The 72,089-nt window shown below is 43.7% G+C and overlaps 3 protein-coding genes across 4 annotated transcripts; all 3 read left to right on the plus strand.

Moving 5' to 3' along the window:
• Window positions 1–5,995: 5,995 nt before the first annotated feature.
• Window positions 5,996–6,892, plus strand: LOC117540968 (the record flags this gene model as incomplete). Its single annotated transcript, XM_034207960.1, has 1 exon — window positions 5,996–6,892. A coding segment is annotated over one exon (897 nt), but the record flags the coding sequence as incomplete, so codon positions are not given.
• Window positions 6,893–14,600: 7,708 nt separating this feature from the next.
• Window positions 14,601–18,542, plus strand: LOC117540983. 2 transcript variants are annotated; one of them, XM_034207991.1, is made up of 6 exons: window positions 14,601–14,695; window positions 14,994–15,047; window positions 16,190–16,255; window positions 16,665–16,820; window positions 17,452–17,547; window positions 18,042–18,542. In XM_034207991.1, the coding sequence occupies exons 3-6, from the start codon at window positions 16,214–16,216 to the stop codon at window positions 18,360–18,362; spliced, it is 615 nt and encodes a 204-aa protein (XP_034063882.1). In that variant the 5' UTR covers window positions 14,601–14,695; window positions 14,994–15,047; window positions 16,190–16,213; the 3' UTR covers window positions 18,363–18,542. The 2 variants fall into 2 exon arrangements, with proteins under 2 accessions (XP_034063882.1, XP_034063883.1); XM_034207992.1 differs by having other exon boundaries at window positions 14,625–14,658.
• An 11,583-nt stretch (window positions 18,543–30,125) lies between these two features.
• On the plus strand, window positions 30,126–54,984 carry LOC117540969 (zinc finger protein 135-like). The gene is made up of 7 exons (XM_034207962.1): window positions 30,126–30,282; window positions 48,841–49,043; window positions 50,476–50,577; window positions 51,827–51,916; window positions 52,079–52,189; window positions 52,408–52,531; window positions 52,640–54,984. Exons 1-7 carry the CDS (start codon window positions 30,264–30,266, stop codon window positions 54,601–54,603), a joined length of 2,613 nt encoding a protein of 870 aa, XP_034063853.1. The 5' UTR covers window positions 30,126–30,263; the 3' UTR covers window positions 54,604–54,984.
• The last annotated feature ends 17,105 nt before the right edge of the window (window positions 54,985–72,089 follow it).

The raw sequence follows: 72,089 nt of genomic DNA on the forward strand, positions 1-72,089 counted from the left end.
TAATAGCAATAATAATAATAAAATCTAAATAATAATACTAAAACAATACAAAGACAAACAATTAACATAAATACATAATAAAGAGGAAGGGGGGGTGTCCATCAATCAGTAGCCAAAAATGCGAGAGATTGGAAGAAGGTTAAGAAGGGTTGCCACTTAGTGTAAAACATAGAGGTTCTGCCTCTTAATGAATACTTAATTTTCTCCAATTTTAGAAAAGACATGACATCGCTGCGCCACTTAGCATTGGAAGGAGCTTTTTTGGATTTCCAGTGAAGAAGAAGAAGTCGTCTTGCCAATAACGAAGTAAATGCCAGAATATCTAATTGCCCCGAGTTGTATCTGTTGTAATCTTTTGGGCACCCAAATATGGCAATATGGGGACAGACTTTCACAGTGAGTGAGAGTATTTTTGAGATATCCTCAAAAAGGAAAACACTAATGGGCAGGAGAAGAACATATGGGATAGGTTGCAGGGAGAGGCTTGACATTTGTCACAGATGTCAATAACAGTGGGATATATTTGTGACAATCGTGCCTTTGAGAAATGAACCCTGTACAGCACCTTGAACTGTATGAGAGTGAGACGAGCACAGGATGAACTCGTATGAATCCTGTTAAGAGCAGTGTCCCACCAGTGATCACCCAAGCTCACAGCTAGCTCAGCCTCCCAGGCAGCCTTGATTTTAGTGGTGTGTGAGCTGTCATCGGTCAGGAGTTTGTTATATATTTTTGAAATAAGTGACTTTTGAAGGGGATCGGAACAAAGAAACTCATCTCATATTTGATTAGGGGGTAGAGAGGGAAAGGATGGAAACAGGGATTTGGTACAGTGTCTAATTTGGAAATAACGAAAAAGGTGAGATGTTGGGAGTTCAAATTCCCTTGATATATCAGTAAAACTACGAAAGGTATTATCCTTATAAAGCTCTCTAAAAGTCCTCAGGCCCTTCTCATGCCATACAGAGAAAGTGGGGTCAGATGAGGCAGGTCGGAATAAATGGTTTCCCAATAAAGGAGCTAAAGTGGATGCAGAAGTAAACTTAAAATGCCTCCTAAATTGGTACCAGATTTTAAGAGTAGAACTCACAACAGGATTATTTGTATGTCCAGAGAGGTTGGTAGGAATGGAAGAGGTAAGTAGTGCCATAGTGGAGGATGAGCCACAAGACTGTGCCTCAAATCTAGACCATGGAGGATGCACTGATTTTGACCAAAATGAAATCTTGTGTGTGAAGCCCAATAATATAATTGGAAGTTCGGGAGAGACAGTCCAGCGTTAAGTCTACATCTTTGAAGAATAGATTTACTTATTCTGGATGCCTTTCCATTCCATAAAAAGCCAGAAATAACCTGATCAAGAGTCTTAAAAAATTGTTTAGGTAGGAATAGAGGGAGACATTGGAAAATAAATAGATACTTAGGAAGAATGTTCATTTTAACCGTGTTAATTTTACCTATAAAAGAGGTAAACTCTTCCATCTTTGAAGATCTGACTTGATTTTAGACATTAAAGGGGAGATATTGGCAGCGAAAAGGGAACTTAGTGTTCTTGTTACATTGATTCCTAGATACTTAAAGCCAGAGGGGCTCAATCTGAAGGGGACATCGGACTGGTTCAATTGTGATGCCAGAGTGTTAACAGGATAACATTCGCTTTTGGAAATATTCACTTTGTAACCTGAGAATGAACCAAATTTCGTAGGAAAAGATAAAATTGCTGGTATAGAGTTACTGGGGCTTGAGACATACAACAATAAATCATCCGCGTACAGGGACAATTTAAATTCCATCCCCAGCCGCGATATCCCAGTGAAAGTGGTTGAGGTCCTCAGATATATTGACAAAGGCTCTATGGCTAACGCAAAAAGCAAAAGTGATAGTGGACATCCCTGACGGGTTCCTCTGGATAAAGTAATATAAGGAGATTGAACGCCATTAGTGGAAATACTAGCTTGTGGGGATGTATAAAGAAGGCGTATCCATGAAATAAATATATCACCCAGCCCAAATTTACTCAGTACAGTAAGTAAATAGTCCCACTCAACCCTATCGAATGCTTTTTCTGCATCAAGTAAGATCACTACTTCAGGGGTCGTAGCGGTGTTTTTGGAGTAGATAATATTTAAAAGGGTACCGACATTGTAAAATAGTTAAACGTCCCTTTATAAATCCTGTTTGTTCTTCAGAAACTATGGTAGGGAGAATATTTTCTAATTGACGTGCCAAAGCCTTAGCAAGTATTTTCGCATCCACATTTATTAAGGAAAGTGGCCTATAAGAGCTGCAGAGATCCGGATCTTTGTCTTTTTTAAAAAGCAGACTTATGGAGGTTTGTCTTAAAGTGGGAGGAAGAGAACCATTCCGCAGAGATTCCTTATACACCGAGTGTATGAATGGGGCCAATTTAGATTTACATCTTTAAAAAAATTCTACTGGGAATCCATCAGGGCCAGGAGCTTTTTTATTTTGCATGTTATTTATAGCGAGGGTGATCTCTTCTGAGGTTAATGGAGAATCAAGTTCTTTTGAAACACCAGGACCTATAGTAGGGAAATTGCGATTGTCAAAGAAAGCGCCCATCTCAGAAGTGTCGGATGGCGATTCAGACTTGTATAGAGAAGAATAGAATGAGCCAAAGACTGAGTTAATGGTACTAGGATCGGTATGCACCGTGCCTGATGAATCTTTTATCTGGAGGATTATACGTGAGGCTGCCTGACGACGCAATTGGTGGGCCAAAAGGCGGCTCGCCTTATCACCATGCTCATAATACATTGAACGTGAGCGTAAAAGAAGGCGCTCTGCATCAGTAGTTGTTATGAGATCAAATTCCGTCTGTAATTCAACTCGATCTTTGTGTAAATTGGGAGAGAGACAAATGGCTAATTGCTGATCTATTTTTTTTTATCTTGCACGATATATCTTTAATTTTGGCAGAACGAGTTTTATTTAACTGCACAGAATAAGAGATGATTTGGCCCCGTAGGTAGGCTTTTAATGATTCCCACAGCAGAGAACAAGAGATGGGTTCATTGTCGTTTTGATTGTTTGTAATAAAATCATCAATTGAAGTTGCAATACATTTATAAAATGTTTCATCTGACAACAGCAAAGTATTAAACCTCCACGACGTTGAGTATCGTGGTTGTGGTGAAATCCAAATATCCAGAGAAAGAGGAGCATGGTCGGAAATGACAATAGGGTGATATTTAACTGACGACACTTTGGTAATAAGTTTGGCATCGATGAAGAAATAATCAATTCGAGAAAAGGATTTGTGCATATGAGAAAAGAAGGAATATTCCTTAATGCGGGGGTTATAGAATCTCCAGGGGTCAACCGGGGTCAACGCAGCTGTTCTTGGACATGAAGTCAGAAAGAGTTTTTGACATGAGTGATGCGGTCAGCGTTTTAGGAGAAGAACGATCTAGACTGGGATCGACCACGAGGTTCATATCCCCTCCAAATATAAGCAGGTTATTATGCAGTGACGGAAGACATTCAAAAAGCTTGTTCATGAAGTGTGGGTTATCAAACTTTGGGTCATAAATATTGACTAACAATACAGGAACATGAAACAGCGTGCCTGAGATAATTAAATATCTGCCATTGTCATCCGCTATACACTTGGAAGATGTGAAATTAACAGACTTACCAATTAAAATGGCAACCCCTCTGGACTTAGAGTTGAAGTTTGAATGGAACACCTCAGAAACCCATGGACACTTAAGCCTGACCTGGTCTGTGGAGCGCATATGGGTTTCTTGTAGAAACATTATGTCTGCATTAAGTCGTTTCAGATGAGCAAATACCCTGGATCTCTTCAAGGGGCTCCCCATACCTTTAATGTTCCAGTTTACAAACTTCACTGGTGAGCCAGTAGGAGCGATTCCTAAATTGCTAGTATTGGTTGACATTTACTGAGGACTTTCTATAAAGAGAGAACTGACTATGAAGCACCACCCCGAAAGAGACATAGAGAGAAACAAAGCAATAGAAAAAATAAATAAAATTTTTAAAAAAAACACACAGTAAACAATCCCAGCCCCTCCCACCCATCCCATAGCACTTACATCGACCCCATCCCCAAACGATGGAGAACCCAGTGCTAACTCCACAAGTACCTCATTCACACCAACGGTGTTTCAGGGCCGGTTCGGAGCTGGAGCTTGAAAAGCACTGGGTTTTCCTCTTCACACCGCAGCGGAGCAGCCTCTTAGCTCCGGAATCCGGTTCGTTTCAAGCACCAAAAAATTGTCCGGCCAGAGCAAAAGCACCACATACGTCACGCTTACGTCGAGGAGGGGGCAGGGGCAGGGGCGGGATCAACTCCTGAACAACAACAAGAAGCCCGCGTTTTATCCAGTTTGTACACAACGATGGAGAAACTTAACAAGTGGTCCACTGAAGAGACCAGCTACCTACTGGGAATCTGGTCTTCCGAAGAGGTACAGAGGAAGCTGGAGCACAATCGGCCATTGTTGTTGTTGTCGGTGTCAGCTGTGAGGGGTTTCCGCGCGGTTTGGCTTAATGAAGCAGGCACGCAAACGGTTACGTCATGACGCAAACGATGACGCAATGACGCAGCACCAGTCTGACTGGGCGGTGTGAAAAGAGCCTCCGCTAAACCGAAGAACCGGTTCTGAACCTGAAAAGCTCTAGCACGGAGCTTGAACCGGAGTTGCGTTGGTGTGAATGAGGTAATAGAGTCAAATTCCTATGGCTAACAGCTTGTGACCTAATAGTGAAAGCTAAACTTACGTAAACTTAGGTTAAGCTCCTGCAAACTTGAGATTGATATAGAGCAAGGCACTTATAACCAGATCAACTTCCACATACAGAGAACTTGGTGTATGGATTTAAGTAAAATAAAGAGTAAATAATAAAAGAAGAAAATAAAACAACATAGATTAGCTCCATGGCATAATGCCGAAACCCGCAAAATAAAGCAAAAGTCGAGACAACTTGAAAGGATATGGCGTTGCACTAAACTTGAAGAATCTCGTTTAATTTGGCATATTACTCTCAATGAATATAAGAAAGCACTGCGTAAAGCGAGAGCAGCCTACTACTCTTCATTAATAGATGAGAATAAGAATAATGCAAGATTTCTTTTCAGCACTGTAGCCAGGCTGACAGAGAGCCATCGCTCGATTGAGCCTTCTATTCCCATAGCACTCAGTAGTAATGATTTTATGTGCTTTTTTAATGATAAAATTGTTACTCTTAGAAACAAAATTAATGACCTCTTGCCTTTGACCAGTATAGTGTTATCAACAGCTCCCGGAAACGTAAGTTCTAATATTACACTAGATAGTAAACTAGAATGCTTTTCAGCCATAAACCTTGAACAATTAAATTCAATGATTCTCTCTTCTAAACCATCAATGTGTATGTTAGACCCAATTCCAACTAAGCTGTTGAAGGAAGTTTTTCCATTAATTAGCACTTATTTATTAAATATTATGAATATGTCTTTATTATCAGGCTATGTTCCACAATCATTCAAAGTAGCAGTGATAAAACCGCTTCTTAAAAAGCACAACCTCGATCCAGAGATTTTAGCCAATTATAGACCTATTTCTAATCTTCCGTTCCTCTCAAAAATTCTTGAGAAAGCAGTCGCAAAACAGCTGTGTGATTACTTAAAAAACAATGATTTATTTGAAGATTTTCAGTCTGGCTTTAGAACACATCATAGCACAGAGACAGCTCTGGTTAAAGTCACAAATGACATTCTAATAGCCTCAGACAAGGGACGTGTCTCTATTCTTGTTTTGCTCGATCTCAGTGCTGCATTTGATACTATCGACCATGATATCTTATTGCAAAGACTAGAGCACTTAGTTGGCATACAGGGAACTGCTTTAGGCTGGTTTAGGTCCTATCTATCTGAACGCTCTCAGTTTGTACGTGTTAATGATGAATCTTCCACGCAAACCAAAGTTAGCCATGGAGTGCCACAGGGCTCAGACCTATTTTGTTCACATTATATATGCTTCCGTTAGGCAATATTATAAGGAATCATTCTGTAAACTTTCATTGTTATGCGGATGATACTCAACTATATTTATCAATCAAGCCTGATGAAATTAATCATCTAAATAAAATTCAAGACTGCCTCAAGGACTTAAAAACGTGGATGACCTTGAACTTTTTGATGTTAAACACGACCAAAACTGAAGTTATTGTACTTGGCCCGAAGAATCTACGAAACAAATTATCTAAAGATATACTAACTATGGATGGCATTAATTTGGCCTCCAGTGAGACTGTAAGGAATCTTGGTGTTATATTTGATCAGGATTTATCCTTTAACGCCCACATAAAATCAATTTCAAGGACCGCCTACTTCCATCTACGTAACATTGAAAAAATCAGGCATATCTTGCCTCAAAACGATGCAGAGAAACTAGTCCATGCATTTGTTACTTCAAGGCTGGATTATTGTAACTCTTTATTATCAGGGTGTACCAAGAAGTCAGTCAAGTCGCTTCAGCTGATTCAAAATGCTGCAGCTCGTGTACTAACCAGAGTTAGGAAAAGGGACCACATTACTCCTGTTCTGGCTGCCTTACACTGGCTCCCTATAGAACACAGGATAGAATTTAAAATTCTTCTTCTCGCCTACAAAGCCCTTAATGGGCAGGCGCCATCTTACCTTAAAGAACTCATTATACCCTACTGTCCTACTAGGGCATTGCGTTCCAAGAATGCAGGGTTGTTGGTTGTTCCTAGAGTCTCTAAAAGTACAATGGGAGCCAGAGCCTTTTCTTATCAAGCTCTACATTTGTGGAATCAGCTTCCAGTTTGTGTTCGGACAGCAGACACCCTATCCGTTTTTAAGAGTGCGCTTAAGACCTTCCTTTTTGATAAAGCTTATAGTTAGAGCTGATTAGATTCAGCCCCTAGTTTTGCTGATATAGGCTTAGTTTGTCGAGGGACATCTTACTTCTTCCTTCTCTCTGTCTATACCTGTGTACTCTCATGTTCCGATTAACCCAGCTTCCCCAAATGTCTTTCTTTTTGGTGTCTATATACGCTGGGATCCGGAGTCATGGATGATCCTGCGGTCCTGTGTCCTGCATCGCGAGCCCTGTATCTTGAGTCGTGGCTGTGGTCCTGGATCATAGGTCCTGGATGGATATCCTCGTGGATTCATCTTCCTATTATACACACAAGCATTTCCAAACATTTGGACTACCTATGTTGCAAATGTATTATCTTTTCAATTTACACACGGCATCTATTGCACGTCTGTCCGTCCTGGGAGAGGGATCCCTCCTCTGTTGCTCTCCCTGAGGTTTCTCCCATTTTCCCCTTTAAAACTGTGGGTTTTCTTCAGAAGTTTTTCCTTGTACGATGTGAGGGTCTAAGGACAGAGGGTGTCGTATTGTCATACTGATATTTTTGTACAAATTGTGAAGTCCACTGAGACAAATGTAACATTTGTGATATTGGGCTATATAAATAAACATTGATTGATTGATTGATTGATTGTTCCAGAGGTGTTCATCATGGTGTGTTAAGAGATCCCTTACTTGACAAGTGTCTTAATGAATGTCTCAGCGTCATCCGGTGAATTAAACTGCCTCTCGGTACCGCCATGGGTAATGCGGAGTCGCGCTGGGTAAAGCAGACCAAAACGTATCCCCGTTATCCAATGGCGGTTCTAGAACATTTTACATGGGGGGGCAAAGGGAAGGCAAGAGGTCATGCCAGGGTGGCATAGGAGGGCGGACAGTACGTGGTATTTTATACTGTATATAACCTATTTATTGTTAATTCATGCCCTAACACAAGTGTTCTTAATGCACAAGAGAAACAAGGTGTTCAGACAAACAATCGGGTGCCCTTTGAGTCCCCCAAGCTTACCTCAACCATTTTAAATGAAAGGAAACTACACAATTTATTTTAAAGCAATGAATTAATGGAACAGGTTGTTTTGCATTACAATGTAAAATTAAATATATATTTTGTTTTTAAAAAAATTGGTTGTCTTAGACAGACATATTTGCATGTCCTCACTAAGCATTATTACATATTAATTTAATATTAAACAAATCAAAATGGCCAATTATCCCAAAATGTTGCTGCTAATATAATCATATGCTTGTCAACTTTAACTGATCAAAAATCAATTCTGAAAAAATACTTGAATTATCTATGAAATTGCAATATTGTCCCTCAGTTTGTTTCAACCCTGTCACGCCATACCATTTACCCTCCTATTAAAATAATGGATCAGTCCATGTGTGATCTGCATTGAGGGAATTACATCACAAAAGTGTTTCTTCTCTTACCTATATTTCAGTTTTTGTATTTTCAGATTAAGATTGACAAGCTCAACATTTCAACTATGTTGTATGAATTAATAATAGTAAATAATTGTTTATTACAAAAATAAACAATAGTTTTGCAAAATATTACAATCTTGTAATGTCCTTGACTTCCATGTGGTGCCATATCTTAGCTAAACAAGGTCTCATGCCTACTTTTTGTCAAAAACTTCAACCCTGTTACATTTTTTCAAGGAAATTCCTAGTAATTATTTATATGTTGTGCCTGAGGTGGGAACATGTAAGTAGTCAACTACCAGATGTTATGACCAAACATTTTAGTTTCATTTTTCAAAGATATAAAGACCCAAAAGGCACCTGATTCAGAGAATACTCAGAATTCTGCATACTGTAAGTACTTAATTATAATTAAGTACACAAATGACATCACCCATCTCTTCAGAGAGCTACAGGTGACCTGTGCAGCAACACATTTCAATCAATATTTGTCAATACTAAGAGCTGCTAGATTGTGCTGCTGTAATGGAATATGTAAGGAGAATAAGAACATACCATGTGGTCCAGCTGGAGTTTCATCTGCCTCCTGATCCCTGCCTCTGTCCCTCTTTCTGATATTTCATCTTTATTCCTCACATACATTTCTTCTTCTTCACTAATGTCTTCATCTCCTCCTCTTCCTCCTGCTCCCACCCTCCTGGTCTCTTCATCTCCTCCTCTTCCTCCTGCTCTCTTCATCTCTCTTTTCCTTTTCCTCTTTCTGTTCTCATATGTATTTTTGTTGTTGTTGAATCACTCCTATACTCTGGCCTGCAAGAGTCTACTTGTGAAAAGCACTGGTACAAATTATTGTACACGTTAGGGCCATGTAGCCTAGCTAATATGTAGCATATCATAAATATAACATCAGAAAGCATTGATCAAGCGCACACAGGCAGCTGTGTTTGGATCCAGTTTTTACAGTAAAGGATGTATCCTGGTTTCATTGATCTGGCCTCATGGCTGTGATGTGTAGTTTACGTGGATTTAATAGTAGGCTACCGCGTAGTTTAGCAAAGTGATTGATCTCCCAGCTAACGCTGTCTGCGTAGTATTTTGTAACGTAACGCCCCAAACAGCGCCCGTCTGTTAAACGCTATCGATTCAAACGGCAGCGTTTTATTAATATTTAGTTTCAAGCTCTCGTCCTTAGTAAAAACAAAACTAGTGGAAACGGAAATGCTCCCAGGGGAAGCTGATCCATAGGTGCTGGGACAGCTCGCTCCCTCTCTGCAGCGGTGTGAGCCGCGGTCTGTGTGAACGCCGCTCCGCAGTTTAATGCAGGGCCGTAGCTGCGTTTTTAACGGGCCTAAAATGATATTTAAAATGATTCAATTTTAACTAATATAATGCTTGTTTTGTTGCTTGAGAAGCTTGTGGAAATAGTGTAGGTTTGTTTTAGTACAGTTTTAGGAACAAAAGTTAGGGGGGCAGCTGGGGGGGCAAGGCTCTACAGTGCAGGCAGCTGCCCCCCCGTAGATCCGCCCCTGCCGTTATCTCACGGAGCTGACGGCGGACGTCATTGAAGGCAGCACGGGCACGGGCAGTCCTCGAGGTGTGGTCAGGGAATATGGAGAGGACAAAGTCACCGATCTTGATCCGTTGTTGGGCTTTGGCTCTCCGCAAGATATCAGCACAGTCCGCATGGTAGTGAAGTCGGGCAATTATAGTGCAGGGGCGCTCGCCAGGTCTCGGCTTCGGCTGGAGGGTGCGGTGGGCGCGGTCCAGAAGTGGCTCTTTCTCCAGCTTAAAAGCCTCTTTAAGCAGAGTGGAAATAGTGGCAGTTGTGTTAGTGATGGTTGTTTCTTCCGGTACACCCATGATCCTTACGTTGTTACGCCGTGATCTGGCCTCGAGATCTTCGCACTTATTATCCACTCTCTCCAGTTCAGCGGACAGGTGCGCCACTTTAGCCTGCAGTGTAGAGATGTCATCAGTGCAGGTCGAGAGCGAAGTTTCCATTTCCCCTACGGTAGATTTCAGGGCACTCACATCAGACTTGATATTCGTAATACTGACACTTAAATCCGCCATCACTGTTTGTAGCTCTGCCTTGATGGATGATAAGTTGTCCTTCAGGGCCTCATGGAGCTTAATTTTAAAAACAGCCGCCATCTCAGTACGGAGTGAAGCGAGCATCTCCTCCTTGAAACCGGGGGGGACAGCGGGCCCCGCAGCTCCGCTGCGAAGGGAGGAGGGATCACTCGGAGACGAGGATGCAGCGTGGGGAGCAGGCCTCTGAGACGGGGCGGACGAATTATTCGTACTTTTGGCTTTAAAAAAAGGCATTTTGGTCATCAAAAAGTCGAGAATAAACTTTTAAATACTCTTACACCAAGAGCTATCTCATAAATAATGTGCCTGTAATCACATTTCAGAGCATGTTGCAGGGAGCTCCTTAAAGTTGCGTCTGATACCCCTTTCACACCAACGCGTTTTCAGCTCCGGCTCGGAGCTGAAAAGGCCTGAAAAGTGCCGGTTTTTCCTGTTCACACCGCAGCGGCGCCGCCTCTTAGCTCCGGAATCCGGTTCACTTCCAGCTCCAAAAAATTGTCGGTCTAGAGGCAAGAGCTTCGGAGCTAAGAGGTGGCGTCGCTTACGTCTCTCTGACGTCGAGGCGTGCAGGAAACTAAACCCACCTCCCCTGAACATGGGTCGACAGTCATGCCTGCCTACAAGCAGTAGTGCTTATAAACACACTTTATAAAGTCAGAAAACTAGGGCCACCAGGGTGGGTGGAGGGGGTCAGGAGGACGGGTTTGGGCTGACAACCCAAGAGCACCGCGGAGGACCCGGAAGGGATCTCGGGCGGACGGCCTGGGGGCAAGGCAGAAGCCGAGAAGGGGGACTCGGGCGGACGGCCCGGGGGCAAGACAGAATCCAAGGTGGGGGTTATGGAGGGGCGAAGGCCACCGCGGGCGAACTCAGGGGGCCGAGTATGAGGGCCAAGGCCGTGGCCCTCAGGGGGCTGGGCTCGAGGGCGAAGAATGCGGCTCACAGGGGGGTGGGCTCGAGGGCGAAGACCGCGGCTCTCAGGGGGCCGGGCTCTCAGGGGGCCGGGCTCGAGGGCGAAGACCAGACAGCTCCGGAGGCCGGGCAGGAAGGGGCTGACGGGCCAGCGCCGGAGGCCGGGCAGGACCCGGTGTCGGCCGGACAGGAACCGGAGCTGGTGGGACAGGCCTCGGCAGGATCCCCCACGGAAGAGGACCAGGACACGGGATTGGCAGGACCCCCGGCGAGACAGAGGATGGCGGGGCCTCCAACGGAACAGGACAAGGGGTTGGCAGGACCCCCGGCAGGAGAGTAGACGGCGGGACCTCCAACAGGACAGGACAAAGGGTTGGCAGGACCCCCGGCAGGAGAGTAGACGGCGGGACCTCCAACGGGACAGGACATAGGGTTGGCAGGACCCCCGGCAGGAGAGTAGACGGCGGGACCTCCAACGGGACAGGACAAAGGATTGGCAGGACTCCCGACAGGAGAGTAAACGGCGGGACCTCCAACGGGACAGGACATAGGGTTGGCAGGACCCCCGGCAGGAGAGTAGTCGGCGGGGCCTCCAACGAGACAGGACAAGGAGCTGGCAGGACCCCCGGCAGGAGAGTAGACGGCGGGACCTCCAACGGGACATGACAAAGGGTTGGCAGGACCCCCGGCAGGAGAGTAGTCGGCGGGGCCTCCAACGAGACAGGACAAGGAGCTGGCAGGACCCCCGGCAGGAGAGTAGACGGTGGGACCTCCAACGGGACAGGACATGGAGTTGGCAGGACCCCCAGCGGAACCTCCAACGGCACTTCAGTAGGGACTTGAATTGGGACTTGAGGTGGGACTGGAGAGGGAACTCGAGAGGGGACTCGAGAGGGGATTTGAGATGGGACTAGAGTTGGGATTTGAGATGGGACTAGAGAAGTGACTAAAGGAGGGACTGGAGATGGGACTAGAGATGGGACTAGAGATGGGACTAGAGGAGAGACTAGAGGAGAGACTATAGGAGAGACTTGAGAAAGGACTTGAGAAAGGAATTGAGTAGGGACTAGAGAAGGGACTAGAAAAGGGACTAGAAAAGTGACCTGAGGAGGGACTAGGGAAGGGACTAGAGAAGGGACTAGAGGGGGAACTCCAGAAGAGACTAGAGAGGGGACCAGAGAAGGGACTAGGGCAGCTGGGGCCAGAGCTGGGTCTGGAACCATGGCTGCTGGGGCCAGAACTGGGTCTGGAACCATGGCTGCTGGGGCCGGAATTGAAGCCAGAATCATGGCTGTAAGGTCCGGTTCTGGAGCCGGAAACATGGCTGAATGGGCCGGCTCTGGAGCCGGAATTGAAGCTAGAATCATGGCTGTAAGGTCCGGTTCTGGAGCCGGAAACATGGCTGAATGGGCCGGCTCTGGAGCCGGAGCCATGGCTGTAAGGTCCGGTTCTGGAGCCGGAAACATGGCTGTATGGGCCGGCTCTGGAGCAGAAACCCTGGCTGCCGGGACCGGTTCTGGAGCAAGGACCATGGCTGCTGGGGCCAGAACTGGGTCTGTAACCATGGCTGCTGGTGGCTGAACTGGTTCTGGAACCATGGCCCTTTGGGCTCGTGCTGCTAACCTGGCCTTGCGACTCCTCTTCGGAGCCGTTTGGAGGCTCCGTGGACCTCCAAAAGCCAGACGAGTACCAGCGAATCGCTCCTGGACTGTAGCAAACACTGGGTGAGAAGCAGGGGCTGACGCCAGACGGACCACACCGATGCGTGTGGTATCAAAAAGGGAATCTGGAGCCCTGGGTCTATCAGGATCGGGAAAACAAACCGTGAGGTAATCCAAAAGCCAGGCCGGTAAGAATTTAACCACATCTTGATTCCTCAGCGTAAGATGGACTGCATCTGCCAGAGCAGCATCTCGCTGCTGAACCCTGACTGCTCCTCTCCATCGATGAGCGCAGTCAGACAAAGAAAAGGTATAATCCACTAGTTCCTGCTCAAACGGATCTGCTGGGCCCATATCGTTGGTTGGTTCGTAATGTTACGGTGTGTGAAGCAGGCAGGACCCAAATGCAGATACAAACTGAAAAACTCCTTTATTTCAAGGCTAGGCACAGATAAACTAAGACAAAACAGAACACTCACCGAAGAACTAGTCATGACACAAGACGAACCAACACTGAACACAGGAAGAGCCAAGACTAAATACAGGGAGGGGTAATCACAAGACGAGAAACAGCCGGGCAGGGGAGGAGAAACACAAGGGCCACAGGTGAACACAATCAGACAACTAGACACACCAGAGAAACTAACGACAGGAGGAAAAACACAGGGAAAAGGACCAGACAATATACAAGGAGGAAAACATGACAGGGAGAACAGCAAAACACCCAAAACAAGACATACAAAACGTGACATAACACAATAATCGTAACACAATACATGGGCTGCACAGGTTGTCGTGTCCGACTATCACAAGTAGAATCATAATAAAAATACGCCGGTAAAATGTGCCTGTAGAAAACGGTTTATGCCACAATAGGATAGCAATAGCAAGTAGTCAGTTTAGCTTCGGTTGCTATGCTAACATCACCCATTTTATACCAGAGAAACTTTCATAACAGCGTTGTGATGCCAAACAGCGTCAATTCAGACTGACACACATTCACTTAGGCTAAGGGGAACTGGGGATATGTATCAGCTGCTTGTGTGAGTCGGACAGTGAATACTTTAGAGCGGCCGCTGCAGTGTGAGCTAACCGGGAGCTAACGGGAGAATAAACTCCCGTGGAAGAGCAGCCAACACTGCAGCGGTCGGTAAATGCTGCAGAAACACATTAATAAACAATGAACCACGGCACTCTGGAGAAAAGTATAAGGTTGGAGAAGTCGTTATTCAATTTAATCTGGCTTCGTGTGATTAAAAGCAACACGATCATCGACCCGACGCAGTTCCCCGTTGTTGTGAGCGCCGTAACGCCGTTAGGGAGCAAATCAGCGATGTAAACGGTGACGTCATGACGCAGCAGCGGCAGCACCAGTCGGGCTCTGCACTGAAAAAACTGATTATGACCCCTTTTAGATGTTACATGTTTTAATCTAGCCTTTTTTAATAGATTTGAATGTGTTATTGCATCCTTCTTATCTATTTTAATTAATCTTAACATATATTGTCACTGTTTAAAACAAGCTCATTTCATTCATTTAAAAGTAATTAGAAAAAAATATGTACAATTTAATTACCACATATACTGTCCTGTCTGCGCATGTGCATACACAAGAAGCCCGCCACTTTTCCCTCCATTTTCCATTCGGAAGGACCATCACCTGACTGCTTGCGTAGCTCCTCTGTCGTGAGGTGAACGTTCTCCTTCTTCTATATTATACTTAAACAGGTAGATTAATAGCTAACATTAACGCTATTGACTGTGTGTTTTGATAGATTAACATTAGCAAACGTAGGCCTACAGCAGCTAGCTAACTGTTAGCCTACTGTTAACCTAGCTTAGTTGTGTAGTAATGTTTAAGTAACCTAATTGAAGTGTAACATGTATCATTAACATTATAAGATAACTTGATACTGCTCTCAAATTAAATACGTGATAAATTCAATCTTTGTCTTGTTAGACTTTATTATTAGTTTGTGGCTAATACAAGTTGAATACTGCCTGTTACTATGCTTTTTTTTTGTAGCTTCACCTGGCTTGTATACTGGCCATTCCTAGCCTACTGTGTTCCTGACAGGCTGTAAGTATGTTTTTTTGTTTAACTTGTTCTTATCACTGTGGTAATATTAGGACACAACTAAGCATGTGAAATCACGTTGGTTTTGGTAACGTTACTCTCTGGCGGCAAGTGGTTAATGTTACCGAGGCTAACGTTCATATAACGTTTCACACGAGTACTTTTCCCCCCGAACCTTATTTCCACCCCCAGATAGTCCCTGCTAGCGAGTTATTACTTTCCTGAGGAGGAAATGGTTCGTGGGTGTGTCGGCCCCACTACACCGCAAACAACTTCACGGCGTATACTGCCACCGGAAGTCCCCGGAGTTGGGGACTGGCTTCTACTGAAGCCTTCCGAGTAAATCGCCAGAAGCGCCGACACCTCCTCATCACTCCACCGCTCCCATGTATTATTTTGTGTTGCCATAAGTTAGTCAAAAATAGTTAGTGTTGCCGACACACCCACTAACCTTTTCTCCCCAGGAAAGTACCACCTCTCTAGCAGGACGGTCTGTTTATCGGTACTTGAGACATTTAACATTATATTGCAGTCTTAGTTTCGCCAACACCGTTTATAATATGCAATAAGACAAAATGCGTCGATGCATTTTCAATCTTTCCAATCCAGAGGAGAGATCTCTCTCTCCCCGTCTGTGTGCGAGGGGGTGGGGCAGTTTATACACATGCGGCTGCTACATGCATGCAACACACACACATGGTGGAGAGAGAACTAAGCGCTCCTCGGTGTGGTTAAATGTTACCCGTTTTGAGGTGGACAATGCTCTTTGCCAAAAGTGAGAAATCATTTATTGCTTTTGGCTATAGAATAGAATATATAATAATTTAATGTCATTATATATGTACAATGAAAGAAAGAAAAGCTTCTCCCTTTTTAAAAGCTGCCATCAAGTGCAATTACAGTTTAGCATGTAAGGGCGGTAACACAAGCAATTTATCTAAACATTTGGCAAAAGTGCACCACATCCAGTCATATTTAGGCTCTATTTAAAAAAAATTAAAAAACGTTACATTGTTTGTCACAAAGGAGTTTGAAGGATTTTGAGTCATTGGCCTAACACAAGTCAGTAATCATTGGCAATCAATTACCTTTTTTCATTTACCATTATTATTTTTAATTTCTGCTCATCTTTATTTGTATTGCAGGTTTTGCTATCTGATGTTGGTGTGATGGGGAACAGAACCTTACTCACAATACTCCATATTGATGAGGTAAGTTATATATTTCACATGGTGAATGGTGAAATGCCTATTTGCTGTACACATCGAGCTGCTACAGAGCAACATGATCATACATTTGAAATGGTGTTTCTGTCCATCTGATAAGTCCAATAGTCACATCTTTTAGCTCTGTTTATGCTCTCCACCAACTCCTTAGTAAAGTATTTGGCTCTTTAGCTGCTCAATGTTCCGCTTTCTTCACAAGCTATTCTCTAACTGTCAGTTTGATTGTCTGAAGAAAACAGCTGCTGCTGGAATTGGGGTTTTCACTTTATACCTCAACATTTTACCCATTGTCAATTAAAGTATTAGCAAGGTTTAAACAACCATACAGCTTACAAGTCTAGTTTTGAATCCTTGCAATTACCTTAGATTTTGTCGTTTTGTTTTTGCATAACAGATACACGCTGAATTCCAGCGCATAACAACTATCCCACTTGAAACAGCCTTCATGGCGCAGTTGGACAGCCATCTACCTCAGCTGACATCTGTCTTCCAGAAGAAGGGAGGAGTTGTTGGCCAGAAACTAGCGAAACATCTGGCGATCTTGCAAAAGGTAAATGTGTGTATACACTGTTTTATACAAATTGTCATATACTCTATGGAGCAATTTTATGAAATGTACCTGTCTAGTACCGTATAGAGCCCCATTTGCCTCACAACAGCCTGGATTACTTGCCAGGTTCAAGAATGCAAGACACATTTCTAAGGAAATCTGATCTTAATAAGGCAATAGTGGCATACTGGGTAGAGAAGCAGGCTCGTGACTGGAAAGGTGCAAATGCAATCCCCAGGTGGGGAAAGTGAAAAAGCAGAACCTGCCTTGAGCAAGTCACTTAATCCTCAGTTGCCAACAGATCAGACTGTGGTTGTACTAGGCAGATTCCAGGTGTGAACTGTGAAGAACGGAGCATTGGTCTTGGTGAAAAGCCCCTGGATGAGTAGAATTTGTAAACAGTGCTATCGCCCTAACACATTCAGACCTCTGACATTGTAATACATTTAAGTCACAATTCTTTAACATACTTAAGTTAGGGCATTCCATTTACATGTATAATTAAGTCATTGTATATATTATATTGTATATTTAGGTTACTACAGGTTGTAAATCTTCTCCAATTTATAGACAATTTTGTTATTATTGATGTATTTAGAAATATTTTAATAATTGCAATTTTTTTACACAGGCAACAAGTGATGTTAACTTTAAAAGGGAAGCAATCCTCAAGGCACTTTGCATCCACCTTGGTGAGGATGATGGACATCTCATTCGGGAGTATATGGTGAGTCATTGTAATTGCATTTGCCAGTCACATGTAGTGTTTTATGATCCTAGTGTCAGGCATCCATTTTATATCATTATGTTTTACCTTATAAGGAGCATGAAGGTTGAGAATATTTATATGTATGTATGTTGATATTCAACAACAGACTAAAGCATTTCAAACCATCAGCTTGGTTATTTATACGACGAGGTTGGCTTTATTCATAGTTTTTCTTATTGTCCAATGGAAAGACCATAATCAACAATGTCTTAGTCCATCTGTCAATCCTCTCTGACTCCTGACACTCAGCACCAAGCTTATTGGTTCCTACGTAAATCTTTAAAAACACCTCACACATATTTAGTTTGATTCAGAAATATATACAATATGACCAGCTTTGTTTTAAGGGATTAATAGGTATGTGAGCAATATTACAAAAAAATTATACGATAAAGTATATCATTAAAATTACATATATTGAATAAATACATGTTTTTTCTTTAAATATACAGGACATCGAAGGAGATGATGTCACCAGAGACCTCCAGAAATCTACCATGGGCATATATGTCATCAACAAGGAGGGTGGAGAACCTGGACATTATGACGACGTTGGGATTTTTGTTGAAGGACTAATTATTCTGGACAACATTGGATCTGTAGCCCGAGCTTGTGCCATCATGCTGGGAGTCATCTATACACTGAACATGGCTTACCCCAAAGAGCTAAAGTACTACTATGAATTCATTCAGAAAGTGCTCTTGCAAATGGATGGTGAAAGACTTTCCCCCAAAGTCCTTGGACTGAAGAACAAGATACATGCTGGACTGTAAGATTTCTTCAGCCGCTCTTGTGAACCGATGCCATTAAAGCATTACAAAAACACCAGTCAAACCTCAAAGGTTGGGAGAAGAATGTGGAAATCTCGATGGACTTGGAAGACATTTGTTTCATGTATTAGTGTGAGGAAGGTTACATCCTCCTCAGCTGTTTAAGTCACATGCTTCATGTTACGTCAGGATTTATTCACTATGTCTGTTTCCATTGCACTTTGTTGCTGTCATGGCCTCCACCTCTGCCTAGTCAGTGGCCGTTTCTCAATGTCGAGTAAACCTGCTGCAGAGCCACTATTTCAAGTATACTACGTCATCGAGTGGCGCCGAAGGACTGTTTAAATGCATGTTAAATGCCCAGCATTTGGCGCCACTCGATGACGTAGTATACTTGAAATAGTGGCTCTGCAGCATGTGTACTCGCGATTGAGAAACGGCCTGTGTGTGTGTGTGTGTGTGTGTGTGTGTGTGTGTGTGTGTGTGTGTGTGTGTGTGTGTGTGTGTGTGTGTGTGTGTGTATGTGTGTGTGTGTGTCCACAATCCAATCACCTCTGGCATAAGACTCCGGCCCTGACTCCTCCACTTCGCCAGATCGTAGACTCTGTACCCACAGTCAGTCTCTAGCTTTGGAAAGTCTTCGATTGCGATTCCCTGTTTGACCTGTTTTCTCCTGTGCCTGCAGCTTCAAGCCAGCCTGACTCCTAGCTCCTGTCTCCAGACCACCTCCAACGTTGGACGCTGTCCCGCTCCTCCTGGCTCTTCTCCCTGCACTCTCCAACCTGGTCAGACCTCCGTTCCCCTCTCCCTTGGACTCCGTCTAGCTTCCCTGGCCCAGACCCCCAGTAATATTCAATAAATGTTATTATTGTGCTTGAAACTCCTGTCTTGCTCTGCTCCTGGGTTCCCTGCAAGCCTTAACAGTGGCCAGATTGTACTGTTAAGGCTAGCAGGGAACCCAAGAGCAGAGCAGAGACAGGAGGAAAGAGTTTCAAGCACAATAAAACAGTTTAATACTGGGCAGTAGGCAGGGGGCTCTGGGCCAGGGAAGCGACGGAGTCCAAGGGAGAGGGGAACGGAGGTCTGACCAGGTTGGAGAGTGCAGGGAGAAGAGTCAGGAGGAGCGGGACAGCGTCCAACGTTGGAGGTGGTCTGGAGACAGGAGCTAGGAGTCAGGCTGGCTTGAAGCTGCAGGCACAGGAGAAAACAGGTCAAACAGGGAATCGCAATCGAAGACTTTCCAAAGCTAGAGACTGACTGTGGGTACAGAGTCTACGATCTGGCGAAGTGGAGGAGTCAGGGCCGGAGTCTTATAGCAGAGGTGATTGGATTGTGGACGCCTGGCTCCCACACACCTGTCTCCACTCCTACACTTACACACAGGAGGTGGAGGCCATGACAGTTGCATGTTGTTTTTATCGAATCAGAAGATGTTTAAGACACATGCTTCATGTTACGTCATTTTGTACAAGATAATAAAGTAAGAGTATGTATCAAATATGTTGTTTGTTTTATTTTAATATATTGAAAGTTAACATAGTAAGAATGGCTGAAAATGTTTAATTAAATTCAACTTAATTTTTGTATGTAGGAATTAAACTATTGAATTGATCTGAATGTACAAAAAGAAAAAGGGTTACAGTTACATACTCCATTTTAGTATACTTAACATGGGTTTTGTCACGATCTGTCTTTGTGGTGTTTTGTCTTGTCTATATCTGTTTTTGGTTTTCTGTCTGCATTGTGTTTTGTCTTGTTTGGATTTGTCTGTGGTTCCCTGTCGTTAGTTTCCCTGGTGTGTCTGATTACCCGATTGTGTTCACCTGTGGCCCCTGTGTTTTCTCCTCCCTCCTCACCTGTGTCTTGTTTGTGTGATTAGTCTTGTGTGTATTTATGTTCTGGTTTGTCTGTCTGTCTTTGTCGGTTCGTCTTTTGTCATGACTAGTTCGTCGGTGAGTGTTCTGTTTTGTCTTTGTTGTTCACCTAGCCTTGAAATAAAGGAATTTGCACTTTAATCTGCATTTGGGTCCTACCTGCTTCACACACCGTGACAGTACGAACCGACCACATTATGGACCCAGCAGACTCAGCCCTTTTGATGCAACAAGCAGAAAGTCTTGGATACTCTCTGGAGTACATTTTTTATACATGGAAAGGCGCCTCATCTCGGGGTAGAGAGGCTGCGTTGAAGGAGGCACATCAGGAGGTTGCTCGCAAGCCCTGGCTCTGGAGCTTGTTGCCCGAGTGGCTTAGGGTTTTCTCACGTAGCCCTGAGTACCAGGCTTCATGTTCTGACCCTTTCCTGGGGTCTGGTCTGGCGTTTGGAGGTCCACGAAGCCTCCAAAAGACTCCTAAAGGACGAAAAGCCAGGGTTCCAGCGCCAGTTCCGGCTCCAGTGCCGGACCCAGCAGCCATGGTTCCGTGCTCCAGTACCACCCCACATAGCCATGGTACCGTGCTCCAGTACCACCCCACACAGCCATGGATCCGTGTTCCGGTTCCTTGCCCAGCAGCCATGGTTCCGGCTCCAGTGCCGGCCCCAGCAGCCATGTTTCCGGCTCCAAAACCGGCCCACACAGCCATGATCCAGGCTTCAGCTCCGGACCTTACAGCCATGTTTCTGGCTCCAGAACTGGATCTTACAACCGTGGTCCCTGCACCAGAGCTGGCCCATACAGTCATGGTCCCGACTCCAGCACCTCGTCTCCTGCTGGCTCCCCAGCCGACGCCAGCTCCCCGAGTCTTGTCGGCGTACCGGCCGACTCCAGCACCTCGTCTCCTGTTGGCTCTCCAGCCAACACCAGCTCCCCGAGTCTTGTCGGCGTACCAGCCGACTCCAGCACCTCGTCTCCTGCTGGCTCCCCAGCCGACGCCAGCTCCCCGAGTCTTGTCGGCGTACCGGCCGACTCCAGCACCTCGTCTCCTGCTGGCTCCCCAGACGACGCCAGCTCCCCGTGTCCTGTCGGCGTACCGACCGACACAAGTTCCCTCTCAAGTCCCCTCTCAAGTTCCTACCCGAGTCCCCTCTCCAGTTCCTACCCCGAGTCCCCTCTCCAGTTCCTACCCCGAGTCCCCTCTCCAGTTCCTACCCGAGTCCCCTCTCGAGTTCCTACCCGAGTCCCCTCTCGAGTTCCTACCCGAGTCCCCTCTCGAGTTCCTACCCGAGTCCCCTCTCGAGTTCCTACCCGAGTCCCCTCTCGAGTTCCCTCTCGTGTCCCCTCTCGAGTCCCCTCTCGAGTCCCCTCTCCAGTTCCCTCTCCAGTTCCCTCTCCAGTTCCCTCTCCAGTTCCCTCTCCAGTCCCCTCTCCAGTCCCCTCTCCAGTCCCCTCTCCAGTCTCCTCTCAAGTCCCTTCTCGAGTCCCTTCTCAAGTCTCCTCTCCAGTTCCCTCTTAGGTCCCCTCTCGAGTCCCCTCTCTAGTCACCTCTCAAGTTCCTACCTGAGTCCCCTCTCGAGTCCCCTCTCGAGTTCCCTCTCCAGTTCCATCTCGAGTTCCCTCTCGAGTTCCCTCCTTTAGTCCCCTCTCTAGTTCCCCTCGCGAGTCCCCTCTCGAGTTCCCTTCTCTAGTCCCTCCTCTAGTCCCTCCTTTAGTCCCTCCTCTCTCCTCTAGTCCCCTCTCGAGTCCCCTCTCTAGTTCCCCTCTCGAGTCCCCTCTCGAGTTCCCCCTTGATTCCCCTCTCGAGTCTCCTCTCGAGTCCCCTCTCGAGTCACGTCTCAAGTCCCTACCCAATGTCCTGGTCCGTTGGAGGTTCCGCTGGGGGTCCTGCCAACTCCATGTCCTGTCCCGTTGGAGGCCCCGTCGACTACTCCTCTGCCGGGGGTCCTACCAATCGTATGTCTGTCCCGTTGGAGGTCCCGCCGTCTACTCTCCTGCCGGGGGTCCTGCCAGCTCCTTGTCCTGTCTCGTTGGAGGTCCCGCCGTCTACTCTCCTGCCGGGGGTTCTGCCAACCCGTTGTCCTGTCTCGTTGGAGGTCCCGCCGTCTACTCTCCTGCCGGGGGTCCTGCCAACCCTTTGTCCTGTGCCGTTAGAGGCCCCGCCGTCTACTCTCCTGCCGGGGGTCCTGCCAACCCTTTGTCCTGTCCCGTTGGAGGTCCCGCCGTCTACTCTCCTGCCGGGGGTCCTGCCAACCCTTTGTCCTGTCTCGTTGGAGGTCCCGCCGTCTACTCTCCTGCCGGGGGTCCTGCCAGCTTCTTGTCCTGTCTCGTTGGAGCTCCCGCCGTCTACTCTCCTGCCGGGGGTTCTGCCAACCCGTTGTCCTGTCTCGTTGGAGGTCCCGCCGTCTACTCTCCTGCCGGGGGTCCTGCCAACCCTTTGTCCTGTGCCGTTGGAGGCCCCGCCGTCTACTCTTCTGCTGGGGGTCCTGCCAGCTCCTTGTCCTGTCTCGTTGGAGGCCCCGCCGACTACTCTCCTGCCGGGGGTCCTGCCAACCCTTTGTCCTGTCCCGTTGGAGGTCCTGCTGTCTACTCTCCTGCCGGGGGTCCTGTCAATCCCGTGTCCTGGTCCTCTTCCGTGGGGGATCCTGCCGAGGCCTGTCCCACCAGCTCCGGTTCCTGTCCGGCCGACACCGGGTCCTGCCCGGCCTCCGGTGCTGGCCTGTCAGCGCCTTCGAGCCCGGCCCCCTGAGAGCCGCGGTCTTCGCCCTCGATCCCGGCCCTCTAAGAGCCGCGGTCTTCGCCCTCGATCCCGGCCCTCTGTGAGCCGTGGTCTCCGCCCGCGAGCCCGTCCCCCTGACTCTTCCTGCCGCTGCCCTCGTCCTCGAGCCCGGCACCCTGACTCTTCCTGTAGCTGCCTTCGCCCTCATGCTCGGCCGCCCGAGTCCCCCACCTTAGACTCTGCCTTGCCCCCGGGCCGTCCGCCCGAATCCCCCCTTTTTGAACTCTGCCTTGCCCCCGGGCCGTCCGCCCGAGATCCCTTCCTGGTCCTCTGCTGTGCCTCTGGGCCTGTCAGCTCAGTCCCGTCCTCCTGACCCCCTCCACCCACCCTGGTGGCCTAGTGATACTCAGCAAGTTCCCATTTTGCTTACTTTAACATTCATTTTTCATGGTGGGGCTATGCCATTTATTGGTATGGCTGTAGTAGCCTACCCCAGTATCAGTGGCGGCCGGCCCATAGGGGCGCTAGGGGTCCTGCCCCCCCCTCTTCCCACATGTTTGATTGTCATTACAAATTAAAAATATATTTAAAAATAAAATATATATATCTTTTTTTTTTTTAATGAACAAGGTCAATATTATATAGTTGGTATCAGTAAAATGTATAATCTACAATAAAATCTCGTTTAAAATTGTTATACGATGTCTAAAGTTACTGATAAGTCACATGTTTCCTGCCTGGCCGCAGCGTGTATCATTACCCTCTCTCGTCCGGGCGGTAGAAAGGAGCCCTCAGCCAGAGCAGCAGCAGCCAACAAGCTGACTGTTGCTATCTGTAAACTATGCCGCCGAAACATAATTTCATCCAATCAGCGTAGTCAGATCTGATGCGCAAAGGGCGCCCTGTCAGCGCCCTGGCCTGTGTGTCTGTGAGTTGTTTGGACTTGTATCCAAGGTGACGCTACAGTAGTTGTCGAGGATGGCTCTGTGCTAGTGGAAAGGAGTGAGCAGAGGGTCGAGTTGTCGATTCTTGTTCAGTTTTCATCTTCCTCACCCTCTCAGACTTTGAGTTGCGCGCGCTGCTAAAGAGACGTGCGACCATGGAAACCAAACAATGGTGTAGCTGTATTAAAGTCAGAATGAAAACAATCGTGAGTAAATCTGATTTTGTCAGAAATCAGGAGAAATATGACCCCGGGAGGAAACCGGGAGAGGGCAATGAAATCGGGAGTCTCCCGCGAAAACCGGGAGGGTTGGCAAGTAGAACACACACACACACACACATAATGTTCGTATGTAGTCTCCTTTTAAAACAATTAAAATGTTGTATTCAGCCCTGATTAAAACAGCGGTCCCAAATTCTGGATGGGCGGGCCCGGCCCCATGGGGCCCGCCCATGACGCCGAGTCTGGGCTGAAGCTGTGGCAGAGGAGTGGTTGTTGAGGGAGATGAAGTGGGATCTGTCGGAGAGGTAGGACTGGAGCCACCTGAGTGCAGTACCTTCGATACCGATGTCCTGGAGTCGGGTAAGCAGGATGGTGTGGCTCACGGTAAGGCTGCACTCAGGTCGAGGAGGATGAGGATGTTGAGGGAACCAGTGTCAGCAGAGGTGAGGAGGTCATTGAGGACTTTGATGAGGGCCGTTTCTGTGCTGTGGTGGGGACGAAAACCAGACTGAAGGGGTTCAAAAAGCTGGTTGGTTTGGAGAAGGCGGTGGAGTTTTTTGGAGATAATGCGTTATATTGTTTTTGAGAGAAAGGGGAGGTTGGAGATGGGACGGTAATTACTGAGGGAGGAGGGATCCAGACCGGGTTTCTTGAGGATGGGAGTGACAACAGCAGTTTTGAAGGCAGAGGGAACGGTTCCTTGGGACAGGGAGGAGTTGAAAAGGTTGACAAGGTAGGGGCAGAGGACAGGGAGGCAGGACTTCAGTAGAGGGGTGGGTAGAGGGTCGAGGGAGCAGGTTGTGGGTTTGGAGGAGCTGATCAGTTTGAGTATTTCAGGGGGGGTAACCAGAGTTAACTGGGAGAGGCGGCCGTGGGGAGGAGGGCTCGGGAGATCCAGGGAGATGGGGGGAGAAATTGTGGCGGTGGATGTTGGGGGAGATGTATATGTGTCAGATGCAGTGGATAGGGAGAGATTAATGGCAGTGATTTTGTCAGAGAAAAACTGGAGGAATGAACTGCATAAAGTGGAAGTGGAGGAAGGGAGGGTGTCAGCACGGGGTTTGAGGAGCTTGTTGACGGTGGAGAAGAGGGTCCTGGGGTTATGGGAGGGGTCGGTAAAGATGGTGGAGAGGTAAGCAGTTTTTGCGGCAGTGAGGGCGTCTCTGTAGGTAGTGAGATGGAGTTTGTATTCATGGTGAACTGTGAGGGATGATTTCTTGGTTAGGCGTTCAAGCTGGCGGCCGGTTTGCTTCAGCTTAGTGCAGGGGTGAACCAGGGTGAGGAGGTTTTAAAAGTGACATTTTTCCTTTTGAGGGGGGCCAGGCTGTTGAGGGAGGCGAGTAGGGTGGAATTAAGGTGGTTGAGTTGTTCATCGGGTGAGCTGAGGTTCGAGTCCAGGGGGAGAGTATAGAGGACAGCAGGTCGGAGAGGTGCTGGGGATCGACAGAGCATACATTACGGAAGGTGATGTTCCTGGATGGGTGGGGGGTGGCGGACGGGGGAGGCGATGGTGAACTGTATGAGTTTGTGGTCAGAGAGGGGAAAGGGGCAGGGGTGGAGGTCGAGTACTGGGAGGTTGGTGGAGCAGACAAGGTCAAGGATGTGTCCTTTATCATGGGTGGGGAAGGTGACATAATGGGTAATTGAGAAATTGTCCAGAAGGGAGGAGAATTCAGAAGCGAGTTTGCAGGTGGGGGAGTCCATGTGGATGTTGAGGTCGCCGAGGAGTAACAGACGTGGGGAGAGGGATGAAGCAATGGTGAGGAGTTCAGTGAGATCAGAGAGGAAGGAGGGGTGTGGTTTGGGGGGGCGGTAAATGAGGATAACTGTCAGTGAGGGAGGGGCTTTGAAGGCGAGGAATTCGAAGGATGGTACTGAGGGGAGGGTGAGTTCTGTAGTCCGGATGTTGTGGTTGTAGATGACAGCCAGCCCACCACCACGGGGTGAGGGGCGGGTTTAGTGATGTAATTAAAACCAGGGGGGGATGTTTGATTGAGTGAGAAGAAGTCATTGGGTTGTTGCCAGGTTTCAGTGAGCAGAAAGAAGTCGATGGATTTGTCCAGAATTATTTCGTGGAGGATGTGGGCTTTATTGTTAAGTGACCGGATATTGAGGAGGGCAACATTGGTCAAGTGGGGGGTTGGAGGGGTGGTGGCAGGCTGGAGAGGTATGAGGTTGGCCAGGTTAGCAGCGCGGGGGTGGGCACGAGAGGGGGGGCAGTGGAGCAGAGGAGGGGGGCTTGATGGTGTACTTCTTATAACATGGCATGGTGTTACATATCAAAATGTTCAGTCTCTGGTCTGGCTAGAAATGCAAAGTCACTCACCTTAGAGCACTGTCTTATGAGATACTTAGCTTAGAAATCCGATTTTTGGAAAACTTCAGAACTGTTGTGAAACACATGTGCTCATGTCATCCAACTTTTTTTTTCAACCAACTATTTATGTTAACATTAAAAACTGTAACATCTCAATATTTACAATATCAGAACTTTTTCAACCAACTATTCATTATAAATGTAAAGACAGAGGGAGCAGTGCCATGGTCTTTGTCTGTCTTCCAAGACAGTGAGTCTGGCTGCTGTGTAGGTGGGGGTGATGGTGCATTGGCTGCTAGTGGCTGTGTCGGAGAGAGGTAGGTGGGATTGTCCCGGGTTGATGCTGGTGGCTGTGTGGGAGGTACGTGTGCTAGGCGAGACTTCTTTGCTGGCTGGGTTGATCGTGATGGCTGTGGTGGAGGCCTTTGTACCGAGGTGTATCTTAATCTTGTGGCAGGCACAGATGGAGGTGGAGATGTTACCGAATAAAATGTGGGACGAACAACTGGTGATGTTCTATAACGGTAGGCAGATGTATCAGGGGCATGGCCTTTGTCGAATAACCAGGAAATACACATTTCGATCGCTTCTTCTGTCGTTTACATTAATCTTTTGGTATATTTGGCTGGATAGGAATACTTTGATGCACATTCAGTACCAGTGTGTGAGGTTGTGGTTGCGATGCCGATATCCGGACGCGTACAGCGAGGACTACAAAAAGACACATGATGACTGGTATGTCTGTTCAAAACATTGCAAGCTTGAATAAATCATTTAAACCATTTATATTTGCCAGACTTATTACTGCATATCATTCTTAATGTGATACCAAGTACATCTGAGATCTGTGTGTATACCTCCAGACAGCCTCCAAGTGAAGCACACGTTGTCTACTCACAGTTTGAAAGCAGCGTGGAGAAGTCTTCAGCTGTGGAGAGCTCCGCCCAGGATAACTTGTGATACAACTTATGTGGCTTGTTCTTGTTGTCAGTCTTATATTTGTATCATATATCGTTATTAATATGATGTCGAGTTGATTTGAGACCCGTCAAGAAATATGTTATGGTCAACAGTATCAAACGCAGCGCTGAGATCTAATAATAGCCTACTAACACTGATATTCTGCCACTGTCTGTGTTTAAATGGATGTCATTTAAGACCTTAACAAGAGCAGTCTCAGTGCTGTGATTTGGTCGAAAGCCTGACTGGAACACATCAAAACCGTCATTTAAAAGCATGAAATGACTCAACTGTTGAAAAACAACTTTTTCAATAAATGTACTTAAAAAGGAAGGTTTGATATTGGCCTGTAATTGTTCATTACGGATGCGTCTAGATTATGCTTTTTTAGGAGCGGTTTAATGACTGCAGTTTTCAGGGCCTGTGGAAAAATACCTGAGTGGAGAGACTTGTTTAGCCTACTATATGAAGTAGATCTGAGGCCATGCAATGAAAAACATCTTTGAAAAATCCTGTCTGAATAATATCAAGGCAGCAGGAGGAGGATTTCAGAAGTTGAATAATGTCCTCTAGGTTTTTATCATGAATCTGATGGAATTGTGTCATGATGTCTGAATTGATATTAGGTGGACACAGAGACAACACATTTGCTGTACCTGATGCAGAGGCACTGACTGCTTGTCTGATTTTCTGAATGTTGTCAGTGAAGAAGGAGGCAAAATCATTGCAGGCCCTGGTGGATAGAAATACATATGCTACTGACACTGGGGGGTCTGTCGACGGTAGCAAACAAGGCACGTGAGTTGTTGTTATTTTTGGTAATGATGTCAGAGAAGAACGACTGTCGTGCCTTTTTAATTCCTGATTATAGACGCTGAGTTTCTCTTTATATATTTCCAAGTGAACTTGGAAATTTGTTTTTCTCCACCTGCATTCAGCTTTTCTGCACTCAGTTTTTGCTGTTCTCACAGTCATGGTTTTTCTCCATGGAGATATTTTCTTGCTAGATACTTCCTTTTTTTATGGGAGCAATGGTATCCATAACATTTGTTATTTTAGAATTAAAAATGATCTACTAGCTCATTTACAGAGAAGTTAGCATGGGCAATTGAGAGAGAAAAAATCTGTCGGAATAATATCAAGACAGCAAAAATCTGAGCAATCTGTGCATTTCCAGATAATTGACGTCTAGTGGTTACCTCGTTCTTAACAATTGTTTGGACGGAAATAGAGCTCTCAAAGAAAACACAGGAATGGTCGGAGAGCGCAACATCAGTCACCACAAGCTTAGAGATGTTCAGACCCTTTGATATAATCAAGTCCAGGGTGTGCCCCTTATTGTCTGTCGGACCCTTCACATGCTGAGTCAGTTCACAATTATCGATAACACAAAACAGTTCTTTTGCCCCTCTGTCCTGGGGGTTGTCAACATGGATGTTAAAATCACCAACAATGACTAGACGGTCAAAGTCAATACACACTATAGACAGCAGTTCAGTAAAGTCATCAAAAAGCTTGCACAGTATTTGTGTGGTCTATAGATATTTAGGAACAGAGCTCGAGAGGAGCATTTCAGCTGAAGGGCCACATATTCAAAAGAAGCAAAGTTCCCATACATAGTCTGCTTGCAGTAAAATAAATCATTAAACAAAATAGCTACTCCACCCCCTTTCTTATGCAGTCTTGCCTGACTCATAAAACTAAAGTTGGGAGGGGCTGATTCTATAAGAGCTGTGCTGTTATTTTTGGTCTAACCAAGTTTCAGTTAAAAACATAAAATCCAGATTGTGCTTGGTGATAAAATCATTGATTAAAAATGATTTACCTGCTAAAGACCTGACATGTAATAAAGCCAGTTTAAGTGTGTTCGATATACTGTCACTTTGATTGTTTTTGATAAACCGAGGAGTACGTGGAATAACTGTTACATTTGATAAATGTAAACAGATGCTTTTGGATTTTCTGTTTTTAACCTGAGTCACCAACCTTCTGTGTATGTTGGTTATAACATAAATGGGTCGCTGCACTGGCATATAAGCCTCTGGTCGTGTTTGTTTCTGCTAGGTCACAGAACAATACATTTAACGTCAAAACATTTTCTTTACAGTGTCTTTTTTGCAGAATATACTCTATATAAAATGTTAAAGGAAACCTCCTTTACTTCCTCAGTGAGACAGACAAAATGTGTTACCAATCAATTAGCATATACAATCTACCTACTAACAATTTGTAAGCAAATCCTATATGTTTATTGGAGCATTTATTCAGTCATCTTCACCAAGGAATATGGTACTTTTAAATGGATCGATCACTGCCTCAGTTTATGAACCTCTAGGCTGGTAACAGTGTTATTTTATCCAGTTGTAATTTCTTACAAATACATTCTCTAAATTACTATTTTATAGAATAACTCAAACGTAATTCCAAAAAGATAGATAGATAGAAGACAGATCTTTTTGGGAAGTTGGGAAATTGTTTTTTTAACAGCTGTCATTGTACAAGAATAACATCATTTATTTAAAAAAGAATACAATACAAAGACAAATTAATTAAATATTAAAAGCAAATATATATATATTCAGAGTATAATAATACAATTAAAGAAGATGATGATTTTGTAGTGGGGGGTTTTAATTTTTTTTCAGCGCTGTAGAAGTGATGACAGAGATTGGTACCAAAAAGGAATGAGCGGAACTCATAACACGTTGGCGTTTCTCGTCGGATTGTTGTTTCGGACGGACCGCAGTGCAACCGTTGACGCACAAAGATCGCCTGTAGCATCGGTCTCCTGAACACAACACACGTTAACACTTCGGTGGAGCGACAGACATTATTACGTTTGAGTGTAATGTGAGAGCAGTCACACAGGATGGACGGAGGTGTTTCTGGTGAGGACACACGCACTTACTCACACACACTCACTCATTTCTCATTTGTTTGGCTAGGCCGCAACGCAGCCCGCGCGCGGGAATGACATTGCTTACTTTGTCAGGAATGTACGGTTTTTGTACACAGCTTACTACATAATGCATTTAAATTGACTTTAGACTGGCGGTGGTCTACCTGTGCTCATCCTGCAGAGGAGAGCGGTAGCTAGGTTAATTCATACATGAATGTGAAGCGGCAGCTTTGGTGCTAATGTCGCTTTGCTAGCTGAGCTAACGCTAACGGAACTAGCTCAGACAACTCCCACTCAGATACTTTAGTGTGTGCTGAATCAAACAAACTGCATCAACCACTAAACAGATGTGTATGCATGTATTGTTGTATGTAGTTCCATTCAGTGTTATGTTAAGTCACGAAATAAAAAATACATAGCCGCTTCTAGGAGCCTGGCCTACCCTTTCGTTGAGTATTTTGTGAAGTTTCCGAAGGAGACCAGACTCCCTACTTGACTCAAATGACCTGATACCACACATCTGTACACAAGACTGGGGATGAAACATCTTATCTCATGTTATCATCTTAGTTGGCTCCAATAATAAACCAAGACCAGTGTCGTATAGTAACTAAGTAGATGCACTTAAGTACTCTACTTAAGTACAATTTGAGGGACTGTTACTTTACTTGAGTATTTCTATGTTTTGTTACTTTGCACTTCTACCCCACTGTAGGTTCATTGTTTAATTTTAATTCACTCCATTTATTGAATTATTTTAGTTACTTTGCAGATTTGGATGAATGATGTGAAATAGAATCAACTCTTAAATCAGACTTTAGATGATTTAAGAGACTTGCCATATCAGGATCATAATATTAAAACTTGAGTACAGAAGAAGGAGAGGAGATTTGATTCAAGTATTTAAGATAATGAAAGGATTTTATAGAGTGGACCCAGAAATATTATTCTCAATGCAATACAGAAAGCAAACGAGGGGGCATGAACTGAAAATCTTCAAACACAGAATCACAACGATGGAACGTATTTAGCCAGCGTGTCACACGGAACTGGAACAATCTCCCAGATACAGGAATTGCCTGAAAAACTGTAAACCGTTTTAAATCAAGCATTGACCTATTCTGGCAATCCGAGCGCTACATATTACCATGATTAACTAGATTAGAATACATAGCAGAGATCGGAATAACTGACAGGCTATGTCTATCTGTGTTCTGTATGGTATCAAGGTATTTAGTTCCACCTGGAGTAAATCCACCAGCTACCCTGCAGTATACAAAGTCATTCAAACTAGCTGCACCTTTACCAGCTTTGAGAACACTTTTATGATCAATCATTATAAAACATATCATATATATTATTCTGAAATAAACCAATCTGCACAATGACTACTTTTACTGCTTAAAGTATATTTTGATGCTAATACTTTTCTACTTTTACTTGAGTATTCATTTTGATTGCAGGACTTTTATGCTGCGTTCACACCGGACGCGATGCAATGTTTGGGGGCGGCGCGATTACATGTAAAGTCAATGCAGACGCGAATTCGCTCCGACGGCAAGCATGACGCGGTGGACGCGAATTCCACGGCTCGATTGAAGGGGGCCGCGACAGACGCTCAAGTTCAATTTGTTCAACTCCAGCGTCATATTCGCGTGACGCGATCTCGCGGTAGCCAATCAGCGGTGAGGATCTCAGCCTGACGTTCAACCAGAAAACATCAGCCATTAGCAGTTAGCACTCACAGCTCACAGCTCCTCATATCTGTTCAGAAACTGGACAAAAGTTAAACAAGTACAAACTAGGGATGCACCGAATATTCGGCCACCGAAAATTATCGACCGAAAATGGTTAAAAAGGCCCTTTCGGCCGAAAGGGTTTTAGCACCGAAAAAATATCACCGAATGTCAGAACAGGCTTACGTTGGTAACCTAACGTGTTGTTGTGATGACGTAATAAAGACGCGGCGACCATGCTCGCGGCTGGCTCACAGCCAACATGTCTGCCGCTTGGAGATCCTTCACAATATCAGAGAAAGAGGCGCGGATTGCGATTTGCAAAACGTGTTCAGCTGACATTTCTCGAGGGGGTGTAACTGCAAAGACTTTCAGCACTTCTGGATTACTCCACCACTTGAAATCTAAACACCCGGACAAATATGCGGAGTATGATGAAATCACCAGCGCACACCGCTTTCACCGCTTTCCTGACCTGGCCAAGGTGGCACGCAAGTATTTGAGTGCTCCATGCACAAGCACTGACAGCGAGAGACTGTTCAGCGCTGCCTCTCATGTGCTTGATGAGAAGAGGAACAGACTTATGGCTGATAAAGCAGAGAAGCTACTGTTCATTAAAAAGAACCTCCCACTTTTCCTTAATAAGTAGACAAGGCTGGCTTATCATACGCTTATCTAGTTCTACATGTCTACTCTATACCCACTTTCCTAAACAATTTTCATTGTGAGTTATAATTCACCATCTCAGGTTATCATTGGGGGGAAATGACAGCAGATTTGCAGATTCTTGAAATTGTAATTTAATTTGTAATTGATTGTGGATTTTGTATCCAGTTTTCACTTTATGTATCTTTATACAATGTTTACTACTTTGTTTATGAGGCCTTATTTACAGATTCTTGAAATTCAATTGTAATTTCATTTGTAAATAATATAGTTACATTCATGTGGATCTATCCAGTTTGCACATTTGTATGCATGCACTTATAGGTGCATTTGTTGTTGTTGAAGGCCTGGCTGTTACAGTCTTTATTTACACTATTTTGTTGTAGGCCTACTGGCCTAGATGTTTATGCAGTTTTAAAGCCCCTTGGCTTTGTTCTGAATGCACTTTGTTGTAGTTATCCTACAGAGAAAATAAATGTACTGTATGCATTCAAAAGTGCTGAATAAATGTTTTATGGACCCATAATAGTGATTATTATTTAAGTTAAGTTTTGCCATAATCATGTCTATTTCCATAATCAGGTAATTGAACAACATTGGTAAAAAATGTATACATTATATATATATATTTCTATTAATCATTTTCGGCATTCGGTTTTCGGCCAACTGTTTCCTATTTTCGGTATCGGTTTCGGCCAAGAATTTCCCATTCGGTGCACCCCTAGTACAAACCACAGACTGTCTGTGTCATGGCGAATACAGTCGCTGGTTTATTTATGTCTGTAGGCCGTTGTTGTGAGTATGGAAGTAGTATATACAACGTTAGCTTAGCCTGGTCGACCCGATCTTCATTCAGAAAACAAGCATTTTAAAAGGTTTTTCGCCTGCCCTCTTGTCTGTAGACTTGTCAAGCATTAAGTATGTTGTTACTTCGGCATCATTTAGAAACGTGTATTACAATTTAATCACGGTAAAATATGTTCATTTTGTTGTAGTTGTAGCGTCTTGTTGAAAACTCGAGCGCTTAGAGCGATGCAATAGGAGCGATTAGAGCGAAGCGAATATTCGCATCGTGTCCGGCGTAAACGCAGCATTACTTGTAACAAAATACTTTTACTTATGTTCTTCTTCCACCTCTGACTAAAATGCTGGACGCTTGATTCACAAATGTTAATGGGTACCGCTAGTGCTGCGTACCGGTACGCCGAACCGGTACTGGACTTGTAAAAAGTTTCGGTTCAAGTCCGGTTAAAACCGGAACGTCGGGAACCGGTACTCGCAAAAAAACTAGCACTTACGTTACGTATATTCTCCTTTTTGTTCTAAACCATCTAAAACCTTCCATAGATTGAGAAATTTGCGCTGAGAAAAGACGAAAAACATCGTCTCGGCTTCTGATATGGCAGCCATTACTGAACTCACGAAGTCTCGCAAAATATCGCAACTGCTCGCGAGATCTGTGTGACGTCAAGGGAAGCTAGCGATGTACACTCTGACTGTACAGTCACTACAGTGTATACTGTATAGTAGGTGTGTAACAGTGTAATGCGTATGGTCTACAGGGTTTCCCACACATAGACTATACTTGGGTGGGCCGCCCAGGTATATTAACGGCCGCCCAAGTATATTTCGCGACCCATTTTCTTTTTTTCTTTTTTTTGTATTTGTTTTTTTGTATTCGTCCGTGACCACGACGCCATCTGCGATCGATTAACTTGTGGACAATGATCCCTCGCTCCCTTGCTCTGATCTCGCCTCGTTAAGTGGCCTGCCTCACACAGGGTGACTGGCTGTCTACATCAGGGGTGCCCACACTTTTTGGGCTGGTGAGCTACTTTTGAAATGACCAGCTCACCGAGGTCTACCAACCAAAAATAAAATCCCAAATTGCAAGGGTTGCTGAATAACACGTTTTATTTATACATGGGATAATAGGGCTGCAACAAACGACTAATTTGATAATCGATTAATCTATCGATTAATGAAACGACTAATCAACTATTCAGACTATTACTGTATGGCTTGCACAATTTCTCAAACCCTCTTATTTAGCCATCAACTTTTAGATTTAGCTTGAGGTTGTTTTAGGCATGTGGAAACTAACAATGAAGACAATAAAGATGAATACTTGATTCAAAAATACATATATTATTAAATTAATAAATTGTGAACAAAACTAACATTGCTTTTTATTTAAATTAAATAAATAATATTTCGCATCAAAAGAAACAACAATGTTTTAACAAATCGTATTAAATAATGTGATGACAGAACTGTGAACAGAATAGCTGAAACTTTAACAAAATAAAGAGTAACTCAGTTTCCTCTAATCATTAACCCATGTTTGAATCATTGAGTTAACTCCGTGTGTTGCTGCTAGCATACATAACACCTGACGTGGAAACGTTACTCGTGGATGGGGCTGCAGAGCTACTAGAGAGACAGTCGAACCCGGTGCATTCCTCCGTTTGGATGTGGAGCACTTTTGCTAAATGTTTGACACATTGCTCGTGTTACCGCCCTCACATGCTGAACTCTCTTGGCAAGGAGCATTGTCCACCTCAAGACGGGTAACATTTAACCACACCTTGGAGCGCTTCTCTCCGCCATCTCCTCCGTGTGTTGCTGCTTGTAGCAGCCGCGTGTGTGTAAACTGCCCCGCCCCCTCGTGCACAGACGGGGGAGAGAGATCTCGTCTCGATTGGAAAGGTCGAAAATACACCGACATTTGTTTGTCTTTTTGCATATTAGAAACGAGTTGGCGACACTAAGACTGCGAGATAATATTTGTGTAGCAATAATGCATGACCTTTCTCAACTCGCTACTCGGAGGGAAGTCGCTGTCATATGCCTTGTGAACACTTCGATAATGCCTCTCCACGTTACCTTTCTTTGGCAGAGCGACGCTTGCTTTACAAATAAGGCAAATAACCTTTGAATGTGACATCACAAACAAATACTCTTCCTCCCATTCTGGGTGGAAGTGGTTTGTCTTTAGCTTCTTGCTCGGTCCCGCACTCATTTTGTTGTTTGTCTCTTGTTTGTCTCTCTAACTTAATTTGAGTTTTCCCGGCACTTGACTGATTTTGTATCGCTTTGCATTCTGGGTTAACAGACTGGAAAGCGATAGGTCGGTTTTTCTGTCAATCAAGTAAACTCCTGAATTAAGTGGCAGGGAGGCCAAGGGAGGAGGGATCAAAACCTGTTTTGTCTATTTTAACGGAACAGGATTTTTTTTTTTATGAATGACTCGCGATCTACCAGCATTGCCCCCGCGGTCGACCGGTCGCCCGCGGTCGACGTACTGGGCACCTCTGGTCTACATGATGTGGCCTGTCAACATAGCCACTGTCATAGAGATCATAAATCAAAGCCCTTGATTGGTCTCTGTGTGTCATTCAAGCTCGGGATAACCTCAGCTCAGGTGAGGTAAAGGACTCTCTGAGTGTTTAGATAGTTAACTTAATCTAAGTTCTCAGTGGGTCTCAAACGGTGTGGTCACCATTTATGTAAACACATATTTCCATTTGAGAGGGTAGTGATTGATCTAATGGATAGTGAGGTGGGCTGAAGATCGGAAGGCTGTGAGTTCAAATCCCGCCAGGAACACCACCACTAGTGTGCCCTTGAGTGCCATCTTTACGCAAAATGATTATACAAAATGAAAACTTTTTTTTTTTTTTGCGCACCCCTCAAAGAGCCGGCTCTTTTAAGTAGTGCTGTAGCGACGCGTCGACGCGTCGACTTCAAAATATCGTCGACGACATATTTCCGCGTCGACGCGTCGCCACCATAGACTGTATATATGGTCGCCACACACACGTGGGTCACCCAAAGCAACAAGCAGTTCGCAATCGCACTTCTAACACAATGGAGACTGAAACGGCTACCACCTCCTCCTCACAGGATTGCGCACGAAGCCCTCAAACGAAAACATCTCGCCCTAGGTCTTCAAAAGCATGGGAATATTTTAAAGTTAGTCCAAAACGCAAAGATATTTATATATTTATATCTCACTGAGACTGCTGCTGGACCGGAAGCAGCAGCTAGCTGTGGTGGCAACCATTAGCAGCTAGCATTTGCTCTTCGATTTTTACATAAAAATGGAATTATGGATTATAAATTCAATAATTTTTTTATACATAGACGTTAAAAACCTATGGATTAACCGATTCAGTCGCGTTTTTTCTCATTTTAATGCCATTGAACACGTATTTTGATCAGATTGACAGCTACGGTGGTGAGACGATCTCCCTAGAAGCTCTGTGAAGGTACGTGTTGTGATGACTGTATTTGCTTCCCCTGTCGCGAGTCCGGATCACTCAGTGATGATACTATGTACCTACATAATCTGTGGAGTCTCAGCTTTAATCGGATATATTGTATGTGCAGCTACGATAAGTAATAAGGGTACTTTTATCTTGAGTTCTGCCAATGTCCGTTAGCATTTTTCGCTCAGGGGTCATTTAGATAGCATTTTAGTTTGCTTCTTATGAGACTTGTGTTGTGTTTTGTGTTGATAAACATGGTTTGTATTGTGAGTTAGCTGAGATTATTTCCGTTAATCTGGTATAACACATTAATAGGTTCTTAAATATTAAGATCCCCTGAGACACAGTAGCGTGAAACATTTTTTTTTTACATTACGTTTTTTATGAATTGAACAACAGAAACATAATCGTTCGATTAGTCGACTAATCGATCAAATAATCGCCCGATTAATCGTTTTCAAAATAATCGTTTCCCCCCAGCACTACTTTTAAGTGAACGACGGGAGCCAGCTCTCGCCCGCGAACGAGCCGTTTTTTTGTTTTTTTTGCGGAGGGATCTAGATCGGCATGAAGGCACATTATGCAATGTGCACATCATCCCGCTTATTACACATGGCCACATTCTCAATAAAGTAACGACATGACTCCCAATATTAATTGAAATGCTTTTATGGATTTAGAAAATGATTTTATCGACTTAAAAAATAGTTTTATGTATTGATTTAAATTGTCAAGCATCCGCTAAGAAAAGTAGTCCGTTGTTACTGTTTGAACTAACGTAGCAACGGCAGGAACTGCTTCGATAGTGTTTTTGAGGAGCTTTTTGATTACAGATTTGAAAACATCGTTGCTTGCTTTAAAAGTAGCACACTTCATGATGTCAGACCTTGGGAAGTATCTAGATATCCCTGCCCTAATGCCAAAGTAACTGCCAACTGAATATGTGTCGCCGTTTGATGTCTATCTCTGGACCGCTGCGTAAAAAGGAGGGTTTCTGCCCCATTACTTCTCTTCTTACTTCTATAAGAATAAAACACGGAGGACGGAGATCTCTTTTCCTCCCCCTCTACAGACCGCCCAGCAGCTGATCTCAGAGCACGCTCGCCTCTCCTGCAGGGGGGCGTGGTCAGCTGCAGCTCACAGAATCAGCCCCCTGCAAAAACAGCGCTGGAAAAAGCAAATGGAGCGAAATGAGGCATGGCTAAAATGCAAGATATTTTTGGTATTTAAAAAAAAAATATATATATTTATATACTTTATATAGGTCGATACAGTAGCCCCTTTTTTAAAAAAATAGTTTGTATAGGTGTTGCTATCTGTTTTGTGTAGCGTGGTTCTACAAGCAAGTCAATGCATTCATTGGGTGGTATCAGAGATTTACACGGGTCTGTAAATGCAATGAAAACAATTGGCCACAGCAAATAATTTATATTAAACTTTATTTACTTTATTTACTCTTGAATACTTCAGTACAAAGGATGTATTGAATAATTTAAGTGATATATGTGTACACAGAGCTGCAGATCGGGTAGTCACAGGCAATGTGGCTGAGTTTTGTGCGCGTTCTGGAAAGTGAGAGAGTAAGCTACTACGGAGTCCCTTAAAGCAAAACAAATCTGCGGAGTCTAGAAATGTTTTTAAATCGCGATTTTTCGGTTTAGCCATTTCACAAACCGTAGGAAAGTAAAAATGCAAATTAATCGTTAAAACCGAAAAAATCGCTCAGCCCTACTTGACACAAGCCATGGGTTCAGGTGCGGACTTATAAGTCCGGACCTGAACCTCTGGACTTGAGTCCGGACCTGAACTTGAATGTGAGACCAGGGGCCTCATTTATAATGCCGTGCGTAGAATTCACGTGGGAAGGTTGCATACATAGTAGAAATCCAAAAAATAGGTACAGAAATTTACCGACATTTTCCGATTCACCAAACATTGCGTACTGGTGAGGAAAGTGCGTACGGCACTTCCTACGCCAGTTTCCCTTTTATAAATCGCAACCGACTCGAAATGCGGTGCAGCTTTTGCGGGCTTCACGTAACGCCCATACTTGCCTAGAAATAGTCAAAGAAACGCCCATTCATTCATTCATTCTGACTGGCTTTATGAAGAAGATCGCAGGAAATGACGACAGAACAGCTAAAAAAGACATCTCACACCGTGTCAGATTTTGGTTATTTTGGGGAGGTGGAGATAAATCATATTGTTTGGTGGATGCAGTTTGAACCAGAGTAGCAGCATGGAGGTCGGATCGTCACCAAAATAAATAAATAAGTGGTCCGAAAAAGGTTCATGACAAAAACAATACAAATAGCCTTCCTCAGGCAGTGTGTTTGTACCGGGGACAGGAGACCCCCCCCCTTGATGAGAGACTGTAAGAAATGATCGGCGAATCCCTCCGGAGTGGAGTGATGATGATGTGTTTGTATTTGGTGGTTTATGTCCCAGCTGTCGATCAGCTGTGCGCAGCATCTCCACTGCAGCAACTCTATATCCACCAGTTAAAGGAAATGCAACTAATGTGTTGTGTTATATTAGCTGTACAATTTACCATATGGTGTTCTTAGTTTCCATACCTTCTGTGTTTTATGAGTGACTTATCAAGTCTTGGTGAACGGCATAAAACATGATTAAACATGGTAGTAAACCATGCTCGTATCTACAACCTATAGAAATGCAAAACCGCATCATTTATGAGAAAACATTTCATAACATTAACACAACATATTCGAGGTGGTTTTAATAATAATAATAATAATAATAAATAATATTTTTATAGCGCCTTTCAGGAAACCCAAGGTCGCTTTACAAGTCGGGTAGGGGGGGGGGGGGGGGGGGAGTAGGGGAAAAAAGGCAGACAGGTTAAGGGGGTGGGGGGGGGGGGGGGTGAAGTAGCGGAAAAATAAACCTATTAAACTAACTATACAGTGGCGAAAGCCTTGGTAAAAAGGTGCGTTTTGAGGGCTTTTTTGAAAATGTCCAGGGTTGGGGCGCTGCGGATTTCGGGGGGGAGAGAGTTCCAGAGGGTGGGGGATGCCACACTGAAGGCTCTGTCACCAAAAGTCCGCAACCTGGTGCGGGGGGTGGAGAGGAGATCCTGTCCAGATGATCTTAGCTTCCGGGATGGAGTGTGGTAGCGGAGAAGGTCAGACAGGTATTGGGGGGCGAGGGCATGGAGGGATTTGTAAGTCAGAAGAAGGAGTTTATAGGTGATACGGTGCTTGACTGGGAGCCAGTGTAGGTTGATCAGGGTGGGGGTGATGTGCTGCCAGGGCTTGGTGTGAGTGAGCACCCTGGCAGCCGAGTTCTGCACATACTGGAGCCTGTCCAGGGCTTTACTGGGAACCCCGAACAGGACTCCGTTGCAGTAATCCAACCGGGAGGAGACGAATGCATGAATGAGGGTCTCGGCCACGGAATCAGAGAGTGATGGTCGTAGACGGGAGATGTTCCTGAGGTGATAGAAGGCAGACTTAGTGACGGATTTGATGTGTGACTGAAATGAGAGAGTGGAGTCAAGGATGACACCCAGGTTACGGACTTCGGGAGACGGGGAGATGGAACAGCCGTCAATGTGGAGGAGGAGATCCCCAACCTTCCGGAGCAGTGCTTTGGGGGCCACAACCATGAGCTCAGTCTTCTTACTGTTGAGTTTGAGTAGATTTGCTGTCATCCAGGTTTTTATGGCGTGGAGACAGTTGACCAAAGACTGTGGAGGGAGCTGGGCGGATGGTGAGGTGCTGAGATAGAGCTGAGTGTCGTCAGCGTAGCAGTGGAAATTGAGACCGAATTGACGTATGATCTGGCCATGGGGGAGCATGTAAATGGTGAAAAGTAGGGGACCAAGCACGGAGCCTTGGGGGACACCATGGTTGACTGGGGCCGAGGGGGAGGATGAGCCGCTGATGCTAACAAACTGAGACCTGGTTGATAGATAGGACTGAAACCATGACAGAGCTGTGCCAGTGATGCCAAGGTTGTTAGAGAGGCATTTCAGGAGGACTGTATGAGAAACAGTGTCAAAAGCAGCAGAGAGGTCGAGGAGGATGAGAATACTGATTTTGTCCGGAGTCAGCAGCGAGAAGGAGGTCATTAGTGATCTTGAGGAGGGCGGTCTCTGTGCTGTGATGTGCTCTGTAGGCTGACTGTAGGGGTTCGTAGAGCTCATGGTTGGACAGATGTTGATGAAGCTGGGCGGCGACTGCTCTTTCCAAGGTTTTGCTAAGGAAAGGAAGGTTGGAGATCGGTCGGTAGTTGTTCAGCTCCTCAGGGTCCAAACCAGGCTTCTTGAGGATGGGAGTGATGGAGGCGGTTTTGAAGCAGGAGGGAACTATACCAGATGACAGAGAGGAGTTGATGATGTCTGTTATGATGGGGCAGAGGGTGGGAAGGCAGGCCTTGACCAGCACCGTGGGCATGGGGTCAAGGGAGCAGGTGGAGGCCTTAGCATTGGTCACCAGCTTCGAGACCAGTGGAACATCCACTGGGGAGAAGGAGGAGAGAGAGCATTGGGGATTGAGGGGTTGAGCCGGGAGTGTGCATTTCTGTGTCAGGGGCCAGTGCAGAGAGGGGGAGGGGGCGGGCACCAGGAGTTGTTGATGAATGGAGATCACCTTAGCCTGAAAAAAGTTGAGGAATTTGGAGCGGAGGTCAGGAGCTTCAGCAGTGTGCGTGGCAGGGAGGTGGCGGAGCAGTCGGTTGATGGTGGAGAATAAGGATCTGGGGTGATTTTGTTGTGAGGTGATGAGGGAGGAGTAGTAGGCGGTCTTGGTCTTGGAGAGAGCCTCCTTGTAGGACCTTACATGGTCCACCAGGGCCATACGGTGGACGGTGAGGCCAGTTCGTCTGGAAAGCCGCTCCAACCGACGACCAGTTTGCTTCATTGTGCGAAGATCAGAGGTGAACCATGGTGCCGGGCGGAGAAAAGACACCGTCCGGCTTCTGAGGGGAGCCAGAGAGTCCAGGCTGAGAGAGAGGGCAGTGTTGTAGCGGGCCACCAACACGTCCGGCGAGGTGTCGGAGAGAGCCGGGGCCATGTGGGTTATGAGGAGGTCTGATAGGGCTGATGCACTCACTGATTTGGTGTCTCTGAAGGTGATTGTGCGCCTGGGGCGCTGCTTGGGCAGGGGGATGGGGATGGTGAAGATGATGGCATGGTGGTCTGATACTGCCAGGTCTAGGCGCTGCAGATGAGAGGGGGGGGGCACCAGTGGAGCAGACTAGATCCAGCGTGTGACCTTTGGAGTGGGTGGGGCCCTGGACATGCTGTGTTATGTTGAGGCAGTCCAGAAGTGACAGAAATTCTGTGGCAAAGCTACAGCTGGAGGAGTCGACGTGGATGTTAAAATCTCCCAGCAGATAGGTGGAAGGTGATTTAGAGCAGAGAGAGGACAGAAGCTCACTCAGCTCGGACATGAAGGTGGTGGAAGCTTTGGGGGGGCGGTAAATCAGGGCAACCTGGAGTAGAGGTGATCCGGAGAGCGAGAATGTAATACACTCAAATTATGTGATATTGGGAGAGGGAATCTCCCTGACCCGGATACCTGCTCGGTGGATAACAGCCAGCCCGCCGCCGCGGCCCGTGGAGCGAGGTTTATGGAGGTAAATATAGCCTGGGGGAGTAGCTTGGTTGAGAGCGAAGAAATCCTGCTGGTTCTGCCATGTCTCCGTTAAACATAAGAAATCAAGTTTCTTATCAATGATGATGTCATGGATGAGTAATGCTTTATTATTGAGGGAGCGGGTATTGAGCAGCATGAAGGTGGCTGCAGAGGAGACAGGAGGAGTGCTACTGTCAGAGCAGGCCAGGGGCTTCAGACAGCTGGTGCGCACGTGACGTGTGTTTAGATGACGTCGACAGGCAACACGGAAGTACAGAGCCGATTGTACCACAGGAATACTAGAATTTGTGTGAATAAATTTGTAGCGGGATGATCTGTGTATGTAGCGGGGGCGCTGCAAGAGTCCTGATGATCTGATGGCATCCAGGCAGACTGGTGCAGCAGAGCTGAAAAAACTCCGAAGTTGGAGAGCGGAGTATTGAAGCACCATATCCACAGCAGCTAACCGGCTAGCTACCGAGCCTCAGGCAACAGCACTCCGCGGTGCAATGATTGGAGCTAACTCACGGACAGTTCGGCCCTCGAGGCAACAGTCAATCCGGTTTAGGGATAATCCAGGTGGCGAGAGAGGTGGAAGTCCGAGCCAAAAACCCAGGGGAAAACGGGATTCGGCGGCTGTCGATGCTAACAGCTGACAGGTAGCTAGCCCCAGACAGCTGATCCACAGAAATGGTGAGTAGCCGGATGAAAAACTGAACAACGCGATCATCACACAGTTATGACAGAACAGTAGGCTATATATGATCCAGCAGTCAAATCGAACACTTTTTTTCAAGGCAAGAGAAGTTAAAACGCAGACGGAGAAGCGGCGAACAAGCAACGCCAGCGTCCTCTCACGTCCGAGTATGGATATGAAAAATAACATATCCGTATTTATTTATTTCTCCAAGTTATGTTTTTGTGTCCACTGAGGAGTCTCAAACAGGCGTTTGTTTAATCATTTTAAGATTGGCTTTAATCAATGTTTGAAAATGAATTCTTCATATATGATAACTGAGAGGTAACATTTTATTGATGGTATTATTTCCACATATTTCTCTCCATTCTTCCTTCTGCCAACGGTGTCGCAGTTTCTCGTCTCTCCCGTTGTTGTGCTTAGTGCGTACGCATGGGTTAGAGTTTGCATGGAGGACCGCACGTTTTCCCGTCAAGTTAGTATTTTATCAATCGCAAACATTGCGTAGAAACTGGCGTACGCCATTTTTTTAGCATATATCCCTTTATAAATGAGGCCCCAGGTACGCAGCACTAGCTACCGCAATATATATTGCAAATCTCTTACTGGATTCTGCTTCATGCTTAATAATCCTTTTGCCGTTTGAGTTGTGGATTTATTTCATGTCTCCCGTGGTGCGTCTTGTGTTTCCTTCCAACTTAATAACTGCATTAATGGGAAAGTAATGACATTATTTTCCCATTTCCCGACTTACTTTATTTCCATGTCGATAGTTTGGTCTATTGCAGGGGTGCCCAACCTTTTTTGAACCGAGAGCTACTTTTAAAGTTGCCAGTCTGCCGAGATCTACCAGTCCAAATAGAGAGCCATTACTGACAGCCTCCTACCAGGTAAATACACACTTCTACTTGTATAAAATTGACCTTTGTACGATTAACACTTCATACAATACTGCAGATCCTTTATCTTACCTCTTTCTAATCTACACACATACAAGTATTTAACTGAAGTTACACAACAGTGTTGTTGATACAGAGTTGGAGTTTATTCACACGTCACATACTACAGTGGGTAATGTTTTCAAGAAACATTGAACAGTGCTGCCGCATATGACACATGGAAAAAGAAAAGACTCTGAACCCTTTCTTTGCCATTATACACAAATAGTGTTGCTACAAAAGTATACATTAGGCTTACTAATAAGACAACTCAGATCTGAAGCTACACAGGAATCTGCTGCCAAAGTGCAATAAAAAGACAAAATTAATAGAATCAAACCCTTCTTTTTTTTTGCATTTTAGTAGAGTATCAAAAGAAATGCCTTTTTTAAAATAGGATGCAAGCAACACTAGTTTCTTAACCTTAATTGATAATAGACTATAATCAATTTAAACAGAACGGATCTTAATGTTTGCATTCTTATACCATTTTGTACAATAATTATAATGAATAAGTTTAAACAAACTAAAACTTACAGCTGATTAATAACGGTATCTAACTTGAGTTTGTATTATATTTATATCGAAAACCTGTTGAAATGCTACTGTTATTTTTACTGTCCCCAAAAAGCGCGTCGGCAGCCTCCAGGAATGCTTCTTTCACAACTTCGCCGTCTTTGAAAGACTTCATGTGTTTCGCAAGAACGTGACTGACACGATAAGATGCTCTGGTAGCAGCCTTGCTCTTGTTGTTGGGCCTGGTGAAAATGGACTGCTGTGCATTTAGCTGTCCTTTCAGGCCCCTCCCCTTTTGGGAGCGTAGGGCAGAATTAGGAGGGAATTCCGTCTCGTAGCGTTTGTGCACTGTTTTGAAATGCCGCTCCTAAATTACCCTTCTTCGATAAAGCCACGCTCGCATTGCAGATGAGACAGATGGACTTTGAATTGGAATAGATACAAAAATAATCATCCTCCCACTCGGAGTGAAAATGATATATTTGGGGCTTTTTTGCTTCTGCCATAATTGCGGTCTTGTGTGTGTGCGGACTGTCACTCCTTGACACGGACAACGTCAGCAAACTAGTGCCCACAAGCCACGCCCCGACACATGGGGTCACGCCGGCCAATCACAAAGCTTTGATGCGTTCAAGTGCATTATTCTGGCACAGGAAGATTATGTTATAGGACATTAACGATAAAACTGAATATTGTTGTTCTATTTTTAGACACATCTCGCGATCGACTGGGAATCTCCCCGCGATGGACCCGATCGCGATCCACTGGTTGGGCACCCCTGGTCTATTGTCTAGGTTGAAGATATCCATTACCCAGGGCTCGACATTAAGGACTGCCCGATGGCCCGGTGCCGTCTAGTATTTAGCTCGGGCAATGAAGCCTCACCTGCTGGTGATTGGGCAATCTATTATGCCAGTATCATGCAGCTCGCGGATCCAGTAATGAGTGACCCGACAGTATAACTAGTTTAGGTAGTTTGAGAGGTAATTAAAATAGCTACGTGTGATATACTAACCTGAAGTGTGTGTTTTGTCCGCTCACCGCTGCATGTGATCATGCAGAGCTGCATGTCGACTCGTCAGCAGCAGCTGATCTCTCTCTCCCGTCAGATTAGACTTCACTCGCGTTTATGTCCATATCGATCAGATCCAGCTAGTTCTAGCTAATGATAGGACTACCTGCTTATTAAAAGACACCTACACAATAAGCGTCGCTATGCAACCGGGTGAGGCCACAAAGTATAGCGCAGCATTATGCATTTGTTTACATGCCCACCGGAACCCCGAGGCATTACCAACAGATCAACGCACAATCAACCCATACAGGACATCTCTTTCTCCACATTAAGTGTTAGACATTAGAATTGACTATTCTTGTCTGTCACATAAGTGGCGCAACTGAAGCGGTATTGCGCTAAAGGGAAATTATTTTGACCGAAGAGATTTAGGCTGCATTCACACCTAATAGTCCGCTTCTCTGGTGCGCACCAGACCACAGTTTGTTACATTGTTTCATTTTTCAGAAGGTTCGGTTTGCGTTCACACGGGCAAAACTCAAACAGACTATAAACTTTAAACACAAGTTATGTGCACGGAAATGCTGTTCAACCATAGGTCAGACATTAAGGGGGTAAAAACGCAAATCCCGGCAATTTTTACCGGAGCCTCCGCCATGGAGCATCGGCACTTTCGGCAGGTTATTCTCATGCTGCTGTTAATCTGGAGATCAACAGAATAGCGGCCCGCGCATATGATTATATAATAAGTAGGGCTGTCAAACGATTAACATTTTTAATCAGATTAATCACAGTTTAAAAATTAATTAATCATGATTAATCACCATTCGAACTATCTCCAAAATATGCCATTTCTTTATGTATATTGTTGTGGGAATGGAAAGATAAATGAAAGAAGGCGGATATATCCATTTAACATACAGTATCTATGTTTATTATAAAAAAAATCTGCGTGTCAAAATGAAAGACGTGGGGTCTTAATTCATTACGTGTTGATTTCTATCAACGGGGGAGTACTTCAGGAAAGTCGACAGGGGGGGGGGGGGGCGCTAGTGGAGTACTTCGTGACCACAGAGTGTGAACGTTGTGATCAGCTGTTTTAGCACAGTTCTCAAGTGAAGGGGGGGAGTCTCCCTCCGCAGCCGGTTGGCGTAGTTTTGGCACAATTCCGTTGTACAGACCGACGTTAACAGCAGCCCTGTCTGTGCACACGGAGACCGACTCTGTCGTCCGGTGATCTAACCGCCTTCTGGAAAAGCTTCACAAGTACGTCGGTACGCAAATGCGCTTTGTGACACAAGTGACGGTACGCATTTCAAATTACGCACATAACCTGCGTACCAGTTATGTGCACCCCTGTACTACAGCAAAAGTATTCTCCGTCGGGACTTCCTGCAACAACACCACGCCGTTATCTTGATTCTGATTGGCCAGAAGACATTATCAAAGATGTTCTATTGAGAAGACGATCACTACGTGACAAAAGTTTTCAAAACCATTTCTGGTCTTCGGTATTTCCAGACAAGTGGCTCCTGAAATCAATCTTACTAACAGCTGTCTGTGCAATTTACTCCGCGAGTTGGCAGACTTTATTTTGCTTACTTTAACATCATTTTTCATGGTGGGGCTAAGCCATTTATTGGTATGGGTGTAGCCTACCCCAGCCATACCCTGGCGCTGCCACTGGTAGGATGTATGGGGCGGGCCATTCTGCACATGCGTTAAATATTTTTAACGCAATTAATTAAAAAAATTAATTCCCGCCGTTAACGCGATAATTTTGACAGCATTAATAATCAGACAACGTCCGTTAAAAAACATTATAACACATATAATGAGACATTCTGCAGTAAGGAGGGGCGTTTCACCGACAACGTGTGTTCTTACTTTTATGTAGTTGATGGTTCATTTTTACTTTACACGACACATAATGTTCAACACATAATTCCACTTCACTCTTTAACTAAACAACCGTGGATGTCTTGAAAGACTCTTTCGCTAAAGATTGTGAAGGTATCCGCGTTCTTGTGACACGTAAATACTACGCTTCCTATGTTTTGGTGCGGACTGCGTTCACACCAGCAATGAACCGCTCCAGAGTTCACGAGCAAGCGTTCCGAGACCACCTATTTTAGCGGACCAGAGTCCGGTTGTTTAGTTCACTTAAGAGGTCTCGGACTGTGTTCACACCGACCCGAATGAACCGCACCAAGCGGCTAAGCGCACCAGGGTTCGATTCAACCGGACTATAAAAGGCTGGTGTGAATGCACCCTTAGGTTTGCCGGCTAACGGGAACTCTGACGTCGCCATGTTGTGTGCTTCGCGGATGCGCTCAGCTCCTCTCGACTGCTGCTCGGGTCTGCTCGGTCAGCTTCCGGATGAGGAGGCATTCGTTCGACCAACTTACAGTAGATAACATTACAAACATTTTTAACAGGGGCCATAATAGTGTAAATAATGTTTGTTTTGGCAGTTATAACTGAATGTAATGTTTTCTACTTTTTTACATCTGGGAAGGCATCTGCCTTCATCAGATGGAAAGTGTCTTGACCAACACCTTAAGTATTTCTTATAGCTATGCAGGGCATGCAAGAGAGCAAACACAAACAAGAACAAACAAACAAGTGAAATGAAGAATACAATTGAAATTGTACAATATAATATTGTGGTGGTTCATCTTATAATTCAGTCTAGAGAATGCACCAGACGGCATCTAAGACCTGCAAACATCTAAATGTTCTAGGGGGAGGCCCCCCAAACCCTTCATGCGTCATTTAGTCCGCGAGCATTTTTCAGGGCAATCTCTACTGGGCTCAAGGCCATCTGTAAATTAGCTTAGATGGCCCACAGGGCCATCTCCCAAAATCCTTAATGTCATGCACTGCATTACCACAAAAATGGAGACGAATAGAACTTCGTTTGTGGTGCTGTTGGCATTGAATAATTGCATTAAAAGCATATTCAGTAACATCTCTGTCCAGAAATGGCATGGTGTGCCATATTATCTTCTATAAGACAGTTTTTTCTCAACCTACTAAATGAGTCTTGATCTAATGTGAGAGTGGCATCTTCTAAACATTTTCTTAATTGTATGTCACTGTGTGCAGGTCCCTCTCTTCCTCTCTCCACTCTGCGCCTCCTGATCCCCCCCATCCGGCTTGTCTCTGCGGCCATCTGGCTGACGGTGGAGCAGAAAATTGTGTCGGATTATGGGCTGCTGGAGGAGTTTGTTTTCATGGTTACGGAGATAGTCCCTCAACTTCTCAGCACGAGGCAGCGCGCAGAGCTCATTTTGGGTCTCAGAGCACGGGTGAGGATGAGTTATTGTTTTGAAAATGAACCTAATAGTATGATTTTTGTGGGAATACATAGTAGGGCTGCTCGATTATGGCAAAAATCATAATCTCGATTATTTGGGTCAATAATTGATATCACGATTATTAAAAACGATTATCCATTTACTTTGAAAACATACATTTATTGAAAAGAAAAATGTGAACAGTATGTTTTTAACAGTTGATTACCCTGAATTTTAAGTATAATTCAACTGAAAAACCCATACAGAAAATAATTTAAATAAAATAAATAATCGTTTTATTTTGATTATGTTGTTTTCATAATCGTTGCAAGCCAACATCGTAATTGCGATTAAAATACAATGAATTGAGCAGCCCTAATACATAGATAAGGTTAATTGAAAATAAATACATCAGTCTGCGTGGCATTTACATTTTCTTTAATATTCTTCAGTTGGACACTTAATGTGCTTATTAGACTCATTCTTCATAGTGACATGGAATGTGTCTTGATGCCGAAAGTGTAGAGGGAAACAAAACTTTATTTGAACAGGCCAAATGTTGGATATGTGTCCTTGGATCAGGCTTTGATACCTGTATGTCTGCATCCTGCAGACAGGACAGTCTTTGTTGGATGTTGCTATTTCAATGTGCTGGATTACATGGACGTAACCAAGGAGTTTGTTAATTGATCAAACTTTTAAATTTGTTGACAAAATAAAATCTTCTTCTTTCTTTTGAACTTTTCTGTTAATATTACAACTTTAAAAAAACATTTCATCACCCTTTTAATATTAGCTGTATTTTGTATTTTGTCTCCATGTTGGGACTGTACCCAACATCACTCCTTCACTGCATGGACCACTAGTAGTCTTGCCTGTGTGATTGTGACAGTTTAGCTGAACTCGTCAACAGATAGACTTGGCTTTACTTTGACTGAAGACACAGCACCAGAACTTTATATAACTAAATGGGGCACAGTATTTCCCCTAGGTTTACTGCTTTGGTGGTGGGGGGGCATTGGGATATATTTATTTTTAAATCCTCTGGAGCAGAGAGAGGAGCTGTGGACTATTGTTATTGATTAATGCATCAGTGTTTCTTAGGGTCAAAAATACTAAACTCACAACTTAAAATGAAAGTGTTTTTAGTTTATTTAATAAAAGAGCATATGTGAGAAGTGAAAGTAGATATAGATTAGTTGCAATTTGGTGCTATGTATATTTAAAAAAATATATATATATTTTTAAACACCTTGAATTTCAGGGGGGTGTGGGGCTCCGTTGGCGGGGCGCAGCGCCCCACCTAGACAATGGTAGGGGAAACACTGGTGCATGTCAAATGTTTCATTCCGTGTGACAGGTTAAGTAAACAGAGAAAGCAGATCTTGACTGCCATCTTTTCTTCTAGTCATTTTTCATTATTGTCGCTTACCTCTGATTTTAGCTGATTCTGGAGCTGTGCCGCTCTGAGGAGACTGCGGACCCCCAGATCATTCAGCCTCATCTTGACCGGATGCAGAGCCTCAGAACGCTGTGGAATGTGGAGGTGAGCTAAACCTTTGGCCAACATCAACTATCCAAATATGTTTTGTGTGTTGAGGTTTAACTTTCCTTTATATCATTTGAATTGAGGATAATGATCTGTAGCAATGAGGTGCTTGTCTTGAGTGTGGTGTAGTGTTAATTTCGTCAGCTATTTTTTTAATTTAGTTTTAGTCTTTTAGTGTTAAATTTCCTTTTTAGTTTTAGTCATATTTAGTCACCATCATCCTGTTTTTATTTAGTCAAGATTTAGTCGACTAAAAGTCTGAGCATTTTAGTCTTATTTTAGTCAAAGAAAACAAATTATTTTAGTCTACTTTTTGTCAATGAAAACTGTTGAGTCTTTTGTAGTCATCAGATTATATAGAACATTTCAGTCAAACTAGTCTAGCCAAAACCAATCATTTGTCATTTTAGCAAATATAAATAAATAAGATTACATCTTGTCCTTATTTGATGAAAACCACAGGTTGAATGATTAAGAAGCTTTGCAGAGAGTATCTGCTCAGGTTTGTGGTGTTGTTACCAGCTGTGTTATGGCCACATTGCTTCCCTTCTGATAAAACAATGCATTTGCTTTTTTTCTCCGCCTCATTGTAGCAAAAAAGGGCCCAAATATCACATCGTTTCTTTCTCCCAAGCAGTGGTGGCGTTGGACTTTTTCGGTGTCAATCATTTTGACAGACAGGATCGTAACATTTCCGTCATAATCCATTATTATCCGTCGAGTGCACAATTGATCAATCACTCGCGCTGACGGGGGGGTATTCTGTTAACGCGAGTGCGACCACTGCTCCCAAGCCCTGTTGTTGCCATTTTATGTTATGTTGAGTAAGGTTAGTTAGACCATGAGTTAGACCCGAGTCTTCCTGACAGTTCATATTTTGCCGCTGCCCGGTGTAATTCAAATGTACCGCCGCGCGCAGCACAGACACACAGCTGCTGCCCAGCGCAGCACCGGAAATGGAACTGCTGGGAGAAAAACTATCAGATGTAACGTTATCTTTGATAATATTTCGTCAACGAAAGTAAAGAGAGATTTTGGCATAGTTTTTATTTAGTAAACTACATTTTCGTCTCGTCACTTTTCGTCAACGATATTGCATGATGATTTCGTTACAGTTATTGTTTACTGCCATCTCGTTTTCGTCATGGAAAAAAAGGTCGTTGACGAACATATTTCGTCATAGTTTTAGTCAACGAAATTAACACCAGTGTGGTGTTCTATCATTAATTACCAATCTTTCTTGCAGACTGATAATGCAGACATATCTGACTCGCATTTCATGGGCCTTGTCCAAAACCTGGTGAGAAATCCAGAGGATAGGAGAAATTTCTTCCAGGTAAGTACCTAGGATTTTTTTGTAAATCTATTTTTAGAATGTTTTAAAACTTAAATCAGTTATAGAATATGCAAACTCCTTTGAGAAATAGCTGTGTACCAAGCTTACTTAATGTGGACCAGTTCTTCTCATTGTGGTGACAAGTATGTCTTTCTGTTCCAGGATGTTTTCCCGGGAGACTTTGGCCCAACATACGACAAAGCAATCCAGACCCTGATGTGGCTCTTTCTGTCCCGACTTGAAAAGCTCCTTCCCACCCAAACTCTCCAACAGGTCTCCATCAATGTCAATTTAAAAACTATGCTGTGTGTGGTAAACTCTGTGCTTTATATTCCTACCCTCAAGACATTATGCTTCACAGAGGACTTTGTTAGTTTTTGTGCTTTGTAACTACCAAAATGTTGGTTTTTGTTTTACTTACTTACTCATAACGGGGCGTTGTAAATAACTTAAACTTTGCCTTACATTCTTTTTCATGTTGGCTTTGTCAGATTGCCTCTCTGCTCAGCGATGCCTCTTCTGTTCTGAATGAATGCATGGATACTTTTGCTCAACCTCAGGAGCTCAAAAGCTTGCTGGACACTCAGAAAGACCTTGGACAGTTGGAGGACATTGGTGAGCTTCTCACAATTTCAATTAGCCTATTCACAGAATATTATTGATACTCAATCCGAGTCTGGTTTATTTGGCATTTTAATGATTAATGATATCTCTTCTTTTCAGAGTCTTGCATAGTTGACAGTGGCATCTTGTCAGCCCTGTGTCTGCCTCCTGTGGAACGAGTTGTGATTGTCAACGAGCAAACGGATACAGATGTTGAGAGCGGACTCATGTATACAGTGAGCCAAGAGATGGAGGTTGAATCTGAGAGCATGGAGGGAACTGTGAACTCTGAGTGTGTGCAAACACAGTGGTTTGGTCTCAGCAGTGAGGTGAAGGCAGAAATGGACTCTGTGGTGGTTACAGATCGTTTGGATGGCACGGAGGCCAGTGAGAGTGAAATGGCAGAAGAACCGTCTGGAACACTCATGATAGGGGAGGACGGCCAGGTGACAGTGCTCAACAGCGTGGAGAAAAAGCCAAATAAACGTGGGAGGAAAAAGAAATGTCCTGAAGATAAAGACTTTCAGGTGCAAACCAAAATGCGGGGCAAACTTGATCCGGAATTTGACGTTTTGTTGGAGAGACCGGTGCGAAAGAACCGTGGACTCAAGATGAAAAGGTACCTGTCCCAGTGGAGGAAATCCGGAAAGACACAGGGCAGCAATGCGGCTAACAGCAGCCCTAAAAGGTTTGCAACCAAAAGCAATGACCTGGATGAGAGGACGTGCAAAGTGTGCGGCAAGGTGGTGACTCGTGCCAAGTTCTTAGAGCGTCACATGAATCGACACTCAGATGAGCTGCCTTTTTCTTGTCCTGTGTGTAAAAGGTTTTATAAGAGCTTGCGTTACTTGCAGCAGCATAAATGTCCAAATCAGACAAAAGCAAAGGAACAAGAGACTGCAGCAGACGAGGGTGAACAATCATCCAGTGGGCTTCCTGGTGAGGCAGCCAACCAAGAGCTGTCGTCAGACAACACAGGACAAGCGGAACAGAAAAGCCCAGACGTAAACAAAAGCGTGCTGGAAGGTCCGTTCTACTGTCCTCACTGCAGTGTGGAGTTTAAGTGCAAACAAACATTTCGGTTCCATTTAAGAAACATTTGCTACAATGAGCAGCAGGTGGATCCTGAGCAGCCTGAGGATGTTAAGCATTGTTTCAGGTGTGATGAATGTGACAAGGCCTTCAAGTACAAGTCCACATTGGATTCCCACAAACAAACTCACAACCCGCTCTACTGCGAGGTGTGCATGAAACTGGTACGGGACCCTGAGGCATTGGCAATGCACAAAGAATCCCACACTCCATTTCAGTGTAACCATTGTGAGGAGAATTTCCCTGTGTTCAAGGCCCTGCATAAGCACTATATCGACGTCCATAATCCCATCGAGCCTTTTACCTGCACCCACTGTCAGACAACATTTGCTAGTCTAAAGCGTTTCATCAGACACGAGTGGAAACACACTGGTTACCAACCATTTCAGTGTCCTCATTGCACCAAAAGATTCAGATCGTACTCTGACCTTGTGGAGCACCAGAAAAAGCACACTAAAGCATATCCATTCCTCTGCTGGGAATGTGGCAAGAAATTCAGGCACGGTGTGACATTGACGAGGCACGTGGAGCGTGTGCATCACTCTGGAGAACCTGTGACGGAGAAACCAATGCCAATCTTCACCTGCGCTCAGTGCGGGAAGACCTTCACATCCAGAAGATGCCTCCTGAAGCATGACAACTTCCATCACAAAGGGTTGCGTTTCCCATGTGAGCACTGTGGAAAGGGATTCTTTGGCAAGGACGCCTTGGTGAGGCATACTTTGATTCACACAGGGGAAAGGCCTTTCAAGTGCGACGACTGTGACAAGTCTTTCAGATCTGCTGCAGAATTAAAGATACACAGGAGATACCATACTGGGGAACGGCCATTTAAGTGCAACGTGTGTGAAAAAGGTTTTGTCCAATCCTGTTTTCTTACCTTACACATGCGAACCCATACTGGAGAAAGACCATATGTATGTGCAGTATGTAACAAGGGCTTTTCAAGCTTGCATGGCTTAAAACGTCACAGGAGACTTGTTCATGCGTAGGCCATAAGACATAGGGATGTTCTGTTTAATGTTTCCCCATTTAAGGAGATCAGCATCAGATGTAGACCAGAACTTGAGGAACTGTTAAGGATTTAACCTTGCTTATGGGCATTTGGTGTGGAAGGGGAATTGGGACTGGGTTTTCCAGTTGAAGGACTTTTTGCTTAAAATATCAGCCGCATCCTTGTCTCTGGCTGTCACAGCTTGGATTGTTGGAAGCTGTGTAATTGTATAGTGCATTATAAAAATGTAGCTTTGTATTTTTTACACAAAACTTTGCTGTAGTTCTACATAAGATTTGTATGTATAAAGGCTATAAACCGTGATTCCCTTGAGGGATTTATTTCTTTTTCTTAAATAAATTGAATATTTGATTGTAAAGTGTCATTTAATTTAGATTCGATTTGTTTGCACATAAATCTGTCAACGACGTCATCCATCAAATGTCACAGTGGGTTAATCCCTCTGATAAGTGAATTCATATGATCCTATACATTAACTCCAAAATGTATAAAATACCCAAAAGCGTAGATGTATATAAAATCTACATTTATTAATTGAATGTCTTATTAATGTGATAAATTATGAAGATCAAGTATAACATAACACAATGAATGAATGAAATGATGTCTTCATATAGTCAGTTGTGTTCATTCATCAGTTAGAGGCTCTAAACCACCATATGACTCTTAATATATATATTATATAGAGGAGGAAATAAATATTTGCCCACTTAAAAAGAAATGAACAGACTATAATTTTAATGGTAGGTTTATTTTAACAGTGAAAGTAAGAATATCAAAAAGAAAATCCAGAAATTGACATATAAGTTAATATAGTTAACATTTTTCACCAACAAAACTCACCATTTGGCATTTTCAGCAAAAAACATTAAACAAACGCAAAGAAGAATACAAATAAAAACATAGTAACAACATGGTTAAAATAAACAAGCAGTGGCGTTTTAATATGTACAAAACTGGTGCAGCACGAACAACTTGGATGTTTATATATAAGCTTCTGGTGCGCCGTGAATGAAGAACACGAGCAACACTGGCCCTTTCTCATTTCTCTAACTCCTATCCTCGATACTTAGTCCCGCCCACAGGAGATGCGAGCGGAGGGGAAGCAGCAGGCGGTTAGAGAAATGAGAACTCTCCTCTGAGCGGTCATTTTAAAGAGACGTCCATTAATGATGACAGGAGGCACAGCAGCCTGATGGACAGATGTGTTCATGACAACTTATATATTTACTTTGATTCATTCACAGTGCGGTAATGAGACAATAACAAGCTACAGATGCGGACACACACATATATATTTATATAAATATATACAATTTCAGAATCAAACAGAGCACTCATAATAACGTAACACTATCAGAGACTGGATATATCCCCCCCCCCTACACACACTGTACCACACACACCTACACCACACACACGCACATACAGCTCCTAAAACAGGCTACAGCCGTTTTGTATTTTATGGTTTTAGAAAAATATCTACTAAACTAAAGCTAATAAAGAGAGTAGGTCTGTTACTGTATACTGAGTGATATATATTATACACACTGCTCTGCTTTCGTCGTGATGAAAGCAGTTTCTAAAATAATATCCAGCGGATGCATGCAGAGCTGTCATTGGCTGAGATAAGTTCGGCCGTGCGTCACGCCTCCACCGTTCCCGGAAATGCATCCGCAGAGGAGCCGTGGAGGAACCATCAGTGGCTGTGGCCCCGTCTCAGGTCGGTTAAATGAAATCCTTGCTTCCCTCACTTGCGTCGTTTCCCTGTGACTAGTCCCTCCCACCAGGGAAGCATAGAGGGACGCAAGGAAACCACGAGAAGCAGGGAAATGAGTTTTAAGAGCAATGGGACGTCCTTTCCTCCGGAGCGTCACGTGAAGCGACGTCCGTTTGTGATGACGTCTGACAGCAGCTCTGTCCCCGTTATTTCCAAACACCCCCGCCTCTGTTAGTACACATTTACTGACACAAACATTTGTATCATCTGTTGTAGACCCCAATAAATAAAATCAAATAAGAACTAATTCTCAAAAAAGATAAACGCCATTCTTAAAATGTATAAACGAACAATAGTTTGATTAATATTGATTAGAGTGCACAATAGAAATAAAATAATTGAGAGAAGAAAAAGAGATATGTTATCTATCAAAACCCAGTTAGATTAACATTCATTGGATTGCACACTTTGTGTGTTTGTTTGGATATGTAGCACATTAACATTTTAATAGCACTTAATGACTGAATGGAAATGACAATAAATGAATGAAAAAAGCGATCATGAAAATGTTTCCAATAAATGAATAAAATAATTTTTGACCACTTTGTTGTTCAGATATATCACATATTTGTAACTAAATGAAACATTAATCGAAACAAAACACGGTATAAACTGAGGAGTGAGTCCCGTGAGGTTCATGTATTTTCTTCACTCCGCTGGGAAACTGCTCTCATGTCAAGAAGCATCAGATCAGTGCATGCGCTGCATCTTCCAATCAGTGAGCGATACACAGTAAGGGGGCGGGGCGAGTGTCTGAGGATTTCATCGGAGGATAGTCTGGTGCAGGGGCGTCGCCTGGACCTGGAAACATTCGGGGCTTAGCCCACAGTGGCGGCGCTACAGTCAAATGTTCTACTGCAAGACTCCCCACACGCATGTACACAATTGCGCCATCTGGTGTCACAAACGTGTGCTTGCATTAGCTTTGTTACGGCAAAGGATTGTGGGAGATTCTCATAGCACGTGAGGATCTCTTGAGGGCCTGTATTATCTCGGTGGACAAAATGTATGTTTTTATTTTATTAGGACAATAACGTACTGTTGTGTTTGTTTAGTTTAATGTTAATTGTTTAATGCTCACAGTCACAGCAACATGTTTTTGTGTGATTGGCTATTTGTTTTATATGATTTATCAACGTGATCATCAATAGCTAATCTGAGCACCAGAACCCAGCTCACGTGTCCTTTTATGCTGTCCATTGAAATGCAGGAAAGTAATCACCAGCTCTGAGTGATCTGTTGCCGAGGGGACACTACACCGGAGTTACATAAGCAGAGATAAAGTGCTATTTTGGGGGGAACTCACCTCCTCTGGGGTCCCCCAGGAAGAATTTTTTTAAATATTGAAGTTAAAAGCATCAATCTTGTGCACTTTGAGAGCAACATTAAGAGATATGGATACATCTCTCAACACCCAGATGTAAAAAATAAATCAAAGAATCAGAAACGGGTTTATTATTTAAAAACACTTCATTTTCCAATGAAATCATAAACTATGTCAAATTATTAGAAGTTGTTAGTAATCAGATTAAACAGAAAACAGGGATGGACGGAGGAAATAATAATCCCTCCTCACTTGCTGCTTCCTTCATCTCTTGCTGTTTCCCTCATCACTTGCTGCTTCCCTCATCACTTGCTGTTTGTGGTTGAAATTAGCTCTTTTGCTGGCCAAACATGCTGGATGGAAAGCAGTGATGTCTCACTTGCCTTGGCCCTGTATCTGCTGTCCCTAAATCAATCATGTTACCCATTGACTCTTGTCTGTTCTGGTGTTCCTGTTCATTGTTGTCTCCATTGTCGTTCTTGTCTGTTGTATCTCCTTCTTGTGTGTCCCTTTCTCCTGTTCCCCTTTCTTCATCCTCTACTCTGTTTGGCTCATCTGTGATGACTGTAGGTAAACACAAACAAGTATGTAAGTCAATCAGTTTCCAGCTCTGTCAAATAAATGAATTTCAAGATACACAAATGTGTCTTCATTAAAATGAGTGTCACCACACTGCAGAGATGTTCACAAGTCTTTTTTTGCAAGTCAAGTCTCAAGTCTTTGGTCACGAGTCCAAGTCAAGTCTCAAGTCTTTGTGGGGTGAGACTTGATCAAGTCTCAAGTCTTTGGTCACGAGTCCAAGTCAAGTCTCAAGTCTCTAAAAAATAAAAGTCTCATGTCTCTTCTGGTTGTAATAAGCCTTCTATTGTCTGCTGCTATCCAGTCTGTTAAGAATACTGCACAGCTATATCTAAGAAATTCAAAGCATGTACTGTATTATTATCACTCCTATATCTATTAGCATACAGTATCAGTACTGATTAGTTGTTTGTTATATGATCACTTTAAACAGGCTATTGCAATGCAATATGAGGAAAAACATCACACTTTAGCTAAATGCAAACAACTTATAAGCAAAACACTTCAGAATCAGAATCACAAATACTTTATTAATCCCCCGCAGGGAAACTGTGTTAAAAGTACTTAAAAGTAAACATTTGTTCTGTGCCATTTGCAACTAAAAAACTTGCTGCAATATTATCTGAAATATACTGAACTGGTGATATTAAAACATGACCTGTTCCAAAAGAGATATCTACCATTAACACCATTTACCAGCCAAATGCTGGTAAATCATGCAAGTGGCTGGTACTGTATGTTGCACGCACCAGCCACAAATAACAATGGCAATCTATTGAGTGGCTGGTAACATTTCAACATTCACTAGGCTAGCCATTTGGCCAGTGGACAAAAATGTTAAAATTTGACCTCTGCAACCGTATTGTTTAATTACACTGGGTCTCTAATGACATCTTTTAAGTCTACTATAAATAAACATATTCCTCTATCCTCTCACTCAAACCCAGTGTAATGGTAACCTGATAAACCTGTAACATTAACGTCACGTGGTCAACAATAAACCTGTAACCTGCCTATAAACCGACAGATGTATTTATGTATGTAACTATGTATTTTTCTACGTTTAACGTTAGCCAGTAGATGGTGGCAGCGGAACGTAATGATTAACGTTACCGACCTTTTTTATGTCATGTCAAGAGTTGGATGTCAACGCCACTCAACGCAAACAAGTGTGACAAGGAAACATTCACTCATCTTTTCAAATATTCAGTTACAAAGCTAGTAGCAAGCTAAGTTAACATTACATAGCTGATGCTGAGCTAAACATGTTTGCTAACCGTCCATATGCGTTAATGTGACTGACCTCTCCGGGTGAGTTTTCAAGTGCCTGATGAAATTTGACGTTGTTGCACCAGCATCCTTGATTTTAATATTGCAGACTTTGCAGTGTGCGCTCCTTTTGTTGGTGCCGCCGGCGTTTTTGTTCGAAGTTTTTATAGTTGAACCTGCAAGCGGTACAGCTGCAGGTGTGCCGCCGGTCGCCATGGTGTTACCATGATGTTAATGTTAAAGGTGGGGTAGGTAAGTTTGAGAAACCGGCTCGAGATACACTTTTTGTTATATTCCATGGAATGCTCTTAACATCCCGATAGCCGGCCCGGCTAAAATAACTGGATGGCCTACCTGCCTGTCAGCCTCCCATCGGGGCACAAACTTATCTCGTGCCCTCATTGGTCATGTGCGCGTTCGTGTGTGTTGGAGGAGGGGCTCTGTAAGGAAGTGGCAGATTTTCTCCGGTTGTGTATTTTCAAATTCTAGCGATCTCGAGCTGGTTTCTCACACTTACCTACCCCACTTTTAATACGCCAAAAATAGAAAACACAATGATTGTTCACGAGTCCCAAAACACGAGTCCAAGTCGAGTCTGAAGTCTTTTGAGCAGGAGTCCAAGTCAAGTCTGAAGTCTCTGTGTGTGCGACTTAAGTGCGACTCGAGTCCGAGTCACAGACTCGAGTCCCCATCTCTGCCACACTGTCACAAAATGTAATACTAACCAATTGAAAATAGTTACATTTACATTGGAAACCTCTTGTAGATATCACTGTTAAGAGTAGTTATCTGCCAATAGGACAGAATCATTCCTATACAAATGCAGTTTGAGTAATTCACTTAATATATTCACTTAACGCTTTAATATAGTCATTTTCACTTAATACTCTAATATAGTCATCTTTCTGCATTCAACACTAAGGAAAGCTGTACAATTTGACATGATAATGAGGAAAAAAGGCCTCCGACAATGCAGATCATTTTTTGATCATATCAATTTTAAGATGGGGGTCAAGGCTTAATATTTGGGAGCATAGTGTCCCTTACCCCCTTTCAGGAGCCCCACTGGATTGGCTTTGATCTGAAATATTTGTATAAAAAGCTTGTTAGCTGACTGTCCATCTCATAATGTTCACATAGAAACTAGCTGTCAATAGGAAATATAAATCAGAAGAATTATCATTTAATGCAAAAATCTGTCACAAAAAGAGGTTGCACATTTAAATTCAGGTGTTGTTATGGCAACGTCAGTGGCCACACAGCCACATGTACTGCTGCAAATACGTTCAAACCTATGGTTCAAACATGCTGTCGACACGAAAAGCAGTGGCAACTATGCCACCATTTCAGCTGACTTTTTCTCAGAAATACTGTCACATAACATCCATATATTTCAGTGCTAGGTTGATGCTTAGCTAAGCTAACTATGAAACACTTTAACAGGAGTCCGGATCAACTGTGTAATGTAAGGTAGCTTCTAGCTTAATGTCGAACACTGACGGTAAGTCAACATTTCCCAGAGAGCTTTCTTTGAAATCACCAGGTGACGCTAAAAAAACACAACATTTAGATTGTATGACAAAGTGTTTATTTAATATATCTGGCTAGCTATAGCTACTTGCTAACGGTTTAGCTTACCCGCGCGATTCAAAGTAACGTCAACGTAGCTATAATTTATGCTTTGCTTACATGTTCGCATAACTTGTAAGTTTACTGACATTTACATACCTTGTTCACCTGGCTCAATATAATATATATAATATAATATTCTATTATATGGCTCTGGTCTGGTGGTGTCTTGCCTCTGTTGCATTCACTGAACACGGGAAATTACAAACCTGCCGTCCTCGAGGTAAAGTACGGTTAATGTATTATATTATTGAGGGAGAATTTGTCCGGGGCTAAAGAAAAAACATCCGGGGCTAAAGCCCCGGATATCTACCCCAGGCGACGCTCATGGTCTGGTGGTTCCTCGATTATAGCTCCTCCATTATCACTCCTCGATCCTCCGGCAGAAATAAGAGCCATGGGACGGTACTCAAGATGGCGTTGACAAATCAACTTCCGGTGAGACCGAGGACCGAGGAAATGAAAATAGTCGACCTGAGACAGGGCCTGTGTCTCAATTCAGGGGTTGTATCCTTAGAAGGGTGCATTCGTAGACCGCACACGTCACTTCCGCCGAAAGAAGGCTGTCACAATAAAAAAAAAAGACGAGACTCCTCCGAATGCGGCCCAGGAATGCAGCCTACTTTTCCCCAATTTGAAGGATACATCTGATGTACACTCCGCGGCCTACCATATCCCAAGGTGCAATGCGCGCAGGGAAGAGGAGAGGCTTCTCAATACTCAAATGTCCCCTCCTCGACTCCTCGGTCCTCGGTCCTCCGGTAGTGACCCGGAAATGAATTTCAGCGCGCCATGTTGAAGGACATCTCATTTCTCTAAATGCACACCGAGGACCGAGGATCGAGCGTCGAGGAGGCTCTCTGGAGGAGCTCTAACCGAGGATACACTGATGGTTCCTCCACGGCTCCTCCACGGATGCATTTCCGGGAACGGTGGAGGCGTGACGCACGGCCGGACTTATCTCAGCCAATGACAGCTATGCATGCATCCCCTGGATATTATTTTAGAAACTGCTTTCATCGCGTGGTGATGTTTCCAGAGAGAACAGCTGTAAGGTCCATGCAGAAAGCAGAGCAGTGTGTAAAATATATATCACTCAGTATAACAGGCCTACTCTCTTTATTTGCTTTAGTTTAGTAGATATCTACAAACAAAGAGTCGATATTTTTCTAAGACCATTGCTTCACATAATAAAATACACAACGGCTTATGCTTTAGGAGCTGTAGGTGCGTGTGGTACAGTGTGTAGGTGTGTGTTGTACAGTGTGTAGGTGTGTGTGTGGTACAGTGTGTAGGTGTGTGTTGTACAGTGCGTAAATGCGGCGGACAGACGGGTCTCAGTTGGTTTGGTGTCCTCTGCTTACTTTTAATAGGCCTACTTGTAAATACAACTTTTGGCCCGTAATTTCAATTCCCCATTTCAGCGACCAGAGAGAGGGGGGGATATATCCAGTCTCTGATTGTGTTACGTTATTATGAGAGTGCTCTCATACTTTAAATTGTATATATTTATATAAATATATTTGTGTGTGTGTCCGCATCTGTAGCCTGTTATTGTCTCATTATACCGCACTCTCAATGAATTCAAAGTAAATGTGTGGGGGAACAATGTTCAGCTGATCTAACAGAGATACAGCGCTATGACAAAACACTCGACAGCTGATGCAGCTGTTGCCACGTAATAATGAACGTCTCATTAAAATGACCGCTCAGAGGAGAGGAGTTCTCATTTCTTTAAACGTCTGCTGCTTCCCCTCCTCTCTCCTCGGTTCCCCTCCTCGGTCCTCCGCTCGCATCTCCTGTGGGCGGGTCTAAGTCTCGAGGAGGAGAACCGAGGAGGGGAGTCGAGGAGGGGACATTTGAGTATAGAGAGGCGAAGTCCCTCCCCTTCCGAAAGCCTCCATGGGACCCCGGAAGCGGAAAATTATACATTGAAGTCAATGGAGAGAGAAAGGTTATCTTTTGATCCCGTTTGAATTGTGCCACGAATGACACATATGATGTTTGTCAATTTAAAAGAACATTTTGCAAGTCAAAAAAATAAAAATGTGTCTTAAAACTGTGAAGTTACACATTTTTTCGTGTGAAACCGCTCAGTGAACTACAGGTCTCTCGTCTCGCACAATACGCGTCACCAACATAAAGATGGCCGTCACGTTAGCACATTTCACCACATTCTTTCAGAATGAGAATAAAAGTATTTTACGAGGTGAAAATCACTACAAGTCTGGGCACGTTGAGAGCTGTACCTATATGAAAGGGGAGTTAGTCGGTTCTGTAAGAGCCAGCATGCGGGACCGGCTTTACAAGGTTTCGGTGAGTAATATGAGTGCAATGTGTAACATTAATGTCAGCTAGCTAACATTAGCTAACAAGGTACACTAACGTGTTTTGTTTTAGCAACTAGTTTTCTCCTTAAGAACTTCGTGGTCTCTGTGTATGCTGTGGATAACATTAGTGTTCACAAGAACAAGGTACACTCCCGTGTTTTGTTTTAGTTGCTCTTCAGATTGAAGCGGCCAGTTTTATATCGACTATACTGTATGTGTGATCTCCTTTTTCTCGTTGTGTCATTTGAGTTTATTTGCTGTGTGTCGATTCAAGGATTTTGGTTATCTAGTCACAGCTGTGTGTGACTCCCTCTGGTACACCGGTATGTGTTTTCCTAATGTAGAGAGCATTGATTAATTAATAAACTACACACTGAGTCTAGATCCTGACCAAATCCTTTTTTATTGTTGATCAAATGTTTTTAAAAAACGTATTCATACACATTTAGAAAAATACAATGTACAATCACAACCAATACAACACAAATTACAAAAAATACAGAAAAACAAACAATAACAACAGACAAGAGGACAAAACTATGGAAAAATAAACCCTCCCACCCCCAGATCCGGACCATCCTTGTATTATTGCTCATTCAATCTATTATAGCATGCTAACAAATGGTACTTACTTTATTTTTACAGATCTGCATGGGAGACGATGGCGCGATGCAGAGCGCTGTCTGTGATTGTGCACAGGAGATGTACAAATGCAGCCACGCTGCAGCATTGGCAATATTCGCCATGTGGCAGATCAGCTCCACAGATGTTGAGTGCCAGTGGAGGAAGCCTGGCACTTCAAAAGTAGTCCAGCCGGTGTCTCAACTTTACCAACAGCGAGAGGAGACATACAACCCACTGGCCAGAGACATCGCCAACTGTCAACTGGGGGGTTGTAAACGAGGCCGAAGGGGTGAAGGCTTTTGTGGAGGCCTATCAAGTGACAGTGTTCGAATCGAGTCTGGTCTCTTTGTGAGTGAGTCGGGTGTTCTGGGAGCATCACCCGATGGACTTGTGCAGCCATCTGCCCTGCTGGAGGTGAAGTGTCCACACAGCCAGAGGAACATGACCATCACGGAGGCAGTCCAGTTACCATCCTTCTGTCTCCGTGAGGAGGGTGGGTCATATATTCTCAAGGAGAATCACCCATACTGGCACCAGGTCCAAGGGCAGCTGCACATCACAGACCGGAGTCTCTGCTACTTTGTTGTGTGGACCACGAAGGAGGCGATCATCATCCCCATCCCCAAAGACCCTGCATGGCATGGAAATCTCCTCCTCCTGGAACAATTCTACACCCAGCATATGCTCCCTGTGTTGGCCAGTAGAGAGGAGGACATTTCAATAAACATACTCTTAACACCCTCGGACTCTGCGTTGTGTTTGGTATGTGTGATGGGGTGTTATGCAGAGGGGAGGAAAACAGGACACAGCAGATTGGGATTGTGGTGGAGATGCTGAGCAGTTATTTAATTGTTGCATGTAATTATTATTATACTGCGTGCTTCTTAGTTATTCCATCTTTTGCTGTAACATGGATCTGTATGTAACTCTATATTTACTTGTTATCTACCACACTTCCTTCTACATCATACACCATCATTATACATGATGGTGTATATAGGATATATATATTTGTATACATATCTGTAAATTGTATAATTGTATTTAAACGTCTTTTTGATCTCTCAAACTGAGTAAGATTGACAATAAAGTTGACTTTGAAAAATATATATATTCTTTATGAAAATAGTTGACTGTTGTCAAATGAATCCAAATGAAACGTTGGACTGAACTACAACTACGCCTTTAAATCTCTACGGACTGTTTTTCAGTGGGATGGCAAGTTCCTATCTTTAAACATTTATTAGTTTTTTTCTCAGAACAGATTTAATTTTCTGAAGTTAATTTAACTTTGCCGACCATGTAAGGTCATTATTAAAAGGTACAATCAATTTGTTTAGGGTTGACTAAAATAATGAAAAACATTCATTTGGATAATTTACTGACAGAATAAGAAACTCAATGATGCTCTACTCACCTGTTCCCTTTTTATAAAGTGAAACAGTTGAAACGATAGATTTTAGTAAACTTAAAAACAACCTTCTCCAAAAGCTATCAAGGAATATACCGAATACTTGTTTTAGAACTTTATTACATATTTTTATATAAATAGTTTGAATGATCCATAATTGACAGAAGCTTGTGTTTACACTGACCTGTTACTCATATATTAATGTCTTTGTAACTTCAGTAAACCACTACCTCACTAATTTCTTTCATTCATCACGGTTCAGTAAACTAAGTGATACATGAACCAGTTTAATCATTATAATAACGTAGGATTGCAACTCTTTGAAAATGTATGTGGCTCTTAAAAGAGCTGTTGTGTTTGGGTGTGCTGGTCTCAGGTCAGTCTAAGCCCTCTCTCCGCGGATGCGGCGGGCCAGCTGGATGTCCTTGGGCATGATGGGGACCCTCTTTGCTTGGTTCATCTTACTGGGGGGCAGCTACATGGATGTCGGTGCAGTCCACAATCATTGCGCAGTTGAAGGCAGAATTAATTTATTATTGACTCCGAATGAAGCACAACTTCATGTCATACAATACAATGACTTTATTTGTAATTGTGTAAAAACATATGAGCATTGATTAGCAAGCAGGACCTGCAGGAACAGAGAATGGTGATGGATGGAGCTGGGAAGAGAGAAGAATAAAGAAAACAGATCAACTTTATTATCGGATATTAAAAATTATATTTCAAAACAAGTTGCCGCTCCTACAGTTTTCTAGTATGTAAAGATGATTTCACTTGACCTATGCAAAATATCACACTCAATACATGTGTGTCTCTGGGGGGTGCATTGTGCCTTTGATGTATATAAATAATATACCATAACCAAATACTATTACGTACAGTGGAAATCAGGTTGCCAGAGCAGGTCAGTGTGTTCCTCAACGTCTCAGCAGTTACAGGTGAGGTAAAGAAAATAAAAGAGAAAAAGGTCAGTAACAACACTTTAAAGTAACAACACTTTGAATAATTATCTCTTCTAACAATTTTCTCTCAATAAGCACACAACGACTGTCTTTCCAACAAACAGATTGTCATCACAATGAAACACGTCCAGAAGAATGTCATGCAAAGCTCCCTGCCTGCCTTCGACTCTCCCTGAACTGCTTCCTTAGCACCCGGTGGAGGGCGCAGTAGGCTACTCTTCAAAAGTTTCACGAAATACTTACCATCATGTTTGGTTACTGTTTAACATTTTGGTTTACTTCATGTAATAAAATAATAACTTCATGGTAAGGCTACTAAAAATGACAAGGCTAAGTAATGTAATGCTAACTAACGTGCTCGCTACTCGTCGCTACTAGCTAGGTAGCTAACTTGACTATGTTCCATGCACAACATGTATATTACCTATGATATTACCTGATATGTCTGATCCAGCGACTCCTGGTCCTTTCATCAGACGGGAATCAATAGAAGGAGCAAGTGGTATGATCACTTTTATGACTACAACCTGGTACAAAGCACACAGGCATCTTGTAAAAGTGAATTTATTTTTAGCGATCTATAATTTATTGGAGGGAATAAATCAGTTATGAGATCTTCTTCTTCTTCGCTTTAATTACGAGTCTTATTATAAATCACCGAGCATGCCTGTGACATCACTTACGCGACCCAGAATGGGATTTGGGATTTGTAGTCTTTGTAGTAGCGTATTTTTCATAGTCTTATATTTCAGCAGTTTTACGACAAAATGTGACTTTTTTGACATGGAAATGATTGTTTAAGATTGACAAACATCATATGTGTAGTTCGTGGCACAATTCAAACGGGATCAAAAGATACGTGTTCTCTCTCCATTGAATTCAATGTACATTTTTCGCTTCCGGGGTCCCATGGTCCGGAAGTAGATGGGCGTGACTTCGCCTCTCCATTGAGAAGCCTCTAGTGAGTTTTTTTTCAAATGAAATGGCTTCCGGTCTCCCCAGCAGAGTGGATTTAAAAGCAGCAGCGAGCGGAGGAATCACTAATAAATGTGAGTATTGGGTTTTAACTTACTTTAAATTAACTAACGTCACACAGGTCAAACCCAAAGGGCATTAAAACATACATTTTCGTTAAATAATACGGATAAATATGTGACGCTAACTAGCTAGCTGGATGTACTGCACTGTTGTTTACACTTATTTTTTAATTAAATTCAGAAGTTTATTAAAGTCAGACAGAGATCTTGGCTCTGTTACATAGACCAAAGTGAAAACATTTAGACCGGTATAGCCTACAGTACGGTGGGATTTATAAAATGCTACCCTGACGTGTAGCCAGGGTTGGGAGGGTTACTTTGTAAATGTAATCAGTTACTGATTACTGATTACATGGCTCTGAAAGTAATCCGAATACAGTTACAGTTACGTGTCTTTAAAAAGTAACGTAATCAGATTACTTTTAGATTACTTTTGGATTACTTTCTTTTTCCATCACAGATGGTATGTTTTGGTGAACAGGAGACACAAAAAGCAAAAGGAATGTGTTTTTACTGTTTTAATGGCTTATCAAGAGCACAACTGAAACACAACATCTGAAACGATGTAACAACATAATAAACTTTTTGGGGATGCAGTTTAAGATGTGAGGAGTGAGGGACACGGCTTAGAACGAGCGTGTCGCCTTCTGTCCTGCCAGTGTTGGCAGGACATTAATTAAAATGTCAAACTCGGACTTCATTTTAAGGATATTTCGGCCAGGGGTGTAGAGCTATATTTGTTTAAGCACCGGATTGGCAAAACAGGAGAGTGTGTGAACCAGTCTGCCTTGATCTATGAATTCATGTCCGTGACTCTCACAGTATCTGCTGCCCGCAGCTGTTTTATAGAAGGAACACCTCCTTCACTTCATGAAATCTCTGCAGCACCAGGAGGCAGCGGGAGGGTTAACTCAGCCTCTGAGAAGACGAGCACGCAGTGCCTTTCACACACCGCCTTCACTGTGTTTACCTTCAGAAATAATCATTAGTAAGGCTAAAGAAAGAGCGACCGCAGGCTGATGTGTTTTAACCACACACACCCGATTTAAACGCAGACTTGTGTTCCTCCATGTTTCGCTGTTATTGTTTCACTGAGCGGACCCGCGATTTTTTTTCAAACGCTTTTTTGGTCCATCTGCGGCAGTAAAAGGTTTTGTGGGCTGTGATGATTCGGCTGTACCTTTAGTAATGAATATTAAATGTTGTGAGGAAATCTTTCCACCAATAATTCCAATAAGTAATCCAAAATGTATTCACTTCAGGTTTACGAAAGTAACTGTAATCAGATTACTCGTTTTTCAAATGTAACGCGAGCTGAATACAGTTACTTGATTTTTGTATTCTGATTACGTAACGCCGTTACATGTATTCCGTTACAACCCAACCCTGCGTGTAGCTGCTGTTAGCTTTATTTATTTCTCTGACATGTTCCAATGTTTTACTGCTTATTAAACTTTGGGACAACATTACAACCTGTTTATTCAGCTCATGCTGCTTTGAGGTAGGGCTAAAAGAAAAGCCTAATTTAAATATTTCCACCAGATTTGATCATCTTTTATTTAGGTTAAAGTGTATTTAATTTATCCTGATCCCATAATAATAAGACAATTAAAAATAGACAGCAGCCTTTTGCTTGATGTTAGTTTCAGGTGTGTCATTTCATCTCTTTAGTTTTAAAAAAAACAGTACATAATTTTAAATGATCCCTTAAGGATTGTTTGTCTGAAATGCTTAGTTACATTTTGCAATAATACTTTTGCAACCCTGTGTTTAATATGATTAATTCACTTTTTTCTCTGTAATTAGGACAATTCTGGAAAAATTGATCTGCTGGAGAAGGACCCCTAATCTGAAAAGTGCACAGCGGATCATCAGGACAGAGCTGCCATCCACCTGGACCCCCGTGGTGCTGGAGAAGGACCCTAACCCCAGTGAATCATCAGGACAGAGCTGCTGGGGTGGTTTTGGCGCAGTGGTTAGAGCGTTGGTCATCAGATCAAGGGGCGATGGTGAACTCCAGTTCGAATCCCGCCTCGGCCTTCACTGCGTCAGGCCGTTGTGTCCTTGGGCAAGACACTTTACCCGTATATGCTCCTGTGGGTAATGTCCGCAGTAATGACTCTTACATGTCTAATATGTGTAATGTGTACTTGTAAAGCGCTTTGAGCACCTGTAAAAGCGCTCTAATAAAAAAATGTAATGCATTATTATTATTATTATCTGGACCCCCCGATGTGCTGGAGAAGGACCCCTAACCCCAGCGGATCATCAGGACAGAGCTCCATCCACCTGGACCCCCCGAGGTGCTGGAGAAAGCAAAGCAGCGATCAGGAGCATCCTCCACCCAGACCTCTGCTTACTGCCGTCCTACAGACTTGTGTCTTAGTTTCAGAATTTGATTTTGTATGTGTCCTTTCTTTAATAGATATCTAACGATTATAGCTTGAGTCTGTCTGATTCCCCAAACAGCTTCTATATACTTGCTGCACATATAATAAAAACAAACAACTCCATAAACACACTTTTTCTGATATTTGTGTTACTGCTGGTGATGTTAAATAACATGATCGATATCCTCTGTCTCAATGATGAAAGTTATAATAATAGAAGACATGAAGCTGCAGAGAGAGGATGGATATATTCTTACCTCTACTTTGTGATAAGATGAAAATACAATATTAAATTGTAATTGTTAAACACATTGTTTATTTCATTTACTGAGGTTTTAACCATTATTTACAACATGTGCAACATGTGCAACATAAGCAGTGGAATAATAGGATATCTCTAGGTCATTAAACTGTCTTCAGTTTAATTTTATCAATACAAAAAATAGGTCATAGAAAATGTTTAATTGTGTATTTCAGCAGAGCGGGGGGGGGGGGGGGCACGGTGCTGCTGGACCTGGAGGTGCTGACCTGGGGTCAGTGGGACGTCATCTGGGCAGGTTTAGGGGAAGAAGGAGAATATAAACTGTTATAATCACAGCTATTAAGATTAGAACACTATTATTGTTAACAATCAATCTATACAACATGCTTTTGTTCATTTAAAAAAACATTGTTTTATTAGTACAGAAAAATTAAGACTTATTTTAAATATGAAATAATATGATTAAATTACATCAGCTATATTTAATTAATTTGTTAACTTACTAATGTAACATTACTGGGGGCTAAAGTAACAGCTTCATCTTATTTACCTGGCCATGGTCCTCTTTAATTCATCGCCGACAGTGATCTCCAAAAAATGTAAAAGCAAAGTTTCTGGATCCTTTTCAGCAGGGTTCGAGTTATGTGGGAGCCAATGGGAGCTGAGCTCCCTTAAGGAGGGTCTGAGCTCCCACGGACGCATTGAAATCCTACATCTGTGGGGGTCGCTAATACATTACCAACAACCATTATTTTAATCACAAATAATGCATGTGTCAATGTAATGAGTATTATTTACGTTAACGAGGTAAATAGGCTAAAAGAAAAACTTGTTTTCCAAAAGAACTACGCATCTCTTGAATGACCTCCAAGGTGCGCAATACATTATTAGGCAATCTATGCCTGTGAGCGTGCAACGCGCGAGCCGAGAATCTGTGTGTGCGTAGTTGAACCTTTTCATATTTAAATTTGTAGCAAGTAGAGGGCTGCTGCTGTGTGTGTGCGTGTGCGCACACGTTAGTTTTAAAGACCCCCATATAGCTCAGTTTATAACACGAACCCTGCTTTTCAGCTAATTTGCTAGCAGGCTGCTGGAGCAACGCAACCGAACAGCGCGTATCACGTGACGTAAATACGAAGCGCTCCGTAGGCTAGACCATCTCATTTCGTAGGCCGCTCGGTCCAGCCTACGCGGTCTCGTCGGCTGCATCCTTTGTCGACCGCGTAGGCTGCGTACCCCGAAGGATACAATCCCTGAATTGAGACACGGCCAGTGTATCCTCGGTTAGAGCTCCTCCAGAGAGCCTCCTCGATGCTCGATCCTCGGTCCTCGAAGTGCATTTAGAGAAATGAGATGTCCTTCAACATGGCTCGCTGAAATTCATTTCCGGGTCACTATACCGGAGGACCGAGGAGTCGAGGAGGGGGATTTGATGAAATGAGAAAGGGCCACTGTCAGCGCATACATTTACGTACACAGCGTGGGGATGTCATATTTGAATACATACATGAATACATGGGCCGTGTCTCCTTTCAAAGATCTCGAATCCTCGGTCCTCCGGTAGTGACCCGGAAATGAATTTCAGCGGGCCATGTTGAAGGACATCTCATTTCTCTAAATGCCTCCTGTCATCATTAATGGACGTCTCTTTAAAATGACCGCTCAGAGGAGAGGAGTTCTCATTTCTCTAACCGCCTGCTGCCTCCTCTCTCCTCGGCTCCTCCGCTCGCATCTTCTGTGGGCGGGACTAAGTCTCGAGGATAGGAGTCGAGGAGGGGAGTTAGAGAAATGAGACATGGCCATGGAGTAAAGGGCACCATCACAAAGCAATACTTAACAATAACAACAACTTAATGCTTCAGA

The sequence above is a fragment of the Gymnodraco acuticeps genome, unplaced genomic scaffold (assembly GCF_902827175.1).
Source record: "Gymnodraco acuticeps unplaced genomic scaffold, fGymAcu1.1, whole genome shotgun sequence".
Lineage (NCBI taxonomy): Eukaryota > Metazoa > Chordata > Actinopteri > Perciformes > Bathydraconidae > Gymnodraco > Gymnodraco acuticeps.

What these genes read in the sequence shown, in the direction of transcription:
- LOC117540983 (XM_034207991.1), top strand. Translation starts at nt 16,214, where the DNA reads ATGGGGAACAGAACCTTACTCACAATACTCCATATTGATGAG. An exon ending in CAATACTCCATATTGATGAG is followed by an intron (nt 16,256 to 16,664) that starts GTAAGTTATATA and finishes TTTGCATAACAG; the next exon opens with ATACACGCTGAATTCCAGCG. An exon ending in ATCTGGCGATCTTGCAAAAG is followed by an intron (nt 16,821 to 17,451) that starts GTAAATGTGTGT and finishes TTTTTTACACAG; the next exon opens with GCAACAAGTGATGTTAACTT.
- LOC117540969 (XM_034207962.1), top strand. An exon ending in ATAGGAGAAATTTCTTCCAG is followed by an intron (nt 51,917 to 52,078) that starts GTAAGTACCTAG and finishes TTTCTGTTCCAG; the next exon opens with GATGTTTTCCCGGGAGACTT. An exon ending in TGGACAGTTGGAGGACATTG is followed by an intron (nt 52,532 to 52,639) that starts GTGAGCTTCTCA and finishes TCTTCTTTTCAG; the next exon opens with AGTCTTGCATAGTTGACAGT.